Below are 67,161 nucleotides of genomic sequence, written 5' to 3' on the forward strand. Positions count from 1 at the left end.
GCCAAACACAGAAATCCCAAACCATAGGAAAAAGAACAAAGACTGCCCACCCCAACTCACGCCCTGACCATACTAAACTAAGGACAAAACAAAGGAACTAAGGTCAGAACGTGACAGAGAGGTTGAACAGGCTAGTAATAGGGGTTGCAACAAGATTGTCTAGCCCGGCTGATTTGTAGGGATGCAGATTTGGCAGCTCTTTCAGAACATCAGCTGACTGGATTTGGGAGAAGGAGAAATGGGGAAGGCTTGGGTGAGTTGCTGTGGGGGGTGTAGTGCTGTTGACCGGGGTAGGGGTAACCAGATGGAAAGTATGGCCAGCCGTAGAAAAATGCTTATTGAAATTCTAATTCATAGTGGATTTTTTCGGTGGTAACAGTGTTTCCTATCCTCAGTTCAGTGGGTAGCTGGGAGGAGGTGTTCTTATTCTCCATGGACTTTACAGTGTCCACAAACTTTTTCGAGTTTGTGCTGCAGGATGCAAATTTCTGATTGAAAAAGCTAGCCTTGGCTTTTCTAACTGCCTGTGTATATTGGTTTCTAGCTTCTCTGAAAAGTTGCATATCACGAGGGCAGTTCAATTCTAATGCAGAATGCCATAGGGTGTTTTTGTGTTGGTTAAGGGCAGTCAGGTCTGGTGAGAACCAAGGGCTATATCTGTTCCTGGTTCTACATTTCTTGAATGGGCATGTTTATTTAAGATGGCGATGAAGGCATTAAAAAAAAAAACAGGCATCCTCTAGGTCGATTAGAAAGGCCTGCTCGCTGAAGTATTTCAGGGAAAGTTTGACAGTGGTGAGGGAAGGCCGTTTGACCGCTGAACAATTACGGATGCAGGCAATGAGGCAGTGATTGCTGAGATCTTGTTTGAAGACAGCAGAGATGTATTTAGAGGGCAAGTTGGTTAGGATGATATCTATGAGGGTGCCCGTGTTTATGGCTTTGGGGTGGTACCTGGTAGGTTTATTGATCATTTGTGTGAGATTGAGGGCATTAAGCTTAGATTGTAGGAGTGCTGGAGTGTTAAGCATGTTCCTGTTTAGGTCACCTAGCAGCACGAGCTCTGAAGATAGATGGGGGGCAATCAGTTCACATATGGTGTCCAGAGCACAGCTGGGGGCAGAGGGTGGTCTATGGCAGGCGGCAACGGTGAGAGTTTTTGTTTTTAGAGAGGTGGATTTTTAAAAGAAGAAGTTCAAATTAGTAATAGTTCGGCACGTTTCTCCTTTGCATGGTGTTTTGTTGCAGGTTTTTTTATTTTTTATTTCTTGTTATGCTTTAAAAACCAAGCTTGGACTGTGGCATGTGTCTGTACTGCTCTCTGTAAACGGGACACATGAAAGCGTTTAATTCACTGTCCACCAGGCTGTAAATTCATAAAAATAGAGGACTCAACTGTTGACTCATTTATACTGTCTTGTGTCTCCTGTTGTCCTTTAGTAGTAATTTATAACCTCGCGTGAGCCCCTCATATTATAACTTTTTGATGACTAAGATGACATTTTCTGTAGGCTACAGCAATGACCCGTTGGAACCCAGACTTGGCATGGACATTTAGCCTACAACATGTTGTGAGAGATCAGTGACCAGCTGGAGGAAGACAACACGACAGCACCCTCCTCAGGGGATAGGTACTCAGTGTAAAGGCAATTCGTACAGAGCTGGGCCAACTAATTGCTTTGTGTCTTCCTCTATATAGGTGTGCCAGGAGAGGAGCTGGGGGTGGATTGGGAGTAGAGACGGGGACCTGTGAGGATGCAGGTATTGCCTACCTCAGAGAAAGCTTCTGTGACTGGGCACCTTGTCTCTCTGTTAACCAAGGCAGGCTTTAGGTAGAGAGAAGCGTTCCTTCTGTAACTGTTATGTGTAGACGATAGTCTAAGACAATAGTAACCGTTTGTTGTTTTGCTTTCCAATTTGGCCACAGCCTTTTGGTGAAACGCTTAGCTTGTTTATTTGTTTTGTTACACTGATGTTTCAATGTTGGACTTCCCTGTACTCTAGTTATTTTGTCGGGCAAAAGAAGACCTGTTTAGGAGACTATACAAAAGGAACCACAACCACTGCCTCTGGTCTCATTTTATGCCCCCTGCCTGTGTTGGGGTGCTTTGGACTAGCTGATCCCTTCACAGTGTTTAAACATTTGGTTTGGTAGAAGATTCGGTCAGTGCAATTACAGATTATATGATACAGCGCCCTGGCTTGTGTGTGTGTGGCAATGCGCTGACATTTGGCTTGAAGCACGTTGGCAGTGCTTTCTGTGACTTTTAGTGCAGCTCATCACGGTGGTATGGAAGCATGTCAAAATGAATTGACAACCAAAATCATTGTACGGGACGACTATAAATGTGTCAAGGGCCGGATTCAGCCTGCAGGCCTGGTGTTGCCACGTGACCTAAATCATCCTCCTTCCTTCCAGTTGCCTCTGGCTGCTGCTGTTCTAAGTGCTCCTCCTTGGCTCATCTGGAAGGTGCAAACTTGAATTAGTTTTAAAGGGTTAATGCACTTCCTGATTTAGCCTTGTTTTAGATTTGGTTCATTAAGAAATGAAAGCGGCCATGACTGAATTGAAATTATTGGTTTGGGATGGGATTTGATGTGTGTTTGCAGGTGAGAAGAGTTAGCCAAATAGTTTCAACATTTAGCTTCACCTGGCTGGTGTACAACCTGACTTTGGATTGGCTATCTCTGGGGCTAGTTAGGGACCGTCAAACTATACAGCGTAAATTAGACTATTTCCATCGATGAGCAGATCAACTGACACCTTCGTGTTCATGAGTTTCCTTCATTATTGGTGACATTAGTTCGTAGATCCAACAGTTTTGTGAGAAGACCTCTTTGAAGTCAGGATGTCCGCGACAGAGTTCAGACGACTGCTGGGAAACGTGTGGATGTCAGATCCTAAAAACCGACGCTGTCGTGTTCATGAGTCATACCAACACACATTATAAGACCTCTGATTCCTTTCATTTAGTCAGTTCTACCACCTCAACATTTCCCATTTTTAAACAGGGTTAAATATCAAGTTGACGTAAAGTTCCGCTTCCTTCCACAGTGGGGCACTGTCAGAAGATGGGTGCTTCAGTCAGAAAAACGTTCACTCGTCTTTTCTGTCTCAGCTAGCTAGCCAGCCAGCAGCTACCGACGTGGCTCGCCAAGCTAGCTACAGAAACTAAACCTGTCAAATACACTCGCGGGAAATAAACACTTCCTAATAACATGACTTATATTAATATCCTAAGCTTGCCCATTCACTAAATATACTGTTAAATAACTCTGACACCCAGTAGCTTAAGTATGCTAGCTTATTAGCATTAGCCAGCCCTTATGCTGAGGGAGACTGGCTAGTTAGTTACCACCACCCCTGCACAAAACCTGTGGCCAACTCTGCTGCTGCTACTGCACTTTGACTTTCTGTCTGTTCTGCCCTCTCCACCTCATTCACTGCTGCCTGCTCATGCTCAAAGTGCTTGCTTTTTTTGCCTCTCTTTTGGAGGAAGTTCCAAAAATCCATATTTGCTCTGTGCTATGCTGCGTACCCTGGATGAGTGACCAGCGTTTTGCTGAGTGATTACATTGACGTCTAACCGGTGCTGTAGGGTTGGGGTCAAGAGATGTGAATGGTCACCTGCATTGTGAAATCTTGACCAATCACAGCAGGCACTGTCACCCCAGGGGCTTCTTGCAGTTTCTTCTGTATTGCATTGTATATTTCTGTCATAAATATTCTGTTAAACATTTGTTTTAAATGTGTGGTTATGGCATCTCATATCAGCCTGAAATTAATTTCTAAAATACATTAAAAACAAAAAATATATATTTATTTCTTTATTTTAACATCAAAAGATTTGGGTCTGGCGCAAAAACATCCGGGGCTTAAGCCCCAGAACCCCAGGCCTAATGACGCCACTGATCAGTCAGTTTACCATCCATTGATACTGTAGAGCGCTGGATTTCCTAGTTTACTCTATTGATAAGCAGACATTTTGTCAGGAGATCCTAGATTTTCTTGTGGTTGTCAGACTCTGCTTTGTCGTTTATTGGCTAGTTTGAAGGAGAAACGAGGAAGCATGTATTTAGTTGTATTCTCCTGCTTAAGTTTACTCATATCAAAAGTTGGAGTTGTAGGTACTCTCGAAATATAAAATGAGGCTCTAAACTTGTTGAGCAAATAATATTTCTGCAACGGTAGTTGGAGCTGGATTTTCAAGCTGCCAGTCTGATCAACAGCATCACGTGACTCAGGATTTGACAGATCTAACACAGTTCCACCTCCGACACCGATAAAACAACCGGTATGTGGATGTTGACCATAGTTAATCTAATAAAATCGTGCCCTAGCCCTTTATCAGATGGAGTTTTTTCCTCTTTGCATTCACTCAGAATCAGTCAGTTGCCATACCCACTCATTACCTTGGGCCACTAGGGGCTGGGTGTGTTTCAAATTTGTCTTCACGTTCGTTAAAAAACATGTAGCTCTGAGTAAATTGTCAAACGTGATGTATTTAATTCTAATCAGGTAATAAACTCAGCAAAAAAAGAAACGTCCCTTTTTCAGGACCCTGTCTTTCAAAGGTAATTCGTAAAAATCTAAACTTCACAGATCTTCATTGTAAAGTTTTTTAAACACTGTTTCCCATGCTTGTTCAAAGAACCATAAACAATTTATGAACATGCACCTGTGGAACAGTCGTTAAGAAACGAACAGCTTACAGACGGTAGGCAATTAAGGTCACAGTTATGACAACTTAGGACACTGAAGAGGCCTTTCTACTGACCCTGGAAAAACACCAAAAGAAAGATGCCCAGGGTCCCTGCTCATCTGCGTGAATGTGCCTTAGGACTGCATGAGGACTGCAGATGTGGCCAGGGCAATACATTGCAATGTCCGTACTGTGAGACGCCTAAGACAGCGCTACAGGGAGACAGAACGGACAGCTGAGCATCCTCGCAGTGGCAGACCACGTGTAACAACACCTGCACAGGATCGGTACATCTGAACATCACACCTGCGGGACAGGTACAGGATGGCAACGACTGTCCGTTTTACATCAGGAATGTACAATCCCTCCATCAGTGCTCAGACTGTCCACAATAGGCTGAGAGAGGCTGGACTGAGGGCTTGTAGGCCTGTTGTAAGGCAGGTCCTCACCAGACATCACTGGGTCACAAACCCACAGTCGCTCGACCAGACAGGACTGGCAAAAAGTGCTCTTTTCTGACAAGTTGCGGTTTTGTCTCACCAGGGGTGATGCTCGGATTCGCGTTTATCGTCGAAGGAATGAGCCAAGAACACACAAGGCCTGTACTCTGGAGCGGGAACGATTTGGAGGTGGAGGGTCCGTCATGGTCTGGGGCGATGTGTCACAGCATCATCGGATTGAGCTTGTCATTGCAGGCAATCTCAACGCTGTGCGTTACAGGGAAGACATCCTCCCTCATGTGGTACCCTTACTGCAGGCTCATCCTGACATGACCCTCCAGCATGACAATGCCACCAGCCATTCTGCTCGTTCTGTGTGTGATTTCCTGCAAGACAGGAATGTCAGTGTTCTGTCATGGCCAGCGAAGAGCCTGGATCTCAAACCCATTGAGCGAGTCTGGGACCTGTTGGCTCGGAGGGTGAGGGCTAGGGCCATTCCCCCCAGAAATGTCCAGGAACTTGCAGGTGCCTTGGTGGAAGAGTGGGGTAACATCTCACAGCAAGAAATGGCAAATCCAGTGCAGTCCATGAGGAGGAGATGTACTGCAGTACTTCATGCAGCTGGTGGCCACACCAGATACTGACTGTTACTTTTGATTTAACCCCCCCTTTGTTCAGGGACACATTCTTTTTCTGTTAGTCACGTCTGTGGAACTTGTTCAGTTTGTTTCAGTTGTTGAATCTTATGTTCGTAAAAATATTTACACATGTTAAGTTTGCTGAAAATGAACACAGTTGACAGTGAGAGGACGTTTCTTTTGTTCCTGAGTTTATGTACTCCAAAAGAAACCTCAACAGATATCAGATCATTTAAGATAATAATTGTCAGGATTTGGCCAGGGTTGTTCCGGTTTTTGGTCACTAGATGCCCCCATTGTGCTTTTTGACCTTTTGCTTTCCCTTGATCCCCATTATTATTTGCACCTGTGCCTCGTTTTCCCCTGATTGTATTTAAACCCTTAGTTTCCCTCAGTTCTTTGCTCTGTGTTTGTATGTTAGCACCCAGCCCTAGTATTCTGTGTACTCTTGTTGATCCCGGTGGACGCTCTTGTGGAATTCTGTTTTGTGTTCTTGTTTATTTATTTTTGAGTATCTTTTGAGGCTTTTTATGCTTTACCTACCACCTTGTGGATTTACCTTTTTGTCTTGGAGGATTACCTTGTGGATTACCTTGTTCTTGTGGAATTCCTTTTGAGGTTGTGGAGTTACATGTTTTCCTGAAGGACTTCACTTTTTACTTCATTAAATACACCATCTCAACTACTGCTGTGTCTGCCTCATCTTCTGGGTTCTGCTGACTATTCGTGGCTCAGTTGGTTAAGTGACTGTTTCTCACTCCGGAGACCCGGGTTCGTAACCGGGTCCTGACAATAATTACATAAACAAATTAATCAAATTCACTCAAATGTATTTATAAAGTCCTTTTTACATCAGCAGATATCATAAAGTGCAGAAATCTCGTCTTAAACCCCAGACACCAAGAAATGCACATGTAGAAGCACGGAGGATAGTAATGAGAATATAGTACAGTAAGAAGGCAACCTCATTAGAACAACACTTATATATATTATGATTATGCCCTCATAATCATTCTATTAACTTAGGTTATCTTAAATTCACCAATGCGAAATAATAACACTTTTGGAAATTATAGTTAAGAAATGTTCATTCTGGCAGAGGCGGGATTTGAACAGGGTACCTTCGGGTTCAATCTTCCGGTTCAAATACAGGAAAGAAATGACGTTTTCGTTGCTTTTCAGCTTATGGTAATAAATAATGAATAATAAACACATTATGAAGAAGAACCCTTAACCTTTCCCTTTTTATTACTTTCTCTCAAATGTTTTCCTTCTTTTCTTTCAACATTCTTTTCCCCTTCTTCCTCCCTTCTCCCATTAACATACTATTCGTTCCCCAGCTTCGAGTTGGCAAGGCTACATGGTAACACCTAATTGCTATAACCCAGGTCCACCTAGCAAAACAGGTTTTAAAGGGTATTTTCCTGGGTGTGTGGTTTCATAGAAAAATGTATTATGAGGATGATTATGTTCCATGACATGTAAAGCTCTGAAAGGATCAACCTCTCAGGCAGGTTCTTTTGCATTTCCCATGAAAAGGCATGATGACAGTTGTGCCACACCTCGTCACTAGTCTGGTTGAAATCTAGTGCATGGATTTACATGGATGGCAAACCCTAACACTAACAAGAGGCCTCTAAATGGTAAGGAATGGTTAATTTTCTTTCTCAAAACTTTCTCAAATCTGATCTTGATTTAAAGATGTTCTATAAACTTAACATGCTCTGTTCAAAAGTTTAGCGTTGTTTAGGAGAATGCAGCCATACACCTTTATGCAGTCTAACCTGTCCTCAGGATAATGTCAACTAACTTGAGTACACTGAACATGCTAGCACTGCTAATAATAGCCTTTACGATTTCCTTTTCTTAATGACTGTCATTATTCTGTGTTTGTGCAGTAAAAACTGATAGAAACCTTTCAGAAAAACCTCATGACTCACCATACACTGATTATGAGGGAATTTGAGTCAGATGGAAGAGAGAAAATAGGCATTTTAACTTCATAGATTTAGCCGGTGGTAACTTGTGGAATAGACACCGGCTGAAATGCGGTTTGAACCAATCAGCATTAAGGATTAGAACCACCTGTTGTATAATGTAGAAACTCATTCTGATGTCATAGTCAATTTTCACATTGTTCTTTTTTATATACTTATAACGTCTAAAATGTAGGTGTGTTTCTTTCTTACAGGACAAACATGTCATCAACAACTTCCAACCGAACACATCATCTAACTCTGGTAGCTGCTCTTGGGGTTTTGTGTTCAGTGGTACTATTTTTTGTTTACTTTAAACCCTCATCTACTGTATGTCCATCTCGATTAGATGATTTGCCATTTTTGGCAAAGGGAGATGTTTCCTCCTCTATCAAAAAGCCTGTGGAAAAGCCACTTGTGTTGCTCTGGTTCTGGCCACTGGGTGTGAGATGGAATTTTGAAATCTGCAAAACTCATTTCAGCATCAATAGCTGTGTTCTGACAGATGACAGATCCCTTTATGACAAAGCAGAGGGAGTGGTGATTTTTCACAAAGGCATCAGCTGGGACCTGAAGAACCTGCCTCAGTCTCCTCGTCCACATTTTCAGAAATGGATCTGGTTTCATGTGGAATCACCAACAAATACCGCCAGAATACCAGGTATGGAAAATCTATTTAACCTCACTTTGGGCTATAGACGAGATGCTGACATCACAGTGCGAAATGAATTGACAACCGTGAAGACTGAAAAGGACAGTGAGTTTGTGCTGCCCAAGAAGGATAAATTGGTTTGTTGGATTGTGAGCAACAACAATCCTTCAACTGGGACAGGAACCAGAGCAAAGTACTATCAAGAGCTGGTCAAACACATCAAGATACATCTTTTTGGTTCTGCTTTTACAGGGAGTCGTTTGAAGTATGAGGACTATTACTCAACCCTTGCTAGCTGTAAATTCTACCTTTCATTTGAGAATTCAATCCACAGAGACTACATCACAGAAAAGGTGAACGGACCACTTGTAGCAGGAACCGTACCAGTAGTCTTGGGCCCACCCAGAGAGAACTATGAACAGTTTTTCCCAGCTGGTTCTTTCATTCATGTAAATGACTTTACTAATGCAAAGGCACTGGCTGACTTCCTTCTTCAATTGGACAAGAATGATGAGATGTATATAAGTTACTTCACCTGGAGGAGGTACCTTAAGGCCAAGCCCCACCTCCTGACAATACAGGAAGAGTTTATTCAACCTGTTTGTTTAGCCTGTGAATACATGGCAAGAGACAAAAGATATTACAATGTTGTCCACAACCTTTATGAATGGTACTTTGGATGAGGGTTTAGCCATCGTTTTGTAAGCACAGAAAATATCATTTTACCTTAGCTACGTAAACGGAATACAATTTTAAAAGTGTCTTCAGATTTGGGGATGTTTTCTTTCAAAATCTTTATCAATTTAAAGGATGGGCATTCAAGGTTTTGGGGTAGATTAAAATAAACAATTAATTAAACGCTTTGGAAGCAGCATACACTGTAAACCCCAATGTGCTGTCATTACTCAAAACTTTTAAGGAACCCATTACACTTAAATAAAACCTTTTACTGCAGTGGGCTAAATCAGCTGGTCACAGTGATTCTTGGTAGTCTTAAACAAATCTACTTTGAAACCAAACTATGCACCTTACACACATGTTTATGGGCTTAAAAAAATAAGAAACCTTTACCATGTTAGATACAGAGTTGAAATGTATCACATTTTCACTTTGAATCTCAAGATTACATTTTATATACATCACAGAAGACTGAACTATAACAAGACGGTTTGATATAGAAACACCAGATTTTAGTCTGTTTAAAAATAAAAACTTCATTATTTATGAAAAATTATAACATTCCACCCATGAGGTCAAAGACGGCGCTTTTGGTAATTGATCGCAGGAAAGGGCTACTATGTCTGAATACAATTACTTAAAGTGATTTTGTAGTCATTACTCACACCGACCCTATAGGGCAGGGGTGTCAAACTCATTCCAGGGAGGGCCACGTTTTGGGATTTTCCTTTCAATGATGACCTAGACACCCAGGTGAGAGGAGTTCCTTACTAATTAGTGACCTTAATTCATCAATCAAGTGCAAGGGTGGAGCGGAAACCCACAGATACCCTGTCCTCCATGGAATTAGTTTGACATGTGTTGTACAGGGTCCAGATTTGAGTTGTTTTATTGCTGTTTGTATGACATTTGAGTAATGCCTCCAATATAAATTCCCAGTGTGCCTAGTCTTTGAGTGAATTGCAGAGTTACTGTACCACCCATGACTGTATTTGTTCGTGACAGAGACATGGTTGTTGAATTCACTCATTTTTAGTTGTGTGGGTGGCCTTCACTGAGTGAGTTCTTAGGCAAATGTTGTCTTTATAGTTCAACTCTTAATGACAAAACATTACATATCCAGTAAGGCCTTATTTTGAGGTCTAGTGAAATTCCAGTAACTTTACCACATTTTCAAAAAATCCTGGTTGAAGGATTTCCAGGAATCTTCCAACTGGGATTCCTGAAAAAGCTGGGAAATGTACCATCATTTTGCAACCCCTCCTGCAAGTCACATTGTGCTGGCTTGCAAAGTGACGTAAACTCCTATTGGAATCCAGACAGAGTTAGGATATCTATTAACCATGTAAATTGGAACACCCATTTCAGTAATGAGTGCAAAAAATCTAACTAAATGATTGGATTTGTTTAGAAAAATGTATGTTATTTATCTTTGTGTAGCATAAATGTGTAGCATAGCATTAATCCATCAATCACTCAATGTACATGCAAAAACACTTGTTTTAGTTTTGTGTTTGTGCTACATAAACATTTTAATAAATAAATAACTTTTCATTGACTGAGTATTTGAGTTCAAAATGCATTGGGGTTTACAGTATACTGTACCAGTGTGTGGATTTATAATATATACAGTGCTTGACTTGGACTGAAATAGGTGCCGGTACTCATTTTGGTTGCAGGTATTTTATATTTAGGTGCAGGAGCTCCACAATACTTTTGAGCTAATATTCTATAAGAGGAACAGCAGCTCTAGCAGCAGAACATTTGAGGTGCTGGTACTCCGCTCTGGTGAGCTCCTGCCCAAATAAAGCACGGAATCTGCTTCTACATCTGCATTGCTTGCTGTTTGGCGTTTTAGGCTCTTTGGGGTTGTCGGCAGGGTTTCTGTACAACACTTCGTGACATTTACTGAATTTAAAAAGGGCTTTATAAATACATTTGATTTAATCTATGTCTTCCTCCCGGATCCAGCATCTTGGAAATGTTTTATATTATGGGATGTACGGATTTCACTCTCTTTAACACATAGCAAAAAGAGACAAGGGATGTTGGATCAAATGTTTTGCCTGCGTCACAGCGCATGGAAAGTACTGTGGTGTCGAGCACGATTGCAAGTTAGATTTTCTTCTAATATTGCAAGACAGACAGTAAAGAGAGTTTTGATGTCTAAAATGTTGCAAGTTCTAGGAAGTGTTCTAGGAAGGGTCTTGGTGTTTCCAAACGTCTTCCATTTAAGAAGGATGGAGGCCACTGTGTTCTTGGGGACCCTCAATGCTGCAGAAATGTTTTGGTACCCTTCCCCAGATCTGTGCCTTGACACAATCCTGTCTCAGAGCTCTATGGACAATTCCTTCGTCCTCATGGCTTGGTTTTTGCTCTGACATGAGCTTTCAACTTTAAGACCTTATATAGACGTGTGCCTTTCCAAATCATGTCCCGTCAATTGAATGTACCATAGGTGGACTCCAATCCAGTTGTAGAAACATCTCAAGGATGATCAATGGAATCAGGATGCACCTGGGCTCAATTTTGAGTCTCATAGCAAAGGGTCTGAATACTTATGTAAATAAGATATTTCTGTTTTTATTACATTTGCAAAAATGTCCTAAAATCAGTTTTTGCTTCATTATGGAGCATTGTGTGTAGATTGCTGAGTAAATAGATTTTTTTGATCATTTTTAGAATAAGGCTGTAACGTAACAAAATGTGTGAAAAGTCAGGGGTTCTGAATACTTTCCAAATGCACTGTATGTACGCTGATGACTCAATGTTATACACATCAGCTACCACAGCAAATGAAGTAACTGCGACCCTTAACAGAGCATCATTCAGCTTTAGAATGGGGGGCTAGTAATAAGCTAAAAAATATTTAAAAAAACTAAAGGCATTGTATTTGGAACAAATAATTTGCTCAACAATAAACCTCATTTAAATCGTATAATGAATAATGTGACAATTGAGGAGACTAAACTGTAACCCTAGATTGTAAACTGACATGATCAAAACATATTGATACAATGGTTACTAAGATGGGGAGAGGTCTGTCTCTGATAAAGCGCTGCTCTTCTTTCTTGACCTTACAATCAACCAAATAAGTCCTACAGCACCTAGTTTTATCACACCTGGACTACTGCCCAGTTACACTGAGTGTACCAAACATTAGGAACACCTTCCTAATACTGCGCTGCACCCTCTTTTGGCCTCAGAACAGCCTCAATTCGTCGGGGCATGGACTCTACAAGGTATCAAAAGCATTCCACTGGGATGCTGGCCCATGTTGACTCCAATGCCTCCCACAGTTATGTCAAGTTGGCTGGATGTTCTTCTGGTGGTGGACCATTCTTGATATACACAGGAAACTGTTGAGTGTGAGAAACCCAGAAGCGTTGCAGTTCCAGACAACTCAAACCGGGGCGTCTTGCAGCTTCTACTATACCCATTCAAAGCCACTTAAATATCTAGTCTTGTTCATTCAACCTCTGAATGACACACATACACAATCTGTGTCTCAGTTGTTTCAAGGCTTCAAAATGGATCCTTGACTCTTCCCCTACACTGGCTGACATCAATAAGTGATATCAATAAGGGATCATGTTGTTCAGCTGGTCAGTCAAGAAAAGAGCAAGTTTTCCTAATGTTTTGTACACTCAGTGTATATGGGCAGTGCTGTAAAGGACCCAAACTAACTATATCACTATTTCTGTTATTTGTGCTATTGTCAATAGTTAGTGTTTTTTTTGTCGTTTATTGTATATAATTGTTGTTTGTCTGCCACGAGGTGGAATGTTTTTTTTTGTCTTACACTTAAATATATGAAAGAGTTCAGTAAAGGACCACTGACAGAGAACCTTCTCCTGGATGGACTGCCCAATCAGAAGTTGTTTCTCCAGTCATACCAGTACACACACACACACACACACACACACACACACACACACACACACACACACACGCCATGCACCACTTCCTCATCCATTGCCATGCACCACTTCCTCATCCATTGGCTTTATTTTTTTAAACTGCCCTTGACCACACATTGGTAGCTTTGTGTAGACAGACAGGCATACTCAAATCAAATCAAATGTATTTATATAGCCCTTTGTACATCAGCTGATATCTAAAAGTGCTGTATAGAAACCCTGCCTAAAACCCCAAACAGCAAGCAATGCAGGTATAGAAGCACGGTGGCTAGGAAAAACTCCCTAGAAAGGCCAAAATCTAGGAAGAAACCTAGAGAGGAACAAGGCTATAAGGGGTGGCCAGTCGGGTGGAGATTATAACAGAACATGGCCAAGATGTTCAAACGTTCATAAATGACCAGCATGGTCGAATAATAATAATCACAGTAGTTGTCGAGGGGGCAGCAAGTCAGCACCTCAGGAGTAAATGTCAGTTGGCTTTTCATAGCCGATCATTAAGAGTATCTCTACCACTCCTGCTGTCACTAAAGAGTTAAAACCAGCAGGTCTGGGACAGGCAGCACGTCTGGTGAACAGGTCAGGATTCCATAGCCGCAGGCAGAACAGTTGAAACTGGAGCAGCAGCACGGCCAGGTGGACTGGGGACAGCAAGGAGTCATCATGCCAGGTAGTCCTGAGGCATGGTCCTAGGGCTCAGGTCCTCTGAGAGAAAGAGAGAATTAGAGAGAGCATACTTAAATTCACACAGGACACCGGATAAGACAGGAGAAGTACTCCAAATATAACAAACTGACCCTAGCCCCCCGACACATAAACTACTGCAGCATAAATACTGGAGGCTGAGACAGGAGGGGTCAGGAGACACTGTTGCCCCATCCGATGATACCCCCGGACAGGGCCAAACAGGAAGGACTTCATTGTCCTAAGCAAAGTTGCACTATTGTTACAGTAATTGAATAGGTTCTCTGAGCACTTGCACTTTTTTATTATAACATTTTACTTCTACTTGAGTACAATTTCATTAAAGTAACAGTACTTTTACTTGTAGTATATTTCAGAACTCTTGACACCCTTGGGGACAGTGAAATAGGGAGTTCGTGAGTGAGTGAGGGACAGTGTGAATTGGTGAGTGAATGAATGGCAATCAGTCAGTCCCATGGACATGTGACAAGTATTAGAGGGATCAATTTTATAACGATGAATTAACCTTATTTACATACGCATTCAGACCCGTTGTTATGAGACTCAAAATTGAGCTCAGGTGCATCCTGTTTCCATTAATCATTTTTTAATGTTTCTACAACTTGATTGGAGACCACCTGTGGTAAATGCAATTGATTGGACATGAATTGTAAAGGCACGCACCTGTCTATATAAGGTTCCACAGTTGACAGTGCATGTCAGCACAAAACAAAGCCATGAGGTCAAAGGAATTGCCCGTAGAGCTCAGAGACAGGATTGTGTAGAGGGACAGATCTGGGGAAGGGTACCAAAAAATGCAGCATTGAAGGTCCACAAGAACACAGTGGTCTCCAGTATTCTTAAATGGAAGAAGTTTGGAACCACCAAGACTCTTCCTAGAGATGGCCTCCCGGCCAAACTGAGCAATCGTGGGAGAAGGGCCTTGGTCAGGGAGGTGACCAAGAACCCGATGGTCACTCTTACAGAGCTCCAGAGTTCATCCCCTCACCTAGGTGTCTAGGTTTTCATCGAAAGGAAAAACCCAAAACCAGCAAACACTATGCCCCCTCCCTGGAATGAGTTTGATACCTCTGCCCTACATGGTCACAGTGGCTCTATCGGTGTGAGTAATGACTACAAATTCACTTTAAGTAACTGTATTCCAATATATTAGCCCTTTCCTGCATTCAATTACCAAAAGCACCGTCTTTGACCTCATGGGTGGAATGTTATTCATATTTTTCATAATTTCATAATTAATAAAGATTATTAAAAAAAGACAAACCAGGTGTTTCTATGTTAAGCTGTTTTGTCATAGTTTAGTCTTCTGTGATGTAATTAAAATGGAAAATTGGGATAGAAACTCAATATAACACATTTCAACTCTTTCTGACATGGTACAGGTGTCTTCTTTTTTATAAGCCCATAACCATGTGTGGGAGGTGTATACTTTGGTTTCAAAGTAGATTTGTTAAGGACCACGAAGAATCACTGTGACCAGCTGATTTAGCCCACTGCAGTAAAAGGTTTTATTTAAGTGCAATGGGTTCCTTAAAGGTTTTGAGTAATGACAGCACATTGGGGTTTACAGTGTATGCTGCTTCCAAAGTGTTGAATAAAATATAAAAAATAACCCTTATACCTTGAATACCCATCCTTTAAATTGATAACAAAATAGTTTGCATCAAAATTACGTAGCTATAAGCTAAAATGATATTTTCTGTGCTTACAAAACGATGGCTAAACCCTCATCCAAAGTACCATTCATAAAGGTTGTGGACAACATTGTAATATCTTTTGTCTCTTGCCATGTGTTCACAGGCTAAACAAACAGGTTGAGATAACTCTTGCTCTATTCTCTGGAGGTGGGGCTTGGCCTTAAGGTACCTCCTCCAAGTGAAGTAACTTATATACATCTCATCATTCTTGTCCAATTGAAGAAGGAAGTCAGCCAGTGCCTTTGCATTAGTAAAGTAATTTACATGAATGAAAGAACCAGCTGGGAAAAACTGTTCATAGTTCTCTCTGGTTGGGCCCATGACTACTGGTACGGTTCCTGCTACAAGTGGTCCGTTCACCTTTTCTGTGATGTAGTCTCTGTGGATTGAATTCTCAAATGCAAGGTAGAATTTACAGCTAGTAAGGGTTGAGTAATACTCCTCATACTTCAAACGACTCCCTGTAAAAGCAGGACTATAAACAAACGCACTGTCCTTTTCAGTCTTCACCGTTGTTAATTCATTTTGCTCTGTGACGTCAGCATCTCGTATTTAGCTCATCTTGTATTCTGGCAGTATTTGTTGGTGATTCCATAGGAGACCAGATCCATTTCTGAAAATGTGGACGAAGAGACTGAGGCACATTCTTCATGTTCCAGCTGATGACTTGGTGAACAATAACTACTCCGTCTGTCAGAAAACAACTATCGATGTTGAAATGGGTTTTCCAGAATAAAAAATTCCATTTCACACCTAATGGCCAGAATCAGAGCAACACAAACAGCTTTTCTACAGGCTTTTTTTTGTCTTTTTGGTAGATGACAAACATCTTGTCAGGATTTGGCCAGGGTTGTTCCGGGTTTTGGTCAGTAGATGCCCCCATTGTGCTTTTTGTCCCTATGTTTTTCCCTTGATCCCCATTATTATTTGCACCTGTGTCTCGTTTCCCCTGATTGTATTTAAACCCTTTGTTTCCCTCAGTTCTGTGCTCTGTGTTTGTATGTTAGCACCCTGCCCTAGTGTTCTGTGTGCTCTTGTCGATTCCGGGTGACGTTCTTGTGGTATTCTGTTTTTTGTTTTTGTTTATTTTTGGTGAGTTTCTTTTGAGGTCTTTTTGTGTTTTACCTACCACCTTTTGGATTTGCCATTTTTTGTATTTTAGGATTTTTTCTTTATTAAATACACCGTCTTAAGTACTGCTGTGTCTGCCTCATCTTCTGGGTTCTGCTGTCTATTCGTGGCTCAGTTGGTTAAGTGACTGTTTCTCACTCCGGAGACCCAGGTTCGAAACCGGGTCCTAACAGAAACACAGAGCCAAAAATGAACCCAGAGGCAGCCAGTTCCCAGGACCTTTTGCCACGCTGTCCCACCACCAGGAGACTGTCCAACGCCACGAAGCCGCCCTGGTTCAGCAAGAGGCCTTAATGGCTAGACATTCTCATCTTCTGTCGGAGATGCTGACTTCCATTAAGCAAATATCTGATCGACTTACCCCGGCAACAGTTCCCGTCCCAGTACCTCAAGTTCACGTACCCATGGCAGTTAACCCCCTGGCTGAACCTCGTCTTCCACCTCCCCAACGGTTCTCAGGTGATCCAAGTGCTTGTAAAGGGTTTCTCACTCAATGTTCTCTCTCCTTTGAGCTGCAACCCTCGTCGTTTCCCACCGACCGGTCTAAGATCGCATATATCATCACCCTGCTGTCGGAAAAAGCCCTGGCCTGGGCTACTGCTGTGTGGGATGCCCATAGTTCCTGCTGTGCCAGCTACTCTGCTTTTGCTGAGGAATTCAAACGAGTGTTTCAAGGCCCAAGCAGTGGTTCTGACTCAGCCAAACAGCTCCTGACTCTCCATCAAGGTTGGCGCAGCGTGACGGACTATGCCATCCAGTTCCGCACGGTGGCAGCAGCGAGTGGCTGGAACAACGAGGCGCTCACGGTGTGCTTTCTGAAAGGCCTTTCCGACACTATCCAAGATGAACTGGCCACTCGGGAACCACCGGACAATCTCGAGTCCCTGATCAAGTTGGCCTCACGCATTGACCAGCGTCTGAGAGAGAGAGAACTCAACCGTAGACCTCTAGCCCCTATCAGTCCCAGCTCCGAGTCCCCACCTTTATCATCGCTGGCTCCACCGGAACCCATGCAGATTGGACGCATCTCCCAGGCTGAGAGAGACCGCCGGATGAGGGAGCGACGCTGTCTATATTGCGGCAAACCGGGCCATTTCCGTTCCACGTGTCCCGGGCTCCAGGGAAACGCTCTGTCCCGTACAGACCGGGGGAACTGTAACGGGAAACATAACCTCCTCCCATCCGTCCAACTCCCGTCTGCTCATTCCAGTCACCCTCTCCTGGGACAACCACAAGCTTCACCTTCAAGCCTTGGTAGACTCTGGAGCCGCAGGTAACTTCATGGATGGTGTCTGGGCGAAGGAGAATGGCGTTCCCTCTGAACCTCTAAGTGACCCCATGAGGGTTACTACATTGGATGGAAGCCCTTTGGGATCTGGACTTGTCACTCATGTCACTACCTCCTTGAGACTTTCAGTTTCACAACACCAGGAACTGATGAACTTTCATTTGATCTCCTGTTCCGAGTTCCCTCTCGTCCTTGGATACCCCTGGCTTCACAGCCATAACCCTCACATCGACTGGTCTGTGGGCACTATCAAGCAGTGGGGTCCTACGTGCCAAGGTACTTGTATTTTCCAGAATTCCCCGAGTTCTACTCCCGAGTCTTTAGAATCCATCGACCTGACCCGAGTTCCCGAGTGTTACCATGACCTCAAACTGGTGTTTAGCAAACAGAGGGCCACCATGCTACCACCCTATAGACCTTACGATTGCCCCATCGACCTGTTTCCGGGCACTTGCCCCCCCAGGGGTCGGATCTTTTCCCTATCTCCACCCGAACGAGCTGCTATGGATACCTACATCAAGGACGCTCTGGAAGCAGGCCTCATGCGTCCATCCACCTCCCCGGCGGGAGCAGGGTTTTTCTTTGTGGCCAAGAAAGACGGTGGGTTACGTCCTTGCATCGACTACCGGGGACTCAATGACATAACCGTCCGTAACCGTTACCCGCTACCCCTTATGGCCACAGCCTTCGAGCTGCTCCAGGAAGCAGTTGTTTTCACTAAGCTTGACCTGCGGAACGCATACCATCTTGTGCGGATCAGACCTGGTGACGAGTGGAAGACCGCTTTCAACACGCCTACTGGTCACTATGAATACTTGGTGATGCCCTTCGGCCTGACCAACGCCCCAGCGGTGTTCCAAGCGCTCATAAACGATGTGCTTAGGGATATGCTTAACATATTTGTGTTCGTTTACTTGGATGACATCCTCATCTTTTCGAGCTCCCTTCAAGAACACACTAAGCATGTCAGACAAGTACTCAAACGCCTCCTGGACAGCCATCTGTACGTTAAGCCGGAAAAATGTGAATTCCATTCATCCCGAGTACAATTCCTGGGATTTGTAGTGGAACCCGGTCGAATCCAAATGGACCCTAGGAAGGTAGGGGCGGTAGCGGATTGGCCCACCCCCAAATCCGTTAAGGATGTTCAGCGTTTCCTGGGCTTCACAAACTTTTACCGCAAGTTCATCAAGAACTTCAGTTTGGTGGCAGCTCCTCTCTCAGCTTTAACCAAAGGTGGCAATGCAAGGTTTTTTGGGAAGAGAAGCTGAGACGGCCTTCCAAGGACTCAAGCAGCGCATCCTCTCTGCTCCCATCCTGATACTACCGACTACGGATGAACCATTTGTGGTGGAGGTAGACGCATCAGAGGTTGGTGTTGGAGCTGTCCTGTCTCAGAGGGGTGAAGACAAGAAGCTTCATCCGTGCGCTTTCTTCTCACACCGGCTTACCCCGACTGAGAGGAACTACGATGTGGGGGATCGTGAACTCCTAGCGGTTAAGATGGCATTGAAGGAATGGAGACACTGGCTCGAGGGGGCTTCTCACCCGTTTCAAGTGCTTACGGACCACAAAAATCTGGAGTATATCCAGCAGGCGAAGCGGTTGAACTCTAGACAAGCTAGATGGTCTCTTTTCTTCAATCGATTCCAGTTTATCCTCACCTATCGGCCCGGGTCGAAGAATCTCAAACCGGATGCCCTGTCCCGAGTCTACGCTCCTGCCATTCGAGATGACACGGACATGCCTGTCCTTCCTGCTGCTAAGATTGTGGCTCCGATCTCGTGGCAAGTTGAGGATACCGTGAGACGTGCTCAAGCTAGCGAACCGGACCCTAAAGGAGGCCCTGCCAATCGGTTGTTTGTCCCCAAGGCAGTGAGGACTCAGGTCCTTCTGTGGGGGCACTCCTCTCGCCTCACCTGTCATCCGGGCGTAGGTCGCACCTTGGAGTTCATCCAGCGTAAGTTCTGGTGGCCTACCATAAGAGAAGACGTTGCCACTTTCGTCAATGCCTGCCCCGTGTGCTGCCAGGGCAAATCTTCTCACCTCCGCCCTCAAGGACTCCTTCACCCTTTACCTGTTCCCCACAGACCCTGGTCCCATATCTCATTGGACTTTATTACTGGACTTCCTCCATCCCATGGCAATACTACTATCCTAGTCATAATCGACAGGTTTTCAAAGGCGGCCAGGTTCGTCCCTCTGACTAAGTTACCTTCTGCCAAGGAAACGGCTGAGTTGGTAATTAATCATGTGTTCCGAGTCTTCGGCATTCCTCAAGATGTGGTTTCTGACAGAGGTCCCCAGTTCGACTCAAGGTTTTGGAAGGCCTTCTGCCAACTCATGGGGGCTTCTGCCAGTCTATCTTCAGGGTACCATCCGGAGTCCAACGGCCAAACAGAGAGGATGAATCAAGAGCTGGAAACCACCCTCCGATGTATGACTCGTGACAACCCGTCCACATGGTCATCCTTTATTGTTTGGGCCGAATACGCGCACAACACCTTGCGCTCCTCCTCCACTGGTATGTCCCCGCACGAGTGTCAGTTTGGCTATGCTCCTCCATTGTTCCCGGACCAGGAGGCAGAAGTCAGAGTGCCTTCAGCCTTGAGGTTCGTCAGACGCTGTCGGCTTATGTGGAGGAAGACCCGTCTTAATCTGATGCGTTCCTCACAGAGGTATCAACAACAAGCCAACAGACGTCGCCGTCCCGGGCCTACCCTGCGCCCCGGCCAGAGAGTCTGGCTCTCCACAAGAGACTTACCTCTACGGGTGGAGTCTCGCAAGCTGTCCCAAAAATACATCGGTCCCTTCAAGGTTGCCAGGAGAGTTAACCCAGTTTCTTATCGCCTACACTTACCCAGATCCCTTAAGATTAATCCCACATTTCATGTGTCATTGTTAAAACCTGTTGTTTTTTCTCCCCTTGTCCCGGCAGACAGACCTCCCCTCCGCCTCGTGTCATTGGAGGCCAGCCGGCTTATACCGTCCACCGGATACTGGATTCCCGCCGGGTGCAGCGGTCCTGGCAGTATCTGGTGGACTGGGAAGGCTACGGTCCTGAGGAGCGCTCCTGGGTTCCTGCCAAAGACATCCTGGACCCTGACCTCATTCGTCAGTTCAGGGTCCTCCACCCTGAGAGAGCTGGTAGGAACGTCAGGAGCCGTTCCTAGGGGGGGGATTCTGTCAGGATTTGGCCAGGGTTGTTCCGGGTTTTGGTCAGTAGATGCCCCCATTGTGCTTTTTGTCCCTATGTTTTTCCCTTGATCCCCATTATTATTTGCACCTGTGTCTCGTTTCCCCTGATTGTATTTAAACCCTTTGTTTCCCTCAGTTCTGTGCTCTGTGTTTGTATGTTAGCACCCTGCCCTAGTGTTCTGTGTGCTCTTGTCGATTCCGGGTGACGTTCTTGTGGTATTCTGTTTTTTGTTTTTGTTTATTTTTGGTGAGTTTCTTTTGAGGTCTTTTTGTGTTTTACCTACCACCTTTTGGATTTGCCATTTTTTTGTATTTTAGGATTTTTTTCTTTATTAAATACACCGTCTTAAGTACTGCTGTGTCTGCCTCATCTTCTGGGTTCTGCTGTCTATTCGTGGCTCAGTTGGTTAAGTGACTGTTTCTCACTCCGGAGACCCAGGTTCGAAACCGGGTCCTGACACATCTCCCTTTGCCAAAAATTGCAAATTCCAATTGAGATGGGCATTCAGTAGATGATGGTAGAAAGTAAATACAAAACCCCAAGAGCAGCTATCAGAGTTAGATGATGTGTTCGGTTGGAAGTTGTTGATGACATGTTTGTCCTGTAAGAAAGAAACACACCTGCATTTTAGAAGTTATAAGTATACAAAAAGGAACAGCTTGAAAAGATTTAACGTGTTGCTTTATGTTCTGATTATACAACGTGGCGTTCTAATCCTGAATGCTGAGTCGGTTAAGAACAAATAATTATTTTACAATGATGGCCTACCCTTGCCAAACTTTCCCCTCAACTGGATGTCGCTTGGCCAATTGTGCGCTGCCCTATGGGGCTCCCAATCACGTCCAGTGGTGATTCAACACAGGTTCGAACCAGGGGATCAAACCAGGGTCTGTAGTGACGCCGCTAGCACTGCGGTGTAGTGACTTAGACCGCTGTTCCACTCGGGATCCCAAAACTGTGCACCGTCCGGGAAACGAACCCTGGTCAAAAGAATGTGAATCTTACATGATACCATTACACCTGTGGAGCTGGTGTATGGTGAGTCATGCAGTTTTTCCCTACACAAACACATAATAAGTGTCATTAGCAATAGGAAAGCGTAAAGGGTATTATTAGCAGTGCTAGCATGTAAAGTATCAAATCAAATCAAATTGTATTAGTCACATGCGCAGAATACAACAGGTGTAGTAGACCTTACAGTGAAATGCTTACTTACAAAATCCTTACTTCCTCAAGTTAGTTGACATTATTCTGAGGACAGGTTAGACTGCATAAAGGTGTATGGCTGCATTCTCCTCAACAACGCTAAACATTTGAACAGAGCATGTTTAGTTTACAGAATGTCTTTAAATCAAGATGTTTTAAACACTTAACACTGAAATCAGTTTTGAGAATGAAAATAAACCATTCCTTACCATTAGAGGGCTCTTGTTAGGGTTTGGCATCCATGCACCAGATTTCAACCAGAGTAGTGCCGAGGTGTGGCACACCTGTGTCATCATGCCTTTTCATTGGAAATGCTAAAGAACCTGTCTGACAACTTGAGGATGACCCTTTCAGAACATTACATTTCATGGAACCTAATCATCGTCATTATGTTTTTATTTAGCCTTTATACAACCAGTAAAATACCCTTGAGGTTAGAAACCTCTTTTGCAAGGGGGACCTGGGTAATAGCATTAGGTGTTACCATGTAGACTTCCCACCTCAAAGCTGGGGAACAATAGGGTGTTAAGGGGGGGGGTAATTGGGGGAACAAATTGAAAAAGAGAGGAACTAATAAAAAGGGAAAAGTTGAGGGTTCTTCATAATGCAAGTGTTTATTATTCATTATTTATTATGACAAATTAAAAAACAAACATTTTTGTATTTGTATTTTTCCTGTATTTGAACCGGAAGAGTGGATCCGAAGGTCCCCAGTTCGAATCCTGCATTGGCCAGAAATTACATTTACAAACAAAAATTATAGTTTCCAAAAGGGTTATTTTAACATTGGTGAAATGTAAGACCACCTGAGACAATATAACGATTATGGGAGCAAAATCATAACATATAGAAGTGTTGTTCTAATGAGGTTGGTTTATTACTGTACTATACTGTACATTTATTACTGTACTATACTGTACTATAATATACATTACCGTGTTCATCCAATTACACCCAGCAAAAAAAGAAACGGCCCTTTTTCAGGAGCCTGTCTTTCAGAGATAATTCGGAAAAATCTAAATATCTTCACAGATCTTCAATGTAAAGGGTTTAAACACTGTCCCATGCTTGTTCAATGACCCATAAACAATTAATGAACATGCACCTGTGGAACGGCCGTTAAGACACTAACAGCTTACAGATGGTAGGTAATTAAGGTCACAGTTATGACAACTTAGGACACGAAAGAGGCCTTTCTACTGACTATGAAAAACACCAAAAGAAAGATGCCCAGTGCCCCTGCTCATCTGCATGAACGTGCCTTAGGCATGTTGCAAGGAGGCATGAGGACTGCAGATGTGGCCAGGGCAATAAATTGCAATGTTCGTACTGTGAGACGCCTAAGTCAGTGCTCCAGGGAGACAGGACGGATAGCTGATCGTTCTCGCAGTGGCAGACCAACGTGTAAAAACACCTGCACAGGATCGGTACATCTGAACATCACAGCTGCGGGACAGGTACAGGATGGCAACAACAACTGCCCGAGTTACACCAGGAACGCACAATCCCTCCATCAGTGCTCAGAATGTCCGTAATAGGTTGAGAGAGGCTGGGCTGAGGGCTTGAAGGCCTGTTGTAAGGCAGACATCACCGGCAACAATGTCGCCTATGGGCACAAACCTAGCGTCACTGGACCAGACAGGACTGGCAAAAAGTGCTCTTCACTGACGAGTCGCGGTTTTGTCTCACCAGGGGTGATGGTCGGATTCGTGTTTATCATCAAAGGAAGGAGCGTTACATTGAGGCCTGTACTCTGGAGCGGGATCGATTTGGAGGTGGAGGGTCCATCGTGGTCTTGGGCGGTGCGTCACAGCATCATTGGAATGAGCTTGTTGTCATTGCAGGCAATCCCAACACTGTGCGCTACAGGGAAGACATTCTCATCCCTCATGTGGTAGCCTTCCTGCAGGCTCATCCTGACATGACCTTCCAGCATATGACAATGCCACCAGCCATACTGCTCGTTCTGTGTGTGATTTCCTGCAAGAAAGGATTGTCAGTGTTCTGCCAAGGAGTATAGTAATGAGAATATAGTCCAGTAAGAAACAAACCACATTAGAACAACACTTAGAAATCTTATGATTATGTCACCATAATCATTATATTAACTTAGGTTATCTTAAATTCACCTAAGTGAAAGATAATAACATTTTTAGAAACTATAGTTGTTAAGATATGTTATTTCTGGCAGAGGCAGGATTTGAACAGGGTTCAATCTTCCGGTTCAAATACAGGAAAGAAATGACGTTTTCGTTGCTTTTCAGCTTATGGTAATAAATAATGAATAATAAACACATTATGAAGAAGAACCCTTAACCTTTCCCTTTTTATTACTTTCTCTCAAATGTTTTCCTTCTTTTCTTTCAACATTCTTTTCCCCTTCTTCCTCCCTTCTCCCATTAACATACTATTCGTTCCCCAGCTTCGAGTTGGCAAGGCTACATGGTAACACCTAATTGCTATAACCCAGGTCCACCTAGCAAAACAAGTTTTAAAGGGTATTTTCCTGGGTGTGTGGTTTCATAGAAACATGTATTATGAGGATGATTATGTTCCATGACATGTAAAGCTCTGAAAGGATCAACCTCTAGTTGTCAGGCAGGTTCTTTTGCATTTCCCATGAAAAGGCATGATGACAGTTGTGCCACACCTCGTCACTAGTCTGGTTGAAATCTAGTGCATGGATTTACATGGATGGCAAACCCTAACACTAACAAGAGGCCTCTAAATGGTAAGGAATGGTTAATTTTCTTTCTCAAAACTTTCTCAAATCTGATCTTGATTTAAAGATGTTCTATAAACTTAACATGCTCTGTTCAAAAGTTTAGCGTTGTTTAGGAGAATGCAGCCATACACCTTTATGCAGTCTAACCTGTCCTCAGGATAATGTCAACTAACTTGAGTACACTGAACATGCTAGCACTGCTAATAATAGCCTTTACGATTTCCTTTTCTTAATGACTGTCATTATTCTGTGTTTGTGCAGTAAAAACTGATAGAAACCTTTCAGAAAAACCTCATGACTCACCATACACTGATTATGAGGGAATTTGAGTCAGATGGAAGAGAGAAAATAGGCATTTTAACTTCATAGATTTAGCCGGTGGTAACTTGTGGAATAGACACCGGCTGAAATGCGGTTTGAACCAATCAGCATTAAGGATTAGAACCACCTGTTGTATAATGTAGAAACTCATTCTGATGTCATAGTCAATTTTCACATTGTTCTTTTTTATATACTTATAACGTCTAAAATGTAGGTGTGTTTCTTTCTTACAGGAAAAACATGTCATCAACAACTTCCAACCGAAGACATCATCTAACTCTGATAGCTGCTCTTGGTGTTTTGTGTTCAGTGGTACTATTTTTTGTTTACTTTAAACCCTCATCTACTGTATGTCCATCTCGATTAGATGATTTGCCATTTTTGGCAAAGGGAGATGTTTCCTCCTCTATCAAAAAGCCTGTGGAAAAGCCACTTGTGTTGCTCTGGTTCTGGCCACTGGGTGTGAGATGGAACTTTGAAATCTGCAAAACCCATTTCAACATCGATAGCTGTGTTCTGACAGATGACAGATCCCTTTATGACAAAGCAGAGGGAGTGGTTGTTTTTCACAGAGACATCAGCTGGGACCTGAAGAACCTGCCTCAGTCTCCTCGTCCACATTTTCAGAAATGGATCTGGTTTCATGTGGAATCACCAACAAATACCGCCCGAATACCAGGTCTGGAAAATCTATTTAACCTCACTTTGAGCTATAGACGAGATGCTGACATCACAGTGCGAAATGAATTGACAACCGTGAAGACCATAAAGGACAGTGAGTTTGTGCTGCCCAAGAAGGATAAATTGGTTTGTTGGATTGTGAGCAACAACAATCCTTCAACTGGGACAGGAACCAGAGCAAAGTACTATCAAGAGCTGGTCAAACACATCAACATACATGTTTATGGTGCTGCTTTTACAGGGAGTCGTTTGAAGTATGAGGACTATTACTCAACCCTTGCTAGCTGTAAATTCTACCTTGCATTTGAGAATTCAATCCACAGAGACTACATCACAGAAAAGGTGAACGGACCACTTGTAGCAGGAACCATACCAGTAGTCATGGGCCCAACCAGAGAGAACTATGAACAGTTTTTCCCAGCTGGTTCTTTCATTCATGTAAATGACTTTACTAATGCAAAGGCATTGGCTGACTTCCTCCTCCAACTGGACAAGAATGATGAGATGTATATAAGTTACTTCACCTGGAGGAGGTACCTTAAGGCCAAACCCCACCTCCTGACAATGCAGGAAGAGTTTATTCAACCTGTTTGTTTAGCCTGTGAATACATGGCAAGAGACAAAGGATATTACAATGTTGTCCACAACCTTTATGAATGGTACTTTGGATGAGGGTTTAGCCATCATTTTGTAAGCACAGAAAATATCATTTTAGCTTAGCTACGTACACGGAATACAATTTTAAAAGTGTACTCGAATTTGGGGATATCTTGATTCAAAATATGTGTATCAATTCAAAGGATGGGCATTCAAAGTTTTGGGGAAGATTGTTTTATATTTTTTATTAAACACTTTGGAAGCAGATTACACTGTAAACCCAAATGTGCTGTCATTAATCAAAACTTTTAAGGAACCCATTGCACTTGACCTTTAACTGCAGTTGGCTAAATCAGCTGATCACACAGTTATTCTTGGTCGTCTTAAACAAGTCTCCGTTAAAACCAAACTATACACCTCACACACATGGTTATGGGCTTAAACAAGAGGAAACCTGTTCCATGTCAGATATAGAGTTGAAATGTATTACATTTCACTTTGAATGTCAATATTACATTTTATATTCATCATAGAAGACTGAAATATAATGAAATGGTTTGACATAGAAACATCAGATTTTAGTCTGTTTAAAAATAATAATAACATTCCACCCATGAGATCAAAGACGGCGCTTTGGTAATTGATTGCAGAAAAGGGCTACTAGGTCTGAATACAATTACTTAAAGTTTGTGTAGTCTGTGTAGTCATTACTCACACCGATAGTCACTGTGACCCTGTAGGGCAGGGTCAAACTCATTCCAGGGAGGGCCATGTTTTGGGATTTTCCTTTCAATGATGACCTAGACACCCAGATGAGAGGAGTTCCTTACTAATTAGTGACCTTAATTCATCAATCAAGTGCAAGGGTGGAGCGGAAACCCACAGATACTCTGTCCTCCATGGAATTAGTTTGACATGTGTTGTACAGGGTCCAGATTTGAGTTGTATAATTTTATTGCTGTTTGTATGACATTTGAGTAATGCCTCCAATATAATTTCCCAGTGTGCCTAGTCTTTGAGTGAATTGCAGAGTTACTGTACCACCCATTACTGTATTTGTTCGTGACAGAGACATGGTTGTTGAATTCACTCATTTTTAGTTGTGTGGGTGGCCTTCACTGAGTGAGTTCTTAGGCAAATGTTGTCTTTATAGTTCAACTCTTAATGACAAAACATTACATATCCAGTAAGGCCTTATTTTGAGGTCTAGTGAAATTCCAGTAACTTTACCACATTTTCAAAAATCCTGGTTGAAGGATTTCCAGGAATCTTCCAACTGGGATTCCTGAAAAAGCTGGGAAATGTACCATCATTTTGCAACCCCTCCTGCAAGTCACATTGTGCTGGCTTGCAAAGTGACGTAAACTCCTATTGGAATCCAGACAGAGTTAGGATATCTATTAACCATGTAAATTGGAACACCCATTTCAGTAATGAGTGCAAAAAATCTAACTAAATGATTGGATTTGTTTAGAAAAATGTATGTTATTTATCTTTGTGTAGCATAAATGTGTAGCATAGCATTAATCCATCAATCACTCAATGTACATGCAAAAACACTTGTTTTAGTTTTGAGTTTGTGCTACATAAACATTTTAATAAATAAATAACTTTTCATTGACTGAGTATTTGAGTTCAAAATGCATTGGGGTTTACAGTATACTGTACCAGTGTGTGGATTTATAATATATACAGTGCTTGACTTGGACTGAAATAGGTGCCGGTACTCATTTTGGTTGCAGGTATTTTATATTTAGGTGCAGGAGCTCCACAATACTTTTGAGCTAATATTCTATAAGAGGAACAGCAGCTCTAGCAGCAGAACATTTGAGGTGCTGGTACTCCGCTCTGGTGAGCTCCTGCCCAAATAAAGCACTGAATCTGCTTCTACATCTGCATTGCTTGCTGTTTGGCGTTTTAGGCTCTTTGGGGTTGTCGGCAGGGTTTCTGTACAACACTTCGTGACATCTATTGATTTTAAAATAGGCTTTATAAATACATTTGATTTCATGTATGTCTTCCTCTCGGATCCAGCATCTTAGAAATGTTTTATGTTATGGATGTACGCATTTCACTCTCTTTAACACATAGCAAAAAGAGACAAGGGATGTTGTCCCTGGTAATATTCTCCACTACCCTTAAAAGTGGTATTTTAGTTGAGCATATTAAATTCACATTTATCACCTGAAATGGTTTTTGACTTAATCAGCAAATACATTTACTTTTACATATACCACATAAATATTATGAAGTCTGGCTGTATTTTCTTGTCTGTTTTGGTGAACTGTTTGCTAACATATATGATTTCAGCAGTAGAATGGATTAATATAATTACAGAAAATGCTGGATCAAATGTTTTGCCTGCGTCACAGCGCATGGAGAGTACTGTGGTGTCGAGCACAATTGCAAGTTAGATTTTCGTCTAATATTGCAAGACAGTAAAGAGAGTTTTGATGTCTAAAATGTCGCAAGTTTGAGGTTGTGTTGTCAGAGAGCAGAAAAGTAAATAAAATAAAAACAGTATTTTATTTTATTTAACTAGGCAAGTCAGTTAAGAACAAATTCTTATTTTCAATGATGGCCTAGGAACAGTGGGTTAGCTGCCAGTTCAGGGGCAGAACAACAGATTAGTTAGTACCTTGTCAGCTCGGGGATTTGAACTTGCAACTTTTTGGTTACTTGTCCAACACTCTAGCCACTAGGCTACCCTGCCACCCCTACCTTGCTGCCCCCACCCCCAGTATGGGGATGAGGTAGGTAGATTGGGTGGGCTATTTACAGATGGACTATGTACAGCTGCAGTGATCGGTTAGCTGCTCAGATAGTTGATGTTTAATGTTGGTGAGGGAAATAAAAGTCTCCAACTTCAGCGATTTTTGCAATTCGTTCCAGTCACTGGCAGCAGAGAACTGGAAGGAAAGGCAGCCAAATGAGGTGTTGGCTTTGGGGATGATCAGTGAGATATACCTGCTGGAACGTGTGCGACGGGTGGGGTATTGTTATCATGACCAGTGAACTGAGATAAGGTGGAGCTTTACCTAGCATAGACTTATAGATGACCTGGAGCCAGTGGGTCTGGCGACAAATATGTAGCGAGGGCCAACCGACTCGAGCATACAAGTCGCATTGGTGGGTGGTATAAGGTGATTTGGTAACAAAACGGATGGCACTGTGATAGACTGCATCCAGTTTGCTGAGTAGAGTGTTGGAAGCTATTTTGTAGATGACATCGCCAAAGTCGAGGATCGGTAGGATAGTCAGTTTTACTAGGGTAAATTTGGCGGCGTGAGTGAAGGAGGCTTTGTTGTGAAATAGAAAGCCGATTCTAGATTTGATTTTGGATTGGAGATGTTTAATATGAGTCTGGAAGGAGAGTTTACAGTCTAGCCAGACACCTAGGTATTTATAGTTGTCCACATATTCTACATATTCTGGAACCGTCGAGGGTGGTGATGATAGTGGGGCGGGCGGGTGCGGGCAGTGAACGGTTGAAAAGCATGCATTTTGTTTTACTAGCGTTTAAGAGCAGTTGGAGGCCACGGAAGGAGTGTTGTATGGCATTGAAGCTCGTTTTGAGGTTAGCTAGCACAGTGTCCAAGGAAGGGCCAGAAGTACACAGAATGGTGTTGTCTGCGTAGAGGTGGATCAGGGAATCGCCCGCAGCAGGAGCGACATCATTGATATATACAGAGAAAAGAATCGGCCCGAGAATTGAACCCTGTGGTACCCCCATAGAGACTGCCAGAGGTCCGGACAACATACCCTCCGATTTGACACACTGAACTCTGTCTACAAAGTAGTTGGTGAACCAGGCGAGGCAGTCGTCAGAAAAACCAAGACTATTGAGTCTGCCGATAAGAATACGGTGATTGACAGAGTCGAAAGCCTTGGCCAGTTCGATTAAGATGGCTGCACAGTACTGTTTTTATCCATGACGGTTATGATATAATTTAGTACCTTGAGCGTGGCTGAGGTGTACCCGTGACCGGCTTGGAAGCCAGATTGCACAGCGGAGAATGTACGGTGGGATTCGAAATGATCAGTGATCTGTTTATTAACTTGGCTTTCAAAGACTTTAGATAGGCAGGGCAGGATGGATATAGGTCTGTAACAGTTTGGGTCTAGGGTGTCACCCCCTTTGAAGGGGGGGATGACCACAGCAGCTTTCCAATCTTTAGGGATCTCGGACGATACGATAGAGAGGTTGAACAGGCAGGTAATAGGGGTTGCAACAATGGCGGCAGATAGTTTTAGAAAGAGAGGGTCCAGATTGTCTAGCCAGCTGATTTGTTACCTGATTTGTTACATAGACTCAGTGCAGTGGGCAGCTGGGAGGAGGTGTTCTTGTTCTCCATGGACTACAGGATGCAAATTTCTGCTTGAAAAAGCTAGCCTTTGCTTTCCTGACTTCCCTGAAAAGTTGCATATTGTGGTGACTATTCGATGCTATGGCAATCCGCCACAGGATGTTTTTGTGCTGGTCAAGGGCAGTCAGGTCTGGGGTGAATCAAGGGCTATATCTGTTCTTAGTTCAGCATGCTTATCTAAGATTGTGAGGAAATTACTTTTAAAGAATGACCAGGCATCCTCGACTGACGGGATGAGGTCAATATCCTTCCAGGATACCCGGGCCAGGTCGATTAGAAAGGCCTGCTCGCAGAAGTGTTTAAGGGAGCGTTTGACAGTGATGAGGGGTGGTCGTTTGACCGCGGACCCATAGTGAATACAGGCAATGAGGCAGTGATCGCTGAGATCCTGATTGAAAACAGTGGAGGTGTATTTGGAGGGCAAGTTGGTCAGGATATGTCTATGAGGGTGCAAATGTTTACGGATTTAGGGTTGTATCTGGTGGGTTCCTTGATGATTTGTGTGAGATTGAGGGCATCTAGCTTAGATTGTAGGACTGCCGGGGTGTTAAGCATATCCCAGTTTAGGTCACCTAACAGAACAAACTCTGAAGCTAGATGGGGGGCAATCAATTCACAAATGGTGTCCAGGGCACAGCTGGGAGCTGAGGGGGGTCGGTAGTAGGCGGCAACAGTGAGCGACTTATTTCTGGAGAGAGTAATTTTCAGAATTAGTAGATCGAACTGTTTGGGTATGGACCTGGAAAGTATGACATTACTTTGCAGGCTATCTCTGCAGTAGACTGCAACTCCTCCCCCTTTGGCAGTTCTATCTTGACGGAAGATGTTATAGTTGGGTATGGAAATCTCTGAATTTTTGGTGGCCTTCCTGAGCCAGGATTCAGACACGGCAAGGACATCAGGGTTAGCAGAGTGTGCTAAAGCAGTGAGTAAAACAAACTTAGGGAGAAGGCTTCTGATTTTGACATGCATGAAACCAAGGCTTTTTCGATCACAGAAGTCAACAAATGAGGGTGCCTGGGGACATGCAGGGCCTGGGTTTACCTCCACATCACCCGCGGAACAGAGAAGGAGTAGTATGAGGGTGCGGATAAAGGCTATCAAAACTGGTCGCCTAGAGCGTTGGGGACAGAGAATAAGAGGAGCAGGTATCTGGGCATGGTAGAATATATTCAGGGCATAATGCGCAGACAGGGGTATGGTGGGGTGCGGGTACGGCGGAGGTAAGCCCAGGCACTGGGTGATGATGAGAGAGGTTTTATCTCTGGACATGCTGGTTGTAATGGGTGAGGTCACCGCATATGTGGGAGGTGGGACAAAGGAGGTATCAGGGGTATGAGGAGTGGGACAAGGGGCTCCATTGTGAACTAAAACAATGATAACTAACCTGAGCAACAGTATACAAGGCATATTGACAATTGAGAGAGACATACAGCGAGGCATACAGTAATCACAGGTGTTGAACTGGGAAAGCTAGCTAAAACAGTGGGTGAAACAACAGCTAATCAGCTAGCATAACAACAGCAGGTAAAATGGCATTGACTAGGCAATGGGGCCGACAGATAAAACAAACAAGCAGAATGGAGTACCGTGATTAATGGACAGTCCAGCGTGCATCAGCTATGTAGCCAAGTGAGTCCATGGGGCAGGGGGGCTGGACTGGCGAGTGTTATCCAGGTTAAAAAACGACTAAATAGCTTGTAGCTAGTTAGCTGGTTAGCTTCTGGAGGTTCTTGAGTGTGTTCTAAAAATTAAAATTAATAGCGATTCTGTATCACATTGGTTGAGGCAGGTTTCCGGAAGGTATAAAAAAAAATACAAAATCGGGAAGAGATAGAAAGTACATATGGGCCACTGCGTGTTTGGGACGCGGAAGTGCAGACAGTTAGCAGGCCTGTGCTAACAAGCTAACAGATTAGCAGGCCTGTGCTAGCAGATTAGCAGGCCGGGGTAAACAAGGTAGTAGTTAGCGGACCTGGGCTAAACAAGCTAGCAGTTAGCATGCCGAATTAGCAAGCAAGGAGATAGCGAGGGCTAGAGAGTTAGCCTTTGGAGGGCGTCGCGATGGGGTGAGTCTGTTTATTCCTCTTCATGCAGTGACATCGATAGACCGGTCGTGGGTCCGGGTATTGTAGCCCAGGAGTATGCTATGAGCACAGGAGCTCTGGCCGGGCTAGCTTCAAGCTACGTGGGTGGAAACGCTGGCCAGGAGTAATCAACCAGGGTTGCGGTTTAGCTTTATAGCTAGTTGTGAAGATCCAGCTGAGAGATGTTCCGTTTGCGGTGGGAATCCGGGGTTAAAAAAAATAAATAGGTCCGTTATGCTCTGGTTAGCGTCGCGTTGTTTGAACTGGCGAGAGCTTTCCGATGACCAGTTAGCTGAAGACCGCTAGCATAGCAGGTTGTTAGCTGGCCAGCTTCAGTTGAGGGGTTCCGGTTCCGAAGTAAATATAAATACTTTAGGAAAAGTAGCTACATTGGGTGAGGCGGGTTGCAGGAGAGTATTTGGAAGCGAGCAAAAATGTTTTTAAAGATTTGCGAAGAAAAATATCTAAAACTATCTAAAACGAAAAAGAGACGATATTTACAGAGAGACGATACGACAGGACGACTTACTGCTACGCCATCTTGGATGATATCTATGAGGGTGCCCGTGTTTACTGCTTTAGGGTGGCACCTGGTAGGTTCATTGATAATTTGTGTGAGATTGAGGGCATCAAGTTTAGATTGTAGGATGGCTGGGGTGTTAAGCAGTTCCAGTTTAGGTCGCCTAGCAGCACGAGCTCTGAAGATAGATGGGGGATAATCAGGTCCCATATGGTGTCCAGAGCACAGCTGGGGGCAGAGGGTGGTCTATAGCAGGCATCAGCGGTGAGAGACTTGTTTTTAGAGAGGTGTATTTTTAAAAGAAGAAGTTCAAATTGGGGAGAAGGACAGAACTCTGAAGGCTATCTTTGCAGTAGATTGCAACACCGCCCCCCTTGGCCGTTCTATCGTCTGAAAATGTTGTAGTTAGGGAATTCAGAATTTTTGGTGGTCTTCCTAAGCCAGGATTCAGACACGGCTAGAAAATCCGGGTTGGCAGAATGTTCTAAAGCAGTGAATAAAACAAACTTAGGGAGGAGGCTTCTAATGTTAACATGCATGAAACTATGGCTATTATGGTTACAGAAGTCATCAAAAGAGAGTGCCTGGGGAATAGGAGTGGAGCTAGGCACTGCAAGGCCTGGATTCACCTCTACATCACCAGAGGAACAGAGGAGGAGTAGGATAAGGGTACAGCTAAAAGCTATGAGAATTGATCTTCTAGAATGTCCGGAACAGAGATTAAAACAAGGTTTCTGGAGGCGATAAAATAGCTTCAAGGTATAATGTACAGACAAAGGTAAGGTAGGATGTGAATACAGCGGAGGTAAACCTAAGTATTGAGTAATGATGAGAGAGATATTGTCTCTAGAAACATCATTGAAACCAGGTAATGTCATCGCATGTGTGGGTCTCTTGTGGAAAGTAAAAGTCTGCATTAAACCGTTTGTAATACAGGAAAATAGCCTTACGTTTGAGTAAATGACGAATACCCCTGACATTAATTGAAGAGAGAGATTAAGACATAAACTTCAACCAACAACCTTGTTATGCTAATATCAGCTTTTCCCCAGGATATGTAACTCTAAAGGATTTCACCCCCTTATTAACAACCTCCAACAAAATAAACCCAACAAAAACCAACAAAATAAAACCTAACAAACTGAAAGGTTGGATAAGGTATAATGAGCAGGGCTAGAGGCTCTACAGTGAAATAAGCCAATAAACACTAACCAGAACAACAATGGACAAAGCATATTGACATTAAGGAGAGGCATGCTTAGTCGAGTGATCATAAGGGTCCAGTGAGTAGTGAGGTTTGTTGGAGGTAACGGCGATTCAGACAGCTAGCCGGGCCATCGGTAGCAAGCTAGCATAGGATAGAGGTCTGTTTTTAGCCACCTCGTGCGTTTCCATCGTTAGATTAGTGGGGTTCCGTGTGGTAGAGGGGATCAATCCAATTGGCAAAATAGATACAGTTATAGTGACCCAAGAAAATTTGTCCGATAGACCTATTCAGATTGCAGTCGATAAGACAGCTAACGATTAGCGGGCCGCCGATGGGCATTCAGATAACATCGCGACGGAGGGGCCAGTTGGATAACTCCCTCGGGCAGATAACGTCGGTAGTCGAGTCGTGAAGTCCCGGTCCGGTATGTTCTGGTCTGAGTCGCGTTGTACAAAACTGGCGATAGCTTTTCGAGCTAAAGGATAGCTGATGACCTCAAACCGTGGTTAGCTGAATACTAACGTTAGCCAGTAAACTGGCTAGCTTCTGGTTAGCTTCTGGCTACCTTCTGGCTAGCTTCTATTGTGGATTTCAGATTTGAGGTAAATAATACTTTTTTTAAAATTGGTGAGGCAGGTTGCAGGAGAGTGTTTTGAAGTTGAGTTTTTGGAAAATAAAAATATATATAATATATATTAAAAATATATAAAATATATGTGAGGAAAGATGTAAATATATATACAGTGGAGAAAACAAGTATTTGATACACTGCCGATTTTCCTACTTACAAAGCATGTAGAGGTCTGTAATTTTTTATCATAGGTACACTTCAACTGTGAGAGACGGAATCTAAAACAAAAATCCAGAAAATCCTGTAGTTCTTGACCAGGTTTGCACGCACTGCAGCAGGGATTTTGGCCCACTCCTCCATACAGACCTTCTCCAGATCCTTCAAGTTTCTGGGCTGTCGCTGGGCAATATGGACTTTCAGCTCCCTCCAAAGATGTTCTATTGGGTTCAGGTCTGGAGACTGGCTAGGCCACTCCAGGACCTTGAGATGCTTCCTATATTTCAACCGGACCGTAGCTTCTTCAATAGGAGAGAGAAAATGTCTGCTCCACTCTGTTGGCGCATGCAAAACACTGCTGGCACCCAGCCACCCACTGACACAATGTGATCTTTCTCGCTCATTTTTCAGAATAAAAGCCCGAAACTATGTCACACCATGTGGAAGCCATAGGAAAAGGAATCTGGTTGATATACCTTTAAATGAATTGGAAGGCATGCAATGGAACAGAGAGCTTTCAGGAAAAACAGCACTTCCTGGTTGGATTTTCCTCAGGTTTTCGCCTGCAATATCAGTTCTGTTATACTCACAGACAATACTTTGACAGTTTTGGAAACTTGAGTGTTTTCTATCCTAATCTGACAATTATATGCATATTATAGATTCTGGGCCTGAGAAATAGGCAGTTTCATTTGGGTACGTTTTTTTATCCAAACATCCAGATACTGCCCCCTACACTCAACAAGTGAGCACTTTTTTGGTTACTATATGATTCCATATGTCTTATTTCATAGTTTTGATGTCTTCACTATTATTCTACAATGTAGAAAATAGCACAAATAAAGTAAAAACCCTTGAATGAGTAGGTGTGTCCAAACTTTTGAACTCAATTGTTTCAAGGCTTAAAAAGGGATCCTTGTCTCCTCCCCTTCATCTGAAGTGGATTCAACAAGTGACATCAACAACGGATCAGACTATGTCATGGAAAGAAGGGTTTCTTAATGTTTTGTACACTCAGTGTATGTGGGCAGTGCTTAATTTGAGCTTGATCCTGCTGGAACAGGATCCGGCTCCTCTCCATGTCTGAGTGTGCACCCATTTCATTTACATTTCCAACCCCAAACTCACATCACAACTTTGCCAGTGTCGTAAAGGACCCAAACTAACAATGTCACTATCTCTGTTCTTTGTACTATTGTTAGTGTTGTTTAGTCTTTTATTGTATGCATTTGTTGTTTGTCTGCCACAAGGTGGTGTGTTTTTTGTTGTTGTCTTGCACCAAAAAATTACAAACTTAAATTAAATGTGAAAGAGTTCAGTAAAGGACCACTGACAGAGATCCTTTTCCTGGATCGACTGCTCAATCAGAAGGTGGTTTTCCAGTCAGACCAGTACACACGTACACACACACACACACCACTTCCTCATCCGTTGGCTTTATCTTTTTAAACTGCCCTTAACCCCATGTAGTTTTGTGTAGACAGACAGGCAGACTGACTTCATTTTCCTAAGCAAAGGTGTAAAGTAACTAATTAAAAAATGACAATTGTTACCGTAATTACGTAGGTTCTCCGAGCACTCGTATTGTTTGGATTATTCAATTTTATGTTTAACATGCAGATTTAACATACAGCCTTTTTTCAACTCAGAAAATAAATTAACATAGTGGACATTATTTCCTCTCTTTTTCAATTTGATTTGGGGAAAAGATCTTAGCGGGGTCGATGTTATCAAGGTCAATGTTTTTATTTTAAAAGTAATAACATGTATTTTACCCTGAGTACTTAAAAAAATAAATAAACTCAGCCAAAAAAGAAACGTCCCATTTCAGGACCCTGTCTTTCAAAGATAATTCGTAAAAATCCAAATAACTTCACAGACCTTCATTGTAAAGGGTTTAAACACGGTTTCCCATGCTAGTTCAATGAACCATAAAAAATTAATGAACATGCACCTGTGGAGCGGTCGTAAAGACGCTAACAGCTTACAGACGGTAGGAAATTAAGGTCACAGTTATGAAAACGTAGGACACTAAAGAGGCCTTTCTACGGACTCTGAAAAACACCAAAAGAAATATGCCCATTGTCCCTGTTAATCTGAATGAACGTGCCATAGGCATGCTGCAAGGAGGCATGAGGACAGCGGATGTGGTCAGGGAAATAAATTGCAATGTCCATACTGTGAGACGCCTAAGACAGCACTACAGGGAGACAGGACGGACAGCTGATCATCCTCGCAGTGGTGGACCATGTGTAACAACACCTGCACAGTATCGATACATCTGAACATCACACCTGTGGGACAGGTACAGGATGGCAACAACAATTGCCTGAGTTACACCAGGAATGCACAGTCCCTCAATCAGTGCTCAGACTGTCCGCAATAGGCTGAGAGAGGCTGGAATGAGGGCGTGTAGGCCTGTTGTAAGGCTGGTCCTCACCAGACATAACTGGTAACAACGTTGCCTATGAGCACAAACCCACCGTCGCTGGACCAGACAGGACTGGCAAAAAGTTCTCTTCACTGATGAGTCGTGGTTTTGTCTCAACAGGGGTGAAGGTCGGATTCGCGATTATCATTGAAGGAATGAGCATTACACAGAGGCCTGTACTCTGGAGCGGGATCGATTTGGAGGTGGAGGGTCCGTCTTGATCTGAGTTGGTGTGTCAAAACATCATCGAACTGAGCTTGTTGTCATTGCAGGCAATCTCAACGCTGTGCATTACAGGGAAGACATCCTCCTCCCTTCCTGCAGGCTCATCCTGACACGACCCTCCAGAATAACAATGCCACCAGCCATACTGCTCATTCTGTGCGTTATTTCCTGCAAGACAGGAATGTCAGTGTTCTGCCATGGTCAGCGAAGAGCCCGGATCTCAATTACATTGAGCACGTCTGGGACCTGTTGGATCCTAGCGACCGGGGACTTTAATGCAGGCAAACTTAAATCAGTTTTACCAAATTTTTACAGCAGTTCACGTGCAACCAGAGGGACAAAAAGTGGTCAGATGACGCGGATGCTATGCTACAGGACTGTTTTGCTAGCACAGACTGGAATATGTTCCGGGATTCATCCCATGGCATTGAGGAGTACCCCACCTCAATCATTGGCTTCATCAGTAAGTGCATCGACGACGTTGTCCCCGCAGTGACCATACGTACATATCACAACCAGAAGCCATGGATTACAGTGAACATCCGCATCGAGCTGAAGGATAGAGGTGCTGCTTTCAAGGAGCGGGACACTAATCTGGATGCTTTTAAGAAATCCCGCTATGCCCTCAGACAAACCATCAAACAAGCAAAGCGTAAATACAGGATTGAATCCTACTACACCAGCTCTGACGCTCGTCGGATGTGGCAGGGCTTGAAAATTATTACGGACTACAAAGGGAAACCCAGACGCTAGTTGCCCAGTGAAACAAGCCAACCAGACGAGCGAAATGCTTTTTATGCTCGCTTCGAGGCAAGCAACACTGAAGCATGCACCAGAGCACCAGCTGTTCAGGATGACTGTGTGATAACGCTCTCTGTAGCCAATGTGAGGAAGACAGGTCAACATTCACAAAGCCATGGGACCAGACAAATTCTACAGCTGCACCATCGAGAGCATCCTGACTGGTTGCATCACTGCCTGGTATAGCAACTGTTCAGCATCTGACCGTAAGGTGCTACAAAGGGTAGTGCGTACGGCCCAGTACATCACTGGGGCCAAGCTTCCTGCAATCCAGGACCTATATAATAGGTGGTGTCAGAGGAAAGACGATACAATTGTCAGAGACTCCAGTCCCCCAAGCCATAGACTGTTTTCTCTGCTACCACACGGGAAGCGGTACCAGAATGCCAAGTCTAGGACCAAAAGGCTCCGTAACAGCTTCCACCCACAAGCCATAAGACTGCTGAACAATTAATCAAATGGCCACTGGACTATTAGATTGACCCCCCCTATTTGTTTGGTACACTGCTGCTACTCGCTGTTTATGATCCATGCATAGTCACTTCACCCCTACCTACATGTACAAATTACCTCAACTAACCTGTACCCCCGCACACTGACTCTGTACCTTTACCCCCTGGTATTGGTATGTTATTGTGTTACTTTTTATTATATATTTTTTACTTTAGATTATTTGGTAGATATTTTCTTAACTCTTCTTGAACTGCACTGTTGGTTAAGGGCTTGTAAGTAAGCATTTCACGTTAAGGTCTACACTTGTTTTATTTGTCGCATGTGACAAATAAATATTTTATTTTTGGATTTGATATCAACAGAAGTATATTTTCTGGGTGATTTAAATATTGACTGGCTTTGATCAAGCTGCTCACTCAAGAAAAAGCTTAAAACTGTAACCAGTGCCTGCAACCTGGTTCTGTCACCTATACTCCCTCTTTGGCCTCTAGGTCATCAGGCTGCTGATTATCCCACACACCTGTCATCATCGTCTCGTGTACCTGCACCTCATGACCCTCACCTGGACTCCATCACCTCCTTGATTATCTTCACTATATCTGTCACTCCCCTTGGTACTTTGCTCAGGTGTTATTGACTCTGTTTTCATGTCGGTGCGTAGTTTGTTTCGTGTTCATTGTTTCTTTTATTTATTAAAAACACTCACTCCCTGAACTTGCTTCCCGACTCTCAGAGCACTCGTTTCAGGTTATCAGTCAACCTACCAGGGTATTTACAAACAGTATTGAACACATCCTTACTAATGTTGCATAAATTTACTTGAATGCAGTATACATATCCAACGGATGTAGTGATCACAATATAGTAGACATATCTAGGAAAACCAAAGTTCCAAACGATGGGCCTAACATAGTGTATAAGAGGTCATACTAGAAGTTTTGCAGTAATTCCTATGTTGTTGATTTAAATAATATTTGTTGGCCTGTGGTGTGTAATGAGGAGCAGAGACTGCACTTGATTTATGGAATTGATCATTCCAGTTACTAATAAGCATGCACCCATTAAGAAAATGACTAAAAACTGATGAGGAATTGGAAAACTGCATGGTTGAGAGGAATAAGACAAAAGGAATAGCAAATATGTTTGGCTGCACAACCAATTGGCAGATGTATTGCAAATTGAGAAATTATGTGATTGAACAGAATAAAAATAAATGAAACCACTACGAAACAAAGGTAAATTAAATAAAGAATGACAGTAAAAATCTATGAAGCATCTTAAATGAAATCTTGGGAAAAAAGGCAAACATTCATTGAATCAGATGGCTCATTCATCACAAAATCAACTGATATTGCCAACTACTTGAAAAAAATAATTAATTTGCAAGTTTAGCAAATTTAGGCATGACATGCCAGCAACAAACGCTGACACAACACATCCAAGTATATCTGACCAAATGATGAAAAGATAAGAATTGTAATTTGGAATACCGTAAAGTGAGTGTGGAACAGGTGAAAACATTATTGTTATCTATCAACAATGACAAGCCACCGGGGTCTGATAACTTGGATGGAAAATGACTGAGGATGATAGCGGACTATATTGCCACTCCTCAATTTAAGCCTACTAGAATGTGTGTGCCAACAGGCTTGGAGGGAAGCAAAAGTAATTGGTCTACCTAAGAATAGCAAAGCCCCCTTTACTGGCTCAAATAGCCGACCAATCAGCCTTTTACAAACCCTTAGTAAACTTTTGGAAAAAATGGTGTTTGACCAGATACAATGCTATTTTACAGTAAACAAATAGACAACAATATTTCAGCATGGACATTCAACAAGCACAGCACTTACACAAATGACTGATGATTGGTTAAGAGAAATTAATGATAAAAAGACTGTTGGGCTGTTTTGTTAGATTTCAGTGTGGCTTTTGACATTATCCATCATAGTCTGCTGCTGGAAAAATGTACGTGTTTTGGCTTTACACCCCCTGCTCTATTGTGGATGAAGACCTACCTGTCTAACAGAACACAGAGGGTATTTAATTGAAGCCTTTCCAACATAATCCAGGTAGAATAAATCATTTTATGGATCCCTTCACGCACCAATCCCTTTAGCAGGATCGATTTGACAACATCCAGTGAAATTGGAGCGCGCCAAATTCAAACTACAGGAATATCAGTATTCAACATTCACAAAAATATAAGTGTAACACATCAAAATAAAGCGTAACTTCTTTGGCTGGGGGCAGTATTGAGTAGATTGGATGAATAAGGTGCCCAGAGTAAATTGCCTGCTACTCAGGCCCAGAAGCTAAGATATGCATAGAAAACACGCTGAAGTTTCTAAAACTGTTTGAATGATGTCTGACATGTTTCTACGAACTGTAAGGGAACTGTTTTGACTTTTCAACTGGACCTAGTGCTCGCGCCTTGAAAATTTGGATTTGTGAACTAAAAGCACGAACAAAAAGAAGGTATTTTGACATAAATGATGGACTTTAGCTGTAAAACCTTTTTGAAATCTGACACAGCGGTTGCATTAAGGAGAAGTATATCTTTAATTCCATGCATAACACTTGTATCTTCATCAACATTTATCATGAGTATTTCTGTAAGTTGATGTGGCTCTCTGCAAAATCACCGGATGTTTTGGAAGCACAACATTACCAAACATAACGTGACAATGTAAACTGAGATTTTTTTATATAAATATGAACTTTATCGAATAAAACATACATGTATTGTGTAACATGAAGTCCTATGAATGCCATCTGGTGAAGATCATCAAAGGTTAGTGATTAATTTTATCTCTATTTCTGCTTTTTGTGACTCCTCTCTTTGGCTGGAAAAATAGCTGTGTTTTTCTGTGACGTGGCACTGACCTAAAATAATCGCATGGTATGCCTTTGTCGTAAAGCCTTTTTGAAATGAGACACTGTGGTGGAATTAACAACTAGTTTTTCTTTAAAATGGTGTATAATACTTGCATGTTTGAGAAATTTTAATTATGAGATTTCTGTTGTTTGAATTTGGCGCCCTGCACTTTCACTGAGTGTTGTCAAATCGATCCTGTTAACCTCTTGAGTGTAGGGGGCAGTATCTGGATGTTTGGATGAAAAACGTACCCAAGTTAAACTGCCTATTTCTCAGGCCCAGAATCTAGAATATGCATATAATTGTCATATTAGGATAGAAAACACTCAAGTTTCCAAAACTGTCAAACTATTGTCTGTGAGTATAACAGAACTGATATTGAAGGCGAAAATCTGAGGAAAATCAAACCAGGAAGTGGCCTCAATTTTGAAAGCTCCATGTTCCATATCCACTGAGTTGACAGAGTTTTTACTCTGTGAAAACAATTCTCTCATTTAGAAGCTAAAATTACATTTAATCTTTTCACAAATAGTTTAATATTTAAACATTTAAATTGCACAACAATTCCATGTGAATCTGATAACTAGAATGTGTAGACTTTCCAAGATACAGTTTATGTCATCCTATCAACAGTAATAATGTCTCAGATGACAACTGATCTGACAATCAGGTATTTATGGGGGTCATAAACCTCACCAACAAGCCAACGTCATGACAATATTGATTCAATTAGTTAAAATGCTGAGAAGTATGTACATAATAAAGCACTGCTTTACCTTCTTTACAGCCCTATTAATAAGGCAGGTCCTACAGGCCTTAGTTTTGTCGCACCTGGACTACTGTTCAATCATGTGTTCCAGATGCCACAGGAAAATTGCAATTGGCTAATAACAGGGCAGAACGGCTGGCCCTTGAATGTACACAGTGAGCTAATATTATTGTAAATCTCTCCCGGTTCAAAGTGGTAGAGAGATTGACTTCATCACCACTTGTATTTATGAGAGATATTAACATGTTGAATGCACCGAGCTGTCTGTTTGAACTACTGGTGCACAGCTCAGACACCCATGCATACCCCACAAGACATGTCACAAGAGGTCTCTTCACAGTCCCCAATTCCTAAACAGACTATGGGATGCACACAGTACTACATAGAGTCATGACTACATGGAACTCCATTCCACATCAAGTAACTGATGCAAGCAGTAGAATTTGATTTAAATAACAGATAAAAAACACCTTATGGAACAGCTGGGACTGTGAAGCAACAAACATAGGCACAGACACACACACACACGATAACATATGCACTATACACACACGTACACACAGATTTTGTATTGTAGATATGTGGTAGTGGTGTGGTAGGGGCTTGAGGGCACAAAGTGTGTTGTGAAATCTGTGATTGTATTGTAATGTTTTTACATTTGTACAAACTGCCTAATTTTGCTGGACCCCAGGAAGAGTAGCTGCTGCCTTGGCAAATACAGTTTGACATTTTTATGAATAAACCCTGTGTGTCTACAGTGTATTCGGGAAAGTATTCAGACCCCTTCCCTTTTCCCTCATCAATCTGCACACAATACCCCATAATGACAAAGTATTCAGCCACTTTGCTATGAGACTCAACATTGAACTCAGGTGCATCCTGTTTCCATTGATCATCCTTGAGATGCATCCTTGAGTAAGCATGGTAAAGTCTACACTTGTTATATTTGGCGCATGTGACAAATAAAATTTGATTTGAGATGTTTCTACAACTTGATTGGAGCAATTGGGGGAGAAGGCCCTTGGTCAGGGAGGTAGGTAACCAAGAACCTGATGGTCCCTCTGACAGAGCTCCAGAGTTCCTCCCCTCACCTGAGTGTCTAGAGGTCTTCGTCGAAAGGAAAAACAAAACTGAGGCTATTATCTAAACAGCGTTATGGTAATGTGGCCATATTACCTCCCATGAGTTTCACAAAATTGTACCAAACGGACCAGTTCGTAGCTGATTCTTCACCGATCTTGTATACCTTCTCCAGAACATAAATGTTGTTCGGACCTCAAGTTCTGTGAGGAGGAAGAAATTCCTTTGTTCTCTCTGTGAAAACTCACTCTCTCTCTATACGGTCTGGCCAAGAGGCAGGATCTTCCCTAGGAATTTACGACCTGAGGTCGCAGCAGCCTGAGTGTAGGAGACAGAGAGAGGGGGATGGTGCTTGCTGTACACAAAGAGGGCAATGTCATGGCAGCTGAGTCTTGGCGTAATTATTAATAAACCCATGGTCTTACAAACCTCGGGGATTGGTTAAAGCTATTGAAAATTCTCGCGACAGTAACAGTGTTAAACAAATCAAAATATATTTTATATTTAGAATCTTCAAAGTAGCCAACCTTTGCCTTGCTGACAGCTTTGCACACACTTGGTATACTTTGGTGTCAAAGTAAATTTGTTTAATACTATGAAGAATCACTGTGACCAGCTGATTTAGCCCACTGCAGTAAAAGGTTGTGCAAAGGGTTTCTTTAATGACAGCACATTGGAGTTTTGTAGTGGAAATTTCAGTACTGAGAGACTTGGACAATCAGCTTTATTCATCATCGATTAATTATTGCAATAATGAAACCGTCGACCGCACACTCTAAGTTGTGTTGCTGTGAGCTTAACTAATAATGAAAAAACAGATCTTATATAGGCCCTAAATGCAAAGTCAGTCATTTCTACCCTTCCCATAAGCCATCTTGGTCCATCTTCTGGTCATCTGCAGGGGATGTTTTACATTCAACCCGGCTTAGCTTCCCAGATGCCAGGAAGATGAGACAATGAGGCATTGTTCTAAACTCTTCTAGGCTCTCTCTATCTCGGGTCACATACACCAATTCATGTCTATAGAATGCCAGCTTTTAGATGTTTATCACCAAGTCATTGTCAGCTCGAGCAATCCCTAGCGAAACCCAATTCCTTAACTAGACGCCCAGACAAACTGCAGGAAGCTAGAGTGGACACCATAAAAACTTAGCATTAGCAGGCCAGTCTTACTCTTAGTTAAATGTATAACGTTTGCTATTAATATCAAACAAAATCAGGTAAGTATGTCATTTTGCCCTGACAGTTTACAGTGTTAGCTAATTCCAAAGTGCTTAATAAATGTTTTTACAAAAAATACAAAATAAAAAAATAAATCGACCCCAAAACCTTGAATGACCATCCTTTGAATTGATACAAAAAAAGAAAGCAGAATTACGTAGCTAAGCCAAATAGATATTTTCTGTGCTTACAAAATGTTGGCTAAACCCTCAAACAAAGTACCATTCATAAACGTTGTGGAAAACATTATAATATCCTTTGTCTCTTGCCATGTATTCACAGGCTAAACAAACAGGTTGAGAAAACTCTTGCTCTATTCTCTGGAGGTGGGGCTTGGCCTTAAGGTACCTCCTCCAGGTGAAGTAACTTACATACATCTCATCATTCTTGTCCAATTGAAGAAGGAAGTCAGCCAGTGCCTTTGCATTAGTAAAGTCATTTACATGAATGAAAGAACCAGCTGGGAAAAACTGTTCATAGTTCTCTCTGGTTGGGCCCAAGACTACTGGTACGGTTCCTGCTACAAGTGGTCCGTTCACCTTTTCTGTGATGTAGTCTCTGTGGATTGAATTCTCAAATGCAAGGTAGAATTTACAGCTAGCAAGGGTTGAGTAATACTCCTCATACTTCAAACAACTCCCTGTAAAAGCAGCACCAAAAAGATGTATCTTGATGTGTTTGACCAGCTCTTGATAGTACTTTGCTCTGGTTCCTGTCCCAGTTGCAGGATTGTTGTTGCTCACAATCCAACAAACCAATTTATCCTTCTTGGGCAGCACAAACTGACTGTCCTTTTCATTCTTCATGGTTGTCAATTCATTTCGCACTGTGATGTCAGCATCTCGTCTATAGCCCAAAGTGAGGTTAAAGAGGTTTTCCACACATGGTTTTCTGGCAGTATTTGTTGGTGATTCCAATTGAAACCAGATCCATTTCTGAAAATGTGGACGAGGAGACTAAGGCAGGTTCTTCAGGTCCCAGCTGATGTCTTGGTGAAAAATAACCACTCCGTCTGCTTTGTCATAAAGGGATCTGTCATCTGTCAGAACACAGCTATCGATGTTGAAATGGGTTTGGCAGAACGAAAAACTCCATCTCACACCCAGTGGCCAGAACCAGAGCAACACAAGTGGCTTTTCCACAGGCTTTTTGGTAGGTGAGGAAACATCTCCCTTTGCCAAAAATGGCAAATCCTCCAACCGAGATGAACATGCAGTAGATGAGGGTTTAAAGTAAAAAAAATAGTACCACTGAACACAAAACACCAAGAGCAGCTATCAGAGTTAGATGATGTCTTTGGTTGGAAGTTGTTGATGACATGTTTGTCCTGTAAGAAAGAAACACAACTTTAGACATTAAGTATATAAAAAAGGAACAGCTTGAAAAGATTTCACATGCGTTGCTTTATGCTCTGATTATAGGGGTGGTTCTAAACCTGAATGGTGATTGGTTAAAACCACATTCCAGCCGTTGTCTTTTCAACAAGTTACCACAGGCTAAATCTATGATGTTAAACTGCCTTTATAATCTGTTCCATCTGAATCAAATTCACCCGTAATCAGTGTATGGTGAGTCATGCAGTTTTTCTGAAAGGCTTCTATCAGTTTTTACTGCACAAACACAGGATCATTAACAATAGGAAATCTTAAAGGCTATTATTAACAGTGCTTGTAGGCCGTCATTGTCTTGAAGAATGTGTTCTTAACTGACTTGCCTAGTTAAATAAAGGTTAATTAAAAAACATTTTTTAAATAGCATGTAAAGTGTCCTCAAGTAAGTTAACATTATCCTGAGGACATAGACTGTATAAAAGGTGTATGGCTGCATTCTCCTAAACAATATTACACTTTTGAAAAGAGCATGTTTTGTTAATAGAACGTCTTTAAATCAAACATGTTTAAAACTCTTAACAGTGAAATCAGGTTTGAGAAGGAAAAGAAACCATCCCTTACCATAGAGGGCTCTTGTTAGTGTCAACTAGACTAGTGACGAGGCACACCTATGCCATCATGCCTTTCATTAGAAATGCAAAATAACCTGTCTGACAACTAGAGGCTTATACTTTCAGAGCATTGAGGTTAGAAACCTCTTTTGCAATGGGGGCCCAGGTAACATATGTGCCTTTATACAGCTCATAAAACAAATGCCCTTAGTTCCTACTGTACATGATTCTCTATTTTCAATTTAATGCAGGGAAAATATAACCTAACCTTAGCGGAATGATCTAATTATGAAGGTCAACGTTTTTATTTTACCTCAATTCCTTTTACCCTGAGCATTATGTGAATTTGATTCATTTGTATTATTATTTGTTTACTGGTTTGACATTTTCACTGCACTGTTTGGAAGTTTGACTTGATTTCAAATTAGCTACTTTATATTGTCACTTTAGTAGTTTTTTTTTACACCAATATTTGTACTTCTACTTGAGTAACATTTCATTAAAGTAACAGTACTTCTACTTGAGGATGATATTTCATTAAGGACGATTGAAAGCCACTTATCTAACAGAACACGGGGTTTTCTTTCATAGAATCTTTTCTAATGTAAACCAAGTAGAGTGTGGTATATCTCAAGGCAGCTGTCTTGGTTCTTTACTGTTTTACATTTTTACTGATGACCTACCACTATCCTTAATAAGTAAAGCCTGTGTGTCGACAGTGCATTCGGAAAGTATTCAGACCCCTCACTGTTTCCCGATTTTGTTACATTACAGCTTTATTCTAAAATGTATTTAAAAAAGTAATCTCATGAATCTACACAATACAATGACAAAGCGAAAACAGGTTAAGAATGTTTTGCACATTTTAAATGATTAAAAAACTTTATATACTTAAGTATTCAGACTCCTTGTTATGATACTCAAAATTGAGCTCAGGTGCATCCTGTTTCCATGAATCATCCTTGAGATGTTTCTACAACTAGATTGGTGACCACCTGTGGCAAATGAAAATGATTGGACATGAATTTGAAAAGGCACACACCTGTCTATATATATGGTCCCACAGTTAACAGTGCATGTCAGAGAAAAAACAAAGCCATGTGTTCGAAGGAACTGCCCGTAGAGCTCCGAGACAGGATTGTGTCGAGGGACAGATCTGGGGAAGGGTATCAAAAAATGTCTGCAGCATTGAAGGTCCACAAGAACACAGAGGCCTCCAACATTTTTAAATGGAAGAAGTTTGGAACCACCAAGACTCTTCCTAGAGATGGCCGCCTGGCCAAACTGAGCAATCGTGGGAGAAGAGCCTTGGTCAGGGAGTTGACCAAGAACCCGATGGTCACTCTTACAGAGCTCCAGAGTTCATCCCCTGTTGAAGGAATTTAATTCCTCTGTTTTAATTCCCAATCAAATTAACCTCTTGATGCTCTGGGGGCGCTATTTCATTTTTGGATGAAAAACGTTCCTGTTTTAAACAAGATATTTTGTCACAAAAAGATGCTCGACTATGCATATAATTGATAGCTTTCGAAAGAAAACACTCTGACGTGTCCAGAACTACCAAGATATTTTCTGTGCGTGCCCTAGAACGTGAGCTTCAGGCAAAACCAAGATGAGACGGCATCCAGGAAATGAGCAGGACTTTTGAGGCTCTGTTTTCCATTGTCTCCTTATATGGCTGTGAATGCGAGAGGAGTAACTCTGCCCTTTCTGTCGTTTCCCCAAGGTGTCTGCAGCATTGTGACGTATTTGTAGGCATATCGTTGGAAGATTGACCATAAGAGACCACATTTACCAGGTGTCCGCCCGGTGTCCTGCGCCGAAATTGGTGCGCAAAAGTCAGCTGCAAGTATTTTTCCATGGAATTTAGAGAAGAATGCAAGCTTCCATGAACGATATATCAATGAAGAGATATGTGAAAAAACACCTTGAGGATTGATTCCAAACAACGTTTGCCATGTTTCGGTCGATATTATGGAGTTAATTCGGAAAAAGTTTGACGTTGTAGGTGACTGAATTTTCGGTTCGTTTCGGTAGCCAAATGCGATGTACAAAACGGAATGATTTCTCCTACACACAGACGCTTTCAGGAAAAACTGCGCATTTGGTGTGTAACTGAGAGTCTCCTCATTGAAAACATCCGAAGCTCTTCAAAGGTAAATGATTTTATTATTTGGTTATCTGGTTTTTGTGAAAATGTTGCGTGCTAAATGCTACTCAAAATGCTAAGCTAGCTTAGCATACTCTTACACAAATTAGTCAATTTCTATGGTTCAAAAGCATTTTTTGAAAATCTGAGATGACAGTGTTGTTAAGAAAAGGCTAAGCTTGAGAGCAGACGCATTATTTTCATTTTATTTGCGATTTTCAGAAATCGTTAACGTTGCGTTATGCTAATGAGCCTGAGGCTTTAGTCACGATCCCGGATCCGGGATGGGGAGTTTCAACAGGTTAAACACTCTGTCAATGCATAAGGGTTTGTAAGACCCTTATTTTATAAGAATGGACAGAGCCCCGGTCTTAAAAGTCAAGTAACAGCCTTTAATTCAAGAGAGTACTGAGTTCATACACAGTTTACCACAGGTTATAAACTGAAAATGACGTCAGCGTTTTCTAAATATTCCGTCTCTTCTTGACACTGGTAGAAAGGCCCTATAGTTCTCAAGCCTTCCCTCCTCGCCTAGAGCCAAGGTCAGTCAGTGTAGATAAGCATTCTAGACAGTCTGGAGAGAGTTCATTCATTTGTACCAAGGCATTGTTCTAAACTCCTGACTACATTATATACAATTAGAAATGGGAGCAAGAGAGAAAATTCATACATGTACAGTAACATAATAGTCCTTTAAGTCATCCTGATTGAAATGTATACATCATTAGTCATTATAGATAAAAATTCCCATAACATCCCCTCACCTGGGTGTCTAGGTTATCATTGAAAGACAAAATCAGCAAACACTATGCCCCCTCCCTTGAATGAGTTTAACTCTATCAGTGTGAGAAATGACTACAAAAATCACTTTAATTATGTCATGTCTTATTATGTCTGTTCCTGTCCTTTCTCTTCACTCTGTCTCTCTCTGCTGGTCTTATTAGGTTACCTTCTCTTTCTCTCCTTCTCCAGCTGTTCCTCATCTCCCCTAACTAGCTCATTCACCCTTTCCCCACCTGTTCCCTTTTTTCCCTCTGATTAGGTCTCTATTTCTCTCTCTGTTCCTGCTACTTTCGGTGTCAGATTCTCGTTTGTGTTTCTCATGCCAGAAGCAAGCTATCGTCTCGTTTGCTTCCACCTAGTCCTATCCTGTCGGAGTCTGCCTGGCAGGTGCATCCTGCACTCTACTAACTATCTTTTGTTTGCACCGTGTCCAGTTCATCATATGCTACGTGTGATCAGCTACCACCGTTCCTCTGTGACCCGCACCGACCCAGAGCGACCTGCAGCCTGTCGCCGCTACCCAGCTATTCATCAGAGGGACTTTATGTTTCATTTGTCACCCTCTCTGCGGGTATTCTATTGTGTCATTGACAACGTCGGAAGAGGATCTATGCCATTCCTGTTTTTCATTAAAAGAACTCTGTTTCTGTTAAACCGCTTTTGGGTCTTCACTCAAGTTCATAACAGAAGAATCTGACCAAGAATGGACCCAGCGGCTCTGGACCCTTTTCACTCCGCCGTCGAGATCCAGGGAGCGATGCTAGGCAGACACGAGGAGGAATTGTCTGCTGCTCGACATGCCGTTGAGACCCTGGCCGCCCAAGTCTCCGACCTCACAAGACAGGTTCACCAACTCCACCTCGATCCACCGCCCACTTCCAGGGTTTCCGAGTCTCCGGAGCCCAGGATCAATAACCCGCCGTGTTACTCTGGGGAGCCCACTGAGTGCCGCTCATTCCTCACTCAGTGTGATGTGGTGTTTTCTCTCCAGCCCAACACTTACTCCAGGAGCACAGCTCGCATCGCCTACGTCATTTCTCTCCTTACCGGACGGGCCCGTGAGTGGGGCACGGCAATCTGGGAGGCGAGGGCTGAGTGTATTAACCAGTATCAGGACTTTAAGGAGGAGATGATACGGGTTTTTGACCGTTCTGTTTTTGGGGAAGAGGCTTCCAGGGTCCTGTCTTCCCTATGTCAGGGGAATCGATCCATAACGGATTATTCTATTGAGTTTCGCACTCTCGCTGCCTCTAGTGACTGGAACGAGCCGGCTTTGCTCGCTCGTTTTCTGGAGGGTCTCCTCGCCGAGGTTAAGGATGAGATTCTCTCCCGGGAGGTTCCTTCCAGCCTGGACTCATTAATAGCTCTCGCTATTCGCATAGAGCGACGGTTTGATCTTCGTCGCCGAGCTCGTGGAAGGGAGCTCGCGTTCTCCGTTGCCCCCCTCTCCGCATCACTGCCACCTGCTGCATCACTGCCACCCTCCTCCGCCGGCTCGGGTGCTGAGCCTATGCAGCTGGGGGGTATCCACATCTCGGCCAAAGAGAAGGAACGGAGAATCACCAACCGCCTCTGTCTCTACTGCGGCTCCGCTGGTCATTTTGTCACCTCATGCCCAGTAAAAGCCAGAGCTCATCAGTAAGAGGAGGGCTACTGGTGAGCGCAACTATTCAGGTCTCTCCTTCAAGATCCTGCACTACCTTTCCGGTCCATCTCCGCTGGACCGGTTCATCTGCTTCCTGCAGTGCCTTGATAGACTCTGGGGCGGAGGGCTGTTTTATGGACGAGACCTGGGCTCGGGAACATGACATTCCTCTCAGACAGTTAAGGGATCCCACGGCCTTGTTCGCTTTAGATGGTAGTTCTCTCCCCGAGATTCAGCGTGAGACGCTGCCTTTAACCCTCACTGTCTCTGGTAATCATAGCGAAACCATTTCTTTTTTAATTTTTCGTTCACCTTTTACACCTGTTGTTTTGGGTCATCCCAGGCTAGTTCGCCATAACCCTTCTATTAATTGGTCTAGTAATACTATCCTATCCTGGAATGTTTCTTGTCATGTGACCTGTTTAATGTCTGCTATCCCTCCTGTTTCCTCTGTCTCTTCTTCACAGGAGGAGCCTGGTGATTTGACAGGGGTGCCGGAGGAGTATCACGATCTGCGCACGGTGTTCAGTCGTTCCAAGGCCACTTCTCTCCCTCCACACCGGTCGTATGACTGTAGTATTGATCTCCTTCCGGGAACTACTCCCCCCGGGGTAGATTATACTCTCTGTCGGCTCCCGAACGTAAGGCTCTCGAGGATTATTTGTCTGTATCGCTCGACGCCGGTACCATAGTCTCCTCCTCCTCTCCCGCCGGAGCGGGGTTTTTTTTTGTTCAGAAGAAGGACGGGTCCCTGCGCCCATGCGTGGATTATCGAGGGCTGAATGACATAACAGTTAAGAATCGTTATCCGCTTCCTCTTATGTCTTCAGCCTTCGAGATCCTGCAGGGAGCCAGGTTTTTCACCAAATTGGACCTTCGTAACGCCTACCATCTCGTGCGCATCAGGGAGGGGGACGAGTGGAAGATGGCGTTTAACACTCCGTTAGGGCACTTTGAATACCGGGTTCTTCCTTTCGGCCTCGTTAACGCTCCAGCTGTCTTTCAGGCACTAGTTAACGACGTCCTGAGAGACATGCTGAACATTTTTGTTTTCGTTTACATGGACGATATCCTGATTTTTTCACCGTCTCTCCCGATTCATGTTCAGCACGTGCGACGCGTCCTCCAGCGCCTTTTGGAGAACTGTCTTTATGTGAAGGCTGAGAAGTGCACTTTTCATGCCTCCTCTGTCCCTTTTCTCGGTTCCGTTATTTCCGCTGAGGGCATTAAGATGGATCCCGCTAAGGTCCAGGCTGTCATTGATTGGCCCGTTCCTAAGTCACGCGTCGAGCTGCAGCGCTTTCTTGGCTTCGCGAATTTCTATCGTCGTTTCATCCGTAATTTCGGTCAGGTGGCAGCTCCCCTCACAGCCCTTACTTCTGTTAAGACGTGCTTTAAGTGGTCCGTTTCCGCCCAGGGAGCTTTTGATCTTCTCAAGAATCGTTTTACATCCGCACCTATTCTTGTTACACCTGACATCTCTAGACAGTTTGTTGTTGAGGTTGACGCGTCAGAGGTGGGCGTGGGAGCCATTCTTTCTCAGCGCTCCCTCTCTGACGGCAAGGTCCATCCTTGCGCGTTTTTCTCTCATCGCTTATCGCCGTCAGAACGTAATTATGATGTTGGTAATCGCGAACTGCTCGCCATCCGCTTAGCCCTAGGCGAATGGCGACAGTGGTTGGAGGGGGCGACCGTTCCTTTTGTCGTTTGGACTGACCATAGGAACCTTGAGTACATCCGTTCAGCCAAACGACTTAATGCGCGCCAGGCTCGTTGGGCTCTGTTTTTCGCTCGTTTCGAGTTCGTTATTTCTTATCGTCCGGGCTCAAAAACACCAAGCCTGATGCTTTATCTCGTCTCTTCAGTTCTTCTGAGGTCTCCACCGACCCCGAGGGGATTCTCCCTGAGGGGCGTGTTGTCGGGTTGACTGTCTGGGGAATTGAGAGGCAGGTAAAGCAAGCACTCGCTCACACTCCGTCGCCGCGAGCTTGTCCTAGGAACCTTCTGTTCGTTCCCGTTCCTACTCGTCCGGCCGTTCTTCAGTGGGCCCACTCTGCCAAGTTAGCCGGCCACCCCGGCGTTCGGGGTACGCTCGCTTCCATTCGCCAGCGTTTCTGGTGGCCCACTCGGGAACGTGACGCGCGTCGATTTGTCGCTGCTTGTTCGGTCTGCGCGCAGACTAAATCTGGGAACTCTCCTCCTGCCGGCCGTCTCAGACCGCTTCCCATTCCCTCTCGACCGTGGTCTCACATCGCTTTAGATTTTATCACCGGACTGCCTTCATCAGCGGGGAAGACAGTTATTCTTACGGTTGTCGATAGATTCTCTAAGGCGGCTCATTTCATTCCTCTCGCTAAGCTCCCTTCTGCTAAGGAGACGGCTCAGATCATTATCGAGAATGTTTTCCGAATTCATGGCCTTCCGTCAGACGTCGTTTCGGACAGAGGCCCGCAGTTCACGTCTCAATTTTGGAGGGAGTTTTGCCGTTTGATTGGGGCTTCCGTCAGTCTCTCGTCCGGCTTTCATCCCCAGTCTAACGGTCAAGCCGAACGGGCCAATCAGACTGTTGGTCGCATCTTATGCAGTCTTTCTTTTCGTAACCCTGCGTCTTGGTCAGAACAGCTCCCCTGGGCAGAGTACGCCCACAACTCGCTTCCTTCGTCTGCTACCGGTCTATTTCCTTTTCAGAGTAGCCTCGGGTACCAGCCTCCGCTGTTCTCATCTCAGCTCGCCGAGTCCTGCGTCCCCTCCGCTCAGGCTTTTGTCCAGCGTTGCGAGCGCACCTGGAAGGGGGTCAGGTCGGCACTTTGCCGTAATAGGGCGCAGACTGTGAGGGCCGCTAATAAGCGTAGGACCAAGAGTCCTAGATATTGTTGCGGTCAGAGAGTATGGCTCTCCACTCAGAACCTTCCCCTTAAGACAGCTTCTCGCAAGTTGACCCCGCGGTTCATTGGTCCGTTCCGTATTTCTCAAGTCATTAATCCTGTCGCTGTGCGACTTCTTCTCCCGCGCTATCTTCGTCGCGTTCACCCGGTCTTCCATGTCTCCTGTGTTAAGCCCGTTCTTCGCGCCCCCGCTCGTCCCCCCCCCCATCCTTGTCGAGGGCGCACCTATCTACAGGGTTCGTAAGATTTTGGACATGCGTCCTCGGGGCCGTGGTCATCAGTACCTAGTGGATTGGGAGGGGTACGGTCCTGAGGAGAGGAGTTGGGTTCCCTCTCGGGACGTGCTGGACCGTTCGCTGATCGATGATTTCCTCCGTTGCCGCCAGGTTTCCTCCTCGAGTGCGCCAGGAGGCGCTCGGTGAGTGGGGGTACTGTCATGTCTTATTATGTCTGTTCCTGTCCTTTCTCTTCACTCTGTCTCTCTCTGCTGGTCTTATTAGGTTACCTTCTCTTTCTCTCCTTCTCCAGCTGTTCCTCATCTCCCCTAACTAGCTCATTCACCCTTTCCCCACCTGTTCCCTTTTTTCCCTCTGATTAGGTCTCTATTTCTCTCTCTGTTCCTGCTACTTTCGGTGTCAGATTCTCGTTTGTGTTTCTCATGCCAGAAGCAAGCTATCGTCTCGTTTGCTTCCACCTAGTCCTATCCTGTCGGAGTCTGCCTGGCAGGTGCATCCTGCACTCTACTAACTATCTTTTGTTTGCACCGTGTCCAGTTCATCATATGCTACGTGTGATCAGCTACCACCGTTCCTCTGTGACCCGCACCGACCCAGAGCGACCTGCAGCCTGTCGCCGCTACCCAGCTATTCATCAGAGGGACTTTATGTTTCATTTGTCACCCTCTCTGCGGGTATTCTATTGTGTCATTGACAACGTCGGAAGAGGATCTATGCCATTCCTGTTTTTCATTAAAAGAACTCTGTTTCTGTTAAACCGCTTTTGGGTCTTCACTCAAGTTCATAACAAATTAAGTAACTGTATTCTGATACAGTAGCCCTTTCCTGCAATCAATTACCAAAAGTGCTGTCCTTGACCTCAAGGGAGGAGTGTTATTCTTATTTTTCACAATTTCATAATGAATAAAGATTATTTTAAGAAGACAAACCTGGACCCCAGGAGGAGTAGCTAAGGCGGATCCTAAAAAAAATAATAAAATAAAATCTTTCCACTCCTGTTCTGAAATATACTTGGACAATTCTGCAGAGTTAATTTTTCATTTCAGTGTACGTAGGTGACACCAACAGGGAACAGCACAGGATGAACAAAACTTTAAAAAGCCATGGTAATACAACCAACACAGGGGTTCATATTCCCCATGAAAAGACATGATGACTTTGGTGTGGAGCGAGAATTTCCCAGCGGCATTGATGGCCATGCCCCCTTGTGTGGCTGTAAAAACAAGAGCCCCTTAAAACAATTCATGTGTGCCCTTGGGCTGAATCTAATAATTACAATTCCCTTCTCCCGGCTGTAAATCACCATGCTCTGAAGTACCTCTCACTCACATGACTCTTTCAGATATCTCAATTCTTATTAAGGCATCTGCATACTAGGTTTGGTTTGCTCCTAGCAGAACAAGGCTAGGCGAATTGAAAGTTTGTGCCTCGCATACTCCCTTTAAAGACCGTCGCTTGAAAAATGTGAAAAAAGTGGCAATAGTCTGTCCCACTTGATACTGTAGCTTCCTGAAGATAGTCTGAATTTATCTGGGGTGGCAGCGTAGCCTAGTGGTTTGAGTGTTGGACTAGTAACCAAAAGGTTGCGAGTTCAAATCACTGAGTTGACATGCTGTCATTCTGCCCCTGAACAAGGCAGTTAACCCACTGTTCCTAGGCCATCATTGAAAATAAGAATTTGTTCTTCACTGACTTGCCCAGTGAAATAAAGGGAAAATGTAAAAATTAATTACAGATTTCTTGTGTTGACTCTTTATCTGTTTGGCCCTGTCCGGGGGTGTCCTCGGGTGGGGCCACAGTGTCTCCTGACCCCTCCTGTCTCAGCCTCCAGTATTTATGCTGCAGTAGTTTATGTGTCGGGGGGCTGGGGTCAGTTTGTTATATCTGGAGTACTTCTCCTGTCCAATTCGGTGTCCTGTGTGAATCTAAGTGTGCGTTCTCTAATTCTCTCCTTCTCTCTCTCGGAGGACCTGAGCCCTAGGACCATGCCCCAGGACTACCTGACATGATGACTCCTTGCTGTCCCCAGTCCACCTGGCCGTGCTGCTGCTCCAGTTTCAACTGACCTGAGCCCTAGGACCATGCCCCAGGACTACTTGACATGATGACTCCTTGCTGTCCCCAGTCCACCTGGCCGTGCTGCTGCTCCAGTTTCAACTGTTCTGCCTTATTATTATTCGACCATGCTGGTCATTTATGAACATTTGAACATCTTGGCCATGTTCTGTTATAATCTCTACCCGGCACAGCCAGAAGAGGACTGGCCACCCCACATAGCCTGGTTCCTCTCTAGGTTTCTTCCTAGGTTTTGGCTTTTCTAGGGAGTTTTTCCTAGCCACCGTGCTTCTACACCTGCATTGCTTGCTGTTTGGGGTTTTAGGCTGGGTTTCTGTACAGCACTTTGAGATATCAGCTGATGTACGAAGGGCTATATAAATAAATTTGATTTGATTTGATTCAATTTGATTTGAAGCGCTATTAGTTGCACAATTTGACATCTAACTAAGATGTTTGGTGCAGTATTTCGCAAGTCAAAAAATTAGCATGAAAATTAGTCATCTCTCCTTGAATGACAAAAAACTATTCTTAAATCCCTACTGTTGACCAATCATAGACGAAGGGGCTTAGACTTCGGCTACCGAATATCATAAAATGTCTTCATAATATTTGATGATATTTTGATGGGTAGCATGCAGAAGCCTTTAGCTAATGCTTGTCAAGTGTTTGGGTCATACTTGCAGGCCTTGAAGCTCCAGAGCACAAGTGAAGACAGACAAAATCGGGGATGCAACAGCATGCGTCCTTATTAAATTCTGACGTGCACTTTGAAGATGTTAGAAGAACTGTCCACATTTAATTTTCCTCATCCAACAAGACGAGTAGCCTAACAAACAGTAAAATCCCTAGCCTATGTCAATCTACTTTTGCTCAAAGTAGAAACGTTTACATTATATTGGTCAGCTTATCATTCTGTGCGAGGAATAAATATTCCAAAACAGACTTTGGGACAGCTGTGGGATGATATATCCTATATTCATACAACCACTATACATGAAAAAACTACATACAAAGGAAGGGACAGAAAATAACAATAATTTCAATCTGAGTGGTCTCAACAGAAAGACTGGTTGTGGCTGTGCTGTTAGCAGCCAACTCTACTGCTTCCCCAGACTGCTGTTCTCCACCAGCGATAGCATGAGCTGATTACTGCGACTTGAACAACTTGCCTTTAGCCCTCAACAAGCATGAGAAATCTATGTCTCACATCCAAAGCCAGATAGCTCTTAAGACATTAGGCAGCTCACTGATAGATCTGACATTGATTGAACAATGGATATTGAACATGAATATGCACAATGCAAAGTTAAAGACCAGCTGGCTGGTGTGTTCAAGGACATATTCAATCAATCCCTATCCCAGTCTGCTCTTCCCACATGCTTCAAGAGGGCCACTATTGTTCCTGTTCACAAGAAAGCTAAAGTAACTGAGCTAAACGACTACTGCCCCGTAGCACTCACTTCCGTCATCATGAAGTGCTTTGAGAGACTAGTCAAGGACCATATCACCTCCACCCTACCTGACACCCTAGACCCACTCCAATTTGCTTACCGCCCCAATAGGTCCACAGACGACGCAATCGCAACCACACTGCACACTGCCCTAACCCATCTGGACAAGAGGAACACCTATGTGAGAATGCTGTTCATTGACTACAGCTCAGCATTTAACACCATAGTACCCTCCAAACTCGTCATCAAGCTTGAGACCCTGGGCCTCACCCCACCCTGTGCAACTGGGTCCTGGACTTTCTGACGGGCCGCCCCCAGGTGGTGAGGGTAGGAAATAACATCTTCTTCCCGCTAATCCTCAACACTGGGGCCCCACAAGGGTGCGTTCTCAGCCCTCTCCTGTACTCTCTGTTCACCCATGACTGCGTGGACATGCACACCTCCAACTCAATCATCAAGTTTGCAGACGACACTACAATGGTAGGCTTGATTATCAACAACAACGAGATGCCCTACAGGGAGGAGGTGAGTGCCCTCAGAGTGTGGTGTCATGAAAATAACCTCACACTCAACGTCAGCAAAACAAAGGAGATGATTGTGGACTTCAGGAAATGATTTTGGACTTCCATGGGGATAGGCAGCACCACCCTATCCACATCGACGGGACAGTAGTGGAGAGGGTAGAAAGTTAAGTTCCCCGGAGTACACATCACGGACAAACTGAAATGGTCCACCCACACAGACAGCGTGGTGAAAAAGTCGCAATAGCGCCTCTTCAACTTCAGGAGGCTGAAGAAATTTTGCTTGTCACCAAAAACACTCAAACTTTTACAGACGTACATATCGAGAGCATCCTGTCGGGCTGTATCACCGCCTGGTACGGCAAATGCTCCGCCCACAACCGTAAGGCTCTCCAGAGGGTAGTGAGGTCTGCACAACGCATCACCGGGGGCAAACTACTTGCACTCCAGGACACCTACACCAACCGATTTCACAGGAAGGCCAAAAATATCATCAAGGATAACAACCACCCGAGCCACTGCCTGTTCACCCTGCTATCATCCAGAAGGCGAGGTCAGCACTGGTGCGTCAAAGCAGGGACCGAGAGATTGAAAAACAGTTTGTATCTCAAGGCCATCAGACTGTTAAACAGCCATTACTAACATTGAGTGGCTGCTGCCAACATACTGACTCATCTCAAGCCACTTTAATAATTGGATGTAATAAAGGTATCACTTGTCACTTAAACAATGCCACTTTATACAGTGCCTTGCGAAAGTATTCGGCCCCCTTGAACTTTGCGACCTTTTGCCACATTTCAGGCTTCAAACATAAAGATATAAAACTGTATTTTTTTGTGAAGAATCAACAACAAGTGGGACACAATCATGAAGTGGAACGACATTTATTGGATATTTCAAACTTTTTTAACAAATCAAAAACTGAAAAATTGGGCGTGCAAAATTATTCAGCCCCCTTAAGTTAATACTTTGTAGCGCCACCTTTTGCTGCGATTACAGCTGTAAGTCGCTTGGGGTATGGCTCTATCAGTTTTGCACATCGAGAGACTGAAATTTTTTCCCATTCCTCCTTGCAAAACAGCTCGAGCTAAGTGAGGTTGGATGGAGAGCATTTGTGAACAGCAGTTTTCAGTTCTTTCCACAGATTCTCGATTGGATTCAGGTCTGGACTTTGACTTGGCCATTCTAACACCTGGATATGTTTATTTTTGAACCATTCCATTGTAGATTTTGCTTTATATTTTGGATCATTGTCTTGTTGGAAGACAAATCTCCGTCCCAGTCTCAGGTCTTTTGCAGACTCCATCAGGTTTTCTTCCAGAATGGTCCTGTATTTGGCTCCATCCATCTTCCATCAATTTTAACCATCTTCCCTGTCCCTGCTGAAGAAAAGCAGGCCCAAACCATGATGCTGCCACAACCATGTTTGACAGTGGGGATGGTGTGTTCAGGGTGATGCGCTGTGTTGCTTTTACGCCAAACATAACGTTTTGCATCGTTGCCAAAAAGTTCAATTTTGGTTTCATCTGACCAGAGCACCTTCTTCCACATGTTTGGTGTGTCTCCCAGGTGGCTTGTGGCAAACATTAAACAACACTTTTTATGGATATCTTTAAGAAATGGCTTTCTTCTTGCCACTCTTCCATAAAGGCCAGATTTGTGCAATATACGACTGATTGTTGTCCTATGGATAGAGTCTCCCACCTCAGCTGTAGATCTCTGCAGTTCATCCAGAGTGATCATGGGCCTCTTGGCTGCATCTCTGATCAGTCTTCTCCTTGTATGAGCTGAAAGTTTAGAGGGACGGCCAGGTCTTGGTAGATTTGCAGTGGTCTGATACTCCTTCCATTTCAATACTATCGCTTGCACAGTGCTCCTTGGGATGTTTAAAGCTTGGGAAATCTTTTTGTAACCAAATCCGGCTTTAAACTTCTTCACAACAGTATCTCGGACCTGCCTGGTGTGTTCCTTGTTCTTCATGATGCTCTCTGCGCTTTTAACCTGTTGAAACTCCCCATCCCGGATCCGGGATCATGACTAAAGCCTCAGGCTCATTAGCATAACGCAACGTTAACGATTTCTGAAAATCGCAAATAAAATGAAAATAATGCGTCTGCTCTCAAGCTTAGCCTTTTCTTAACAACACTGTCATCTCAGATTTTCAAAATATGCTTTTGAACCATAGAAATTTACTAATTTGTGTAAGAGTATGCTAAGCTAGCTTAGCATTTTGAGTAGCATTTAGCACGCAACATTTTCACAAAAACCAGATAACCAAATAAATAAAATCATTTACCTTTGAAGAGCTTCGGATGTTTTCAATGAGGAGACTCTCAGTTACATACCAAATGCGCAGTTTTTCCTGAAAGCGTCTGTGTGTAGAAGAAATTGTTCCGTTTTGTACATCGCATTTGGCTACCGAAACGAACCGAAAATTCAGTCACCTACAAAGTCAAACTTTTTCCGAATTAACTCCATAATATCGACCGAAACATGGCAAACGTTGTTTGGAATCAATCCTCAAGGTGTTTTTTCACATATCTCTTCATTGATATATCGTTCGTGGAAGCTTGCATTCTTCTCTAAATTCCATGGAAAAATACTTGCAGCTGACTTTTGCGCACCAATTTCGGCGCAGGACACCGGGCGTACACCTGGTAAATGTGGTCTCTTATGGTCAATCTTCCAATGATATGCCTACAAATACGTCACAATGCTGCAGACACCTTGGGGAAACGACAGAAAGGGCAGACTTACTCCTCTCGCATTCACAGCCATATAAGGAGACAATGGAAAACAGAGCCTCAAAAATCCTGCTCATTTTCTGGATGCCGTCTCATCTTGGTTTTGCCTGAAGCTCACGTTCTAGGGCACGCACAGAAAATATCTTGGTAGTTCTGGACACGTCAGAGTGTTTTCTTTCGAAAGCTATCAATTATTTGCATAGTCGAGCATCTTTTTGTGACAAAATATCTTGTTTAAAACGGGAACGTTTTTCATCCAAAAATGAAATAGCGCCCCCATAGCATCAAGAGGTTAACGGACCTCTGAGACTATCACAGTGCAGGAGCATTTATACGGAGACTTGATTACACACAGGTGGATTGTATTTATCATCATTAGTCATTTAGGTCAACATTGGATCATTCAGAGATCCTCACTGTACTTCTGGAGAGAGTTTGCTGCACTGAAAGTAAAGGGGCTGAATAATTTTGCACGCCCAATTTTTCAGTTTTTGATTTGTTAAAAAAGTTTGAAATATCCAATAAATGTCGTTCCACTTCATGATTGTGTCCCACTTGTTGTTGATTCTTCACAAAAAAAATACAGTTTTATATCTTTATGTTTGAAGCCTGAAATGTGGCAAAAGGTCGCAAAGTTCAAGGGGGCCGAATACTTTCGCAAGGCACTGTATAATGTGTACATACCCTATATTACTGTACTCTATACCATCTCCTGCATCCTGCCTATGACATTCGGCCATCGCTCATCCACATACAGTGGGGCAAAAAAGTATTTAGTCAGCCACCAATTGTGCAAGTTCTACCACTTAAAAAGATGAGAGAGGCCTGTAATTTTCAGCATAGGTACACTTCAACTATGACAGACAAAATTAGAAGAAAAAATCCAGAAAATCACATTGTAGGATTTTTTATGAATTTATTTGCAAATTATGGTGGAAAATAAGTATTTGGTCACCTACAAACCACATAAATATATATATAATTTTCATTTTATTTTTCATTTGCAATGAAATATGTGGTTTGTGTGTGTGTGTGTTGGTTAGTTTGGGCGTATATGTCAGATATATATATATATATATTTTCCATTTGTCAGATATATATATATTGTCACGCCTTGGTCTTAGTATTTTGTGTTTTCGTTAATTAGTTGGTCAGGCCAGGGTGTGACATGGGTTTATGTTGTTGTATTTCGTAGTGGGGTTTTTTAGTTATTGGGATTGCGGCTGAGTAGGGGTGTTGCATAGGTTTGGCTGCCTGAGGCGGTTCTCAATCAGAGTCAGGTGATTCTCGTTGTCTCTGATTGGGAACCGTATTTAGGTAGCCTGGGTTTCACTTTGTATTTCGTGGGTGATTGTTCCTGTCTCTGTGTAGTGTTCACCAGATAGGCTGTAATAGGTTTCACGTTCCGTTTTGTTGTTTTGTATTTGTCTCAGTATTTGAAGGGTGTAAGACACTTGCATTTTCAAGAATGTTTAATATTACGACGTTGTATTTTTAGTTGTCACTCTGAAATTTCCCCTGATGTTGGTCCCTGTACAGGGATCACAGCCATAACAGGTTTTTAAACTTGAGAGCTTGTGAGTGTGACTTTCAGGGAGTAGAATTGCATTGCGGTAAATTACTAAATCAAATCAAAATTTTTTAATATAGCCCTTCGTACATCAGCTGATATCTCAAAGTGCTGTACAGAAACCCAGCCTAAAACCCCAAACAGCAAGCAATGCAGGTGTAGAAGCACGGTGGTTAGGAAAAACTCCCTAGAAAGGCCAAAACCTAGGAAGAAACCTAGAGAGGAACCAGGCTATGTGGGGTGGCCAGTCCTCTTCTGGCTGTGCCGGGTAGAGATTATAACAGAACATGGCCAAGATGTTCAAATGTTCATAAATGACCAGCATGGTCAAATAATAATAAGGCAGAACAGTTGAAACTGGAGCAGCAGCACAGCCAGGTGGACTGGGGACAGCAAGGAGTCATCATGTCAGGTAGTCCTGGGGCATGGTCATAGGGCTCAGGTCCTCCGAGAGAGAGAAAGAAAGAGAATTAGAGAGAGCATATGTGGGGTGGCCAGTCCTCTTCCGGCTGTGCCGGGTGGAGATTATAACAGAACATGGCCAAGATGTTCAAATGTTCATAAATGACCAGCATGGTCGAATAATAATAAGGTAGAACAGTTGAAACTGGAGCAGCAGCACGGCCAGGTGGACTGGGGACAGCAAGGTGATGATGACCATGTCAGGTAGTCCTGGGGCATGGTCCTAGGGCTCAGGTCCTCTGAGAGAGAGAAGGAGAGAATTACAGAACGCACACTTAGATTCACACAGGACACCGAATTGGACAGGAGAAGTTCTCCAGATATAACAAACTGACCCCAACTCCCCGACACAAACTACTGCAGCATAAATACTGGAGGCTGAGACAGGAGGGGTCAGGAGACACTGTGGCCCCACCCGAGGACACCCCCGGACAGGGCCAAACAGGAAGGATATAACCCCACCCATTTTGCCAAAGCACAGCCCCCACACCACTAGAGGGATATCTTCAACCACCAACTTAACCTCCTGAGACAAAGCTGAGTATAGCCCGCAAAGATCTCCGCCATGGCACAACCCAAGGGGGGGGTACCAACCCAGACAGGATGACCACATCAGTGAATCAACCCACTCAGGTGACGCACCCCTTCCAGGGACGGCATGAGAGAGCCCCAGTAAGCCAGTGACTCAGCCCCTGTAATAGGGTTAGAGGCAGAGAATCCCAGTGGAAAGAGGGGAACCGGCCAGGCAGAGACAGCAAGGGTGGTTCGTTGCTCCAGAGCCTTTCCGTTCACCTTCCCACTCCTGGGCCAGACTACACTCAATCATATGACCCACTGAAGAGATGAGTCTTCAGTAAAGACTTAAAGGTTGAGACCGAGTTTGCGTCTCTGACATGGGTAGGCAGACCGTTCCATAAAAATGGAGCTCTATAGGAGAAAGCCCTGCCTCCAGCTGTTTGCTTAGAAATTCTAGGGACAATTAGGAGGCCTGCGTCTTGTGACCGTAGCGTACGTGTAGGTATGTACGGCAGGACCAAATCAGAGAGATAGGTAGGAGCAAGCCCATGTAATGCTTTGTAGGTTAGCAGTAAAACCTTGAAATCAGCCCTTGCTTTGACAGGAAGCCAGTGTAGGGAGGCTAGCACTGGAGTAATATGATCAAATTTTTTGGTTCTAGTCAGGATTCTAGCAGCCGTATTTAGCACTAACTGAAGTTTATGTAGTGCTTTTTCCGGGTAGCCGGAAAGTAGGGCATTGCAGTAGTCTAACCTAGAAGTCCTACTACATGGATGTCTTTTCTCCCTCACACAAATTTTCCAGTTTGCTCTCCAAAATCCATTTTGCTCTCGCAACCGCTTACTATAATTCTATAACCGCAAATTCTAGCCAATAAACAGCCTGTAGCTATCTACTGAAACACAATTGACCAATCAGGGCTTGACTGCTCTATAACCAGTTTTTTTTAACCTCTTGAAACTCTGGGGGCAGTATTTAATTTTTTGGATGAAAAACATTCCCGTTTTAAACAAGATATTTTGTCTCAAAAAGATGCTCGACTATGCATATAGCTCTGGAAAGAAAACACTCTTAAGTTTCCAGAACTGCAAAGATATTGTCTGTAAGTGCCCCAGAACAGGAGCTACAGGCAAAACCAAGATGAAACTGCAACCAGGAAATGAGCAGGATTTTTGAGGCTCTGTTTTTCATTGTCTCCTTATATGGCTGTGAATGCGACAGGAATGAGCCTGCCCTATCTATCGTTTCCCCAAGGTGTCTGCAGCATTGTGACGTATTTGTAGGCATATCATTGGAAGATTGACCATAAGAGACTACATTTGCTTGGTGTCCGCCCGGTGTCCTCCGTCGAAATTGGTGCGTCATTTTCAGCTGCTGGTATTTTTCCATAGGATTCTGAGACGAAAGCAGGCTTCCACGAACGGCATATCAATGAAGAGATATGTGAAAAAACACCTTGAGGATTGATTCTAAACAACGTTTGCCATGTTTCGGTCGATATTATGGAGTTAATTTGGAAAAAGTTTGACGTTTTGGTGACTGAATTTTCGGCTTGTTTCGGTAGCCAAATGTGATGTACAAAACAGAGCGATTTCTCCTACACAAAGATTCTTTCAGGAAAAAATGAACATTTGCTATGTAACTGAGAGTCTCCTCATTGAAAACATCCGAAGTTCTTCAAAGGTAAATGATTTTATTTATTTGGTTTTATGGTTTTTGTGAAAATGTTGCGTGCTAAATGCTACGCTAAATGCTAAGCTAGCTATCAATACTCTTACACAAATGCTTGATTTGCTATGGTTCAAAAGCATATTTTGAACATCTGAGATGACAGTGTTGTTAAGAAAAGGCTAAGCTTGAGAGCAGGCATATTATTTTCATTTAATTTGCGATTTTCAGAAATCGTTAACGTTGCGTTATGCTAATGAGCCTGAGGCTGTATTCACGATCCCGGATCCGGGATGGGTAGTATCAAGATTAACAGAGATGAAAGGGGACAGTGAAAGCTGAACAATGTCTGACAATAATGAAGAGGTAAGTTCGACAGATTTTCAGTAGAGAAACTAGCTAACCAACTAGCTAGCTAATTAACCCTCTAGAGTCAAAGCCCTGTCTAAGCCGGGAGAGAGGGGGGGGGGGTTCTAAGCTAACATATGGAATTGTTTTAAGATGGTCATACCAAGTATTATTTATCTATTTGATTTGACATTTTTAAGGTATAAAAATACATTCTATTTTTTGGGGATGAAACATTGAATTTGGCATTACTGCTACTTTCCCAAAAAAAGAGAAAAGATTCACAACATGGAACAACAGATAGTCCCAAGAAAAATCAAAACAAAGTTTGTTCTGAAGTCCATGTTGTTTGTGAGTCTCAGCTTTCCACTGAGGGGTCATATTAGTGTGTAACCAAAACCGTTTGGGCACTACAGACAGAAGTTGGAAGAAGAGGCTGTACCTACTTCAGACGAGTCTTGTGAGGTTTGCGGGCGCCCTGGAGCAAAACAGAGAACACCATCGTATTCATGATAGGTTTGGCCTACAAACTCTTAACACTCAGCTAACTAACGTATCTAACGATAGCTAGCCAACTTTTAACCATATGTGAACGACAGGCTCGATTCTGTCTTATGTAGTAGGAAGGAATAGTCCGGTTAGAACTTTATTGAAGGTATATGTTAAAAACATACTAATGATTGATTCTGTACATAGTTTAAAATGTTTCTTCGACCTGTAATGTAACTTGTTCGTGTGTATGTATGTGAGTAGGATATCTACTGTTTGTGTGGAAGTATGTGCGTAAGTAAGAAGCAAGGTATAAA

General features: G+C 43.3%; 2 protein-coding genes, 1 long non-coding RNA gene and 2 pseudogenes across 5 annotated transcripts; 2 read left to right on the top strand and 3 right to left on the bottom strand.

Annotated features, from left to right (window-relative positions):
* Positions 1 to 7,266: 7,266 nt before the first annotated feature.
* On the top strand, positions 7,267 to 10,645 carry LOC135557873 (4-galactosyl-N-acetylglucosaminide 3-alpha-L-fucosyltransferase 9-like). Its single transcript, XM_064991563.1, has 2 exons — positions 7,267 to 7,424; positions 7,973 to 10,645. The coding sequence occupies exon 2, from the start codon at positions 7,980 to 7,982 to the stop codon at positions 9,090 to 9,092; it is 1,113 nt and encodes a 370-aa protein (XP_064847635.1). The 5' UTR covers positions 7,267 to 7,424; positions 7,973 to 7,979; the 3' UTR covers positions 9,093 to 10,645.
* A 2,311-nt stretch (positions 10,646 to 12,956) lies between these two features.
* LOC135557874 (4-galactosyl-N-acetylglucosaminide 3-alpha-L-fucosyltransferase 9-like) lies at positions 12,957 to 16,504 on the bottom strand (annotated as a pseudogene).
* Positions 16,505 to 21,675: 5,171 nt separating this feature from the next.
* LOC135557872 (4-galactosyl-N-acetylglucosaminide 3-alpha-L-fucosyltransferase 9-like) lies at positions 21,676 to 28,180 on the top strand. Of its 2 annotated transcripts, none has more exons than XM_064991562.1 (2): positions 21,676 to 22,062; positions 25,510 to 28,180. In XM_064991562.1, exon 2 carries the CDS (start codon positions 25,517 to 25,519, stop codon positions 26,627 to 26,629), a length of 1,113 nt encoding a protein of 370 aa, XP_064847634.1. In that variant the 5' UTR covers positions 21,676 to 22,062; positions 25,510 to 25,516; the 3' UTR covers positions 26,630 to 28,180. The 2 variants fall into 2 exon arrangements, with proteins under 2 accessions (XP_064847634.1, XP_064847633.1); XM_064991561.1 differs by lacking the exon at positions 21,676 to 22,062 and adding an exon at positions 24,824 to 24,961.
* On the bottom strand, positions 21,995 to 22,506 carry LOC135557875 (uncharacterized). 2 transcript variants are annotated; one of them, XR_010458275.1, is made up of 3 exons: positions 22,440 to 22,506; positions 22,241 to 22,329; positions 21,995 to 22,082 (listed from the first exon to the last, which is right to left on the bottom strand). It is a non-coding gene; the product is annotated as an uncharacterized LOC135557875 (long non-coding RNA). The 2 variants fall into 2 exon arrangements; XR_010458276.1 differs by having other exon boundaries at positions 22,237 to 22,329.
* Positions 28,181 to 44,796: 16,616 nt separating the features above from the next.
* LOC135557876 (4-galactosyl-N-acetylglucosaminide 3-alpha-L-fucosyltransferase 9-like) lies at positions 44,797 to 47,376 on the bottom strand (annotated as a pseudogene).
* Between the last annotated feature and the right edge of the window lie 19,785 nt (positions 47,377 to 67,161).

Source organism: Oncorhynchus masou, chromosome 16 (assembly GCF_036934945.1).
Source record: "Oncorhynchus masou masou isolate Uvic2021 chromosome 16, UVic_Omas_1.1, whole genome shotgun sequence".
Lineage (NCBI taxonomy): Eukaryota > Metazoa > Chordata > Actinopteri > Salmoniformes > Salmonidae > Oncorhynchus > Oncorhynchus masou.

Bases quoted from the DNA above. Each gene is read 5' to 3' on its own strand.
- LOC135557873 (XM_064991563.1), top strand. From the start codon at position 7,980: ATGTCATCAACAACTTCCAACCGAACACATCATCTAACTCTGGTAGCT.
- LOC135557872 (XM_064991562.1), top strand. From the start codon at position 25,517: ATGTCATCAACAACTTCCAACCGAAGACATCATCTAACTCTGATAGCT.